Source organism: Panicum virgatum, chromosome 8N (assembly GCF_016808335.1).
Source record: "Panicum virgatum strain AP13 chromosome 8N, P.virgatum_v5, whole genome shotgun sequence".
NCBI lineage: Eukaryota > Viridiplantae > Streptophyta > Magnoliopsida > Poales > Poaceae > Panicum > Panicum virgatum.
The window spans coordinates 43869017-43941105 of record NC_053152.1 but is presented as its reverse complement, the minus strand read 5'-3'; the positions used below and the strand labels follow the sequence as shown (position 1 = coordinate 43941105).

The window sequence follows — 72089 nt, the reverse complement described above, 5'->3', positions numbered from 1 at the left end:
ATGACTGTCAGATGCATCATGCATGGAAGTATGGCACATACATGGTGGTGGCTCGAGCTGTGTATTAATTGGGCACCGGCAATAATGTGTGTATATTATAGTTTTGACGTAGACTTGACTAACCAAGTTCTCTAAATAATCATATATACACACAGCTGGGATTCTGTATTTTCCTTTTTCTGATGAAACGGGCCGGGGATACTGGAACATATTTCTTGCACAGACCCATCACTTGTTGAGCACAGAACGAACACACGCCGTCACATGCATGGGGGCGAGCTCAAGTTGACCTTTCGTACAAATAAGGCAGACTACCATGGGATTGCGACCAATCCAAAACTAAGCATACCTGCTCGATATGCCTAACACACTCTAAACAAATCTTCTCCTCTCCCTCCCCCAAGTCACGCGTAACGGTTGTGAGGATTCAAACCCACAACCTCCGATCTCGCATGTAGCTTCCTTACCATCTCACCTATGCATCACATGTGAGTAGATGGGAGATATATTCTTTTTAAAGTAATTCATGGAGGACCATTCCCTATGCATCACATGTGCATGGTTTGCCACAGAGCATTGTGAGCAGGAGGCCTGAAGAAGAAGTTGCAAGGCATGAGCGAGGTAGCCCCTCCTTAGGGAGCAACAAGTTGGAGGCCAAGCAGCATCTGCGTTCCGGCCAGCAGCGTATTATCCAAACGGGACATTAGCAGCAGCGGTCAATTAGTTCTTGAGATGATGGCTCTACACCAAGGTTCTAAATAGCCAGCTATAGCCACCACTATAGCCTGCTATTGCCTTTGGGAGGGGAGAAAACTAGGATATCCATCTCTTAGCTCTAAAAGGCTAAATCCGCTGATAGCCAGTTAAATTCCGCTATAGCCGCTAAATTATGGGCTATTTAGCCGTCTAAACCATATGATTAGTATTTATATATTGTTAGTTTAGTATTGAACTTCATCATTTACAAAACTTAGTATTTCAGATGAAGTACAACATGTGAGATTGCCTTATGCGCCAAAAAAGAGACATCAACCGCTTGTGCCTGAACCTGTGGAAGGACAAGCTAAGCGTAAGCTTTCTCTGAATCAGCCTCCACAACCTGCTGATGATGTGCCCTCACCAATTTCTATTCAAACCATGAGGGAATGGGGTCTTGATTGCAATGTGTCTCCTGTGGAGCTCACTGATTCAGTCCTGTTAGCAGGACGTGCCAAGATGGGTTACCCATGAAGATGAAGACCCTGATGAGTGATGGGAGTGAAAGTGGCTGCCTCCCTTTCCTACTACAAACAATGTCTTTTGTGTTCTTGTCTTTTGTTTGGTCTAGATGCTATCCTAGTGCTTTGGTGGTTCATGTATTTTGTGATCCTAATATTTCGTTAGTCATCCTAGTGATGGCTAAGCATGCTACTTTCAGTACTTGGTTTTATGGATAGAAGACACTGGAACATTTTGTGTTGGAACATTAGAGGGATTAATGCCTCAACCAAATGGGATGCCATTCAGCAGAAAATTGAGGAGAGTTCTTGTTCTGTGGTTTGCTTATAGGAGACTAAGCGTGATTCGTTTGACTCAGCATATGTTCGGAATTTTGCGCCTCGGCGTTTTGACAAATTTGAATTCTTTCCCTCGGTGGGACTTTCTGGTGGCATTCTTGTTCTTTGGAATAGTTCTGTCTTTTTAGGTGAAGCTGTGGAAGCCAAACCTTATGCTTTTACGATTGATTTCACTGCTTGTCACGATCATAGAAATGGCGTCTCTCCTCCATTTATGGGCCTTGCAATGAGCCCCTACGCTCTGAATTTGTTTGTTGGATGCGTGACCTTGACATCAGTAGGGCTGCTCTTTGGCTTTTTGTGGGAGATTTCAACTTTTATCGTTCTCTGCAAGATCGCAATAGGCCGGGTGGCAACTTAAATGACACGCTGATTTTTAATGACATTATTGGTCATCTCGGTTTAGTGGAAATTCCTTTAAAAGGCAGAGCATTCACCTAGAGCAACATGCAGCAATCCTCGTTACTAGAACAATTTGATTGGTTTTTTACCTCGGTCAACTGGACAAATACTTTCCCAAACACTCTTTCTTTGACTCTAGCAAGAACAACTTCTGATCACATCCCCTGCAAGGTTTCTATAGGGACTTCCATCCCAAGGTCGAATATTTTTTGCTTTGAGAATTTTTGGCCAGAGCATCCTGGTTTCTTTGAGATCGTGCAAGCAGCCTGGTCCAAGCCAACACGTAGAACTGATTCTGCTCTTACTCTCTCTACCAAGTTCAAGCGACTACGTTATGATCTGAAATACTGGAGTAAGAAACTTTGAAATCTGGCAATGCTCATAGAAAAACGTAACAAAATGATTTTTTACATGGACTCCTTGGAAGAATGTAGAAGGCTGACAGATCCTGAATGGAACTTCAGAGTAATAATCAAGAACCATCTTTCTAGTCTGCTCAAATATAGGAAAATTTATTGGCAAAAGAGATACACTGTCAATAGAATCAGATTTGGGGATGAATGTACAAAATTCTTTCATACCATGGCAACTGTTAATTTTAGGAGGAATGCCATATCCTCTCTAAGAGATGATCATGGTAATATCATCACTGATCATGATGGTAAAGCAGCTTTGCTTTATGTTGCCTTTAAGAATAGAATTGGTATCACAACACAGCCAGAAATGCAATTTGATTTACATAGCTTAATCAATGTTGATGTTGACCTGAGCTTCTTAGTTCAGCCTTTCACAAGAGATGAGATTGATCTTTTAGTCAGAAAGCTACCGGTTGATAAGGCCCCTGGCTCAGATGGTTTTAATGGTTTATTCATAAAAAAGTGCTGGAATGTTATCAAGGAGGATTTTTATAAGTTATGTGAGGACTTCTTTAGCTTGGAGGTGAACCTGGAAAGCATAAATAGTTCCTTCATAACTTTGGTGGCTAAGGTTCATAGTCCAGAAACTGTTAATGACTATAGACCTATCTCCGTACTCAACATGGATATTAAACTCCTCACAAAACTTCTAGCTGATAGATTGAATATGGTAATTTTGCAGTTGCTGCATGCTAATCAGTATGGTTTTATTAGGACTCACACTATCCAAGACTGCCTTGCCTGGTGTTTTGAATATATCCATTAGTGCCACCAAACAAAGAAGGAAATTATAATTCTCAAATTGGATTTTGCCAAGGCATTTGACATAGTAGAGCATGAAACAATCCTGTTGATGTTGCAACATCTTGGATTCCCAGATAGATGTTTACAATGGGTGAGTTTAATCCTAAATTCTGGAACTTCTTCCATTATCCTTAATGGTATTCCAGGAAAGCAATTCAAGTGTAAACGTGGTGTTAGACAAGGTGATCCCCTTTCACCTCTGTTGTTTGTATTGGCAGCTGAACTTCTTCAGTATGTAGTGAATGATGCTCTCCACCAAGGCTCCCTCAGATTGCCTCTTGCTCAACCAACTAATGACTTTCCCATTGTTCAGTACGCTGATGATACTATTCTGATTATGGAGGCAGATGTTAATCAGCTCATTCACTTGAAAGGAATTTTACAAAAATTTGCAGCCTCCACAGGTTTACTAGTCAACTATAGTAAATCAAGCATGGTACCTATCAATGTCCATCCTGACAGATTGGCTGTTTTGGCTTCTTCTTTTGGGTGTGCCATAGGATCAATGCCTTTCACTTACTTAGGTCTTCCCATGGGAACTACAAAACCTAAGATGGAGGATCTGACCCCACTCATGGATAGAGTGGAAAGAAGACTCAATTCATGCTCCTCCAAGCTATCCTACTCAGGCAGGCTTGAGATGATTAATGGATAGAGTGGAAAGAAGACTCAATTCATGCTCCTCCAAGCTATCCTACTCAGGTAGGCTTGAGATGATTAATTCAGCTATCACACCCATAACAACATATGCAATGTGCACTTTGAAGCTACCTGCAGGTGTCATAGATAATTTGGATAGAATCAGAAAGCAATGTCTGTGGAGAGGTAATGATAGATCCAAGAAAGGAGGCAATTTGGCTGCTTGGCCCATGGTTCTTAAGCCAAAGTTAAAAGGTGGTCTTGGTGTCCTGAATCTTAGGCTGCAAAATGATGCTCTACTGTTAAAGTAGCTTAATAAATTCTATAATAAGAATAATATACCATGGGTTCAACAGGTGTGGTTTAAATATTACAACAATGGTAAAGTGCCACATGGTGCAAGAGAAATTGGATCATTCTGGTGGAAAGACCTTTTAAGGTTATCAGTGTTGTACAGAGGTATAGCTAGATGCCAGATTGGAGATGGCTCCATAGTACTTTTCTGGGATGATCTTTGGAGCTCAGAAGTTTTAGCTCTGAAATACCTAATTCTGTCCTCCTGTGCTAGAAACCGAAGGTTATCAGTCAAGACTGTTATGCAAACTGAAGACCTCAACACGCTTTTTATCCTTCCTCTGTCAGAACAAGCTTATGTTCAATTCCAGCACTTGCAGCAAGACCTGTTATTAGTCCCATATGAGGAGGAGAGGACTGATCGATGGAGTTTCATGTGGGGCTCCCTTGAGTATTCATCCCAAAAATTTTATGCTCTGGCATTAAGAAATATTGAAACCCCAACAACCTTCATTTGTTTATGGAAATCAAAGTGTATTCCAAGAATAAAGTTCTTTGGCTGGTTAATCCTAGTTGACAGGCTAAATACTAGGAGTATGCTGAGAAGAAGACATTTCCATCTTGAGGATGGCTATGCATGTGTCATGTGCCCCCTAGGTGTTGAAGAGGATGCCACACACCTCTTTTTTTACTGCCCTTTTGCCAAAACCTGTTGGCAAGCTCTGCAGATTCAGTGGTCAGATGATATTGATCTCCATGCAAAAATCTTTTTTGGCAGATTCGTGCTTGTGCACCCCTCCGCCGAGATCCTCTACCCTGTCGCTGCCAAGCTCTGTCACCACAGCCCAGCATACTGGCCCTGCCTCTTCACCACTCTGACGCACCGCCTTGCCTCTCCGCCGCTTCGGCACACTGGCCCTGCCTCTCTGCTGCTCCAGCACACCGGCCCCACCACCGCTTTAGATGGCCTCTGCCTCTCCGGCGCACCAGTGCACCGATCTCGTCGGTGATGATGCAGTGGAGGAGGACGCGCCGAGGGAGATGGTGCCTAGATGCAATCACTAGGCCACAAACAATTTGTGCGGACACCAGCTATTTACCGTGCTGGCGGACATTATTGTCACCCGCCAGTACAAATGAATCTGGACCTACGACACAAGCACCCGCCAGCACAGATGTTTTCTGTGCTGGCGGGCCACATAAATGCCCACCAGTACAAATAGCCTTCATTTGTGCTGACGGGCCATGTAAGCACCCGCTAGCAATTGAGTTGCTGGTACCCGCCAGCACAAACATCTAAAAATTTCGTGACGCGCGCGCAATGTCCCAAAAATTTCATCACCCGCCACGAGCTCCCTCTGCCTCTCTCATTTATCTATCTTCCCCTCTCAGCTCCCCATCACCTCTCTCTCTCCCTTATCTCTTTCTCTACACTCAGTCTCCCTCTCTCTTCTCCCTGGTGGCCGGCGGGGCTGGGCCCTGCGTGGCTGCCACGAGCGGTGCGGCCGGCCGGAGAGGGCAGGGCCCAGGTGGCACGAGGCCGACGGCAGCCGGACGCTGGCGGCCTGCCAAGGCGGAGGTAGCGGCAGCTGGTCGGCGTGGGTGCAAGAGCTAAGGTGGCTGGCCCGCATGTGCAACAGCGGGTGAGGGAGCTGGGGCACGGCGGCAGGCAGGAGTTGAAGCAGCGGCGGCTGGATCTGGGAGGCGGGTGAGAGATTGTCTTTGTTTTTTTTTCCATTCGTGTGAGTGCTATGTGTGTGCGATTTTTCTGAGATTGTCTTGATTTTTCTTCAATTTTCCCTTGATTTTGTCCTCGATAGCTGGAGCTGCGTCATGGAGCTCGTTGGCGGCGGAATTTTTGAGGAGCATGCCGTCGTCACCGAGAATGTCTACTTCCTCCACGCGGAAGTTGTCGTCGTGCTACAAGAAGTAGAGGACGGCAAGCTTCCTTGGGCTGGGTGGGAGCTGAACAGTTGCGGCCTTGCGGGGAGATGCAAGATGGCAGCGCAACGCGATGCAAGGCAGTAGCATGAGCGTCGTCCTGGCCTCAGGCCCTGCAAGCGTTCGACGATAGCATGACGGCACGGCGGTGCGACGCATCAAGTGGCGGGGCTACATGCGAAGATGCTGGCACGGCGATGCGCTGAGCGGCGGGCCGTGCAGGCTTTTTTTTGTTTTGTACAATGAACTGTGCTGGCGGACGTCTTTATCGACCCACCAGCGCAAAACCCATCTGTGGTGGCAGCTGCCTAAGCCGCCCGCCAGCACAGCTCCATTTGTGCTAGCGGGTAGGCACCCGCCAGCATAGATGGCGATTTGTGCTGGCACACGAGTGCTGGCGGGCACCGTACTCGCCAGCACAAATACGATTTGGCCGCCAGCACAAATTGTTTTTGGCCTAGTGATGTGCCTATGACAATCTGGTCCCACAAAGATTGGTAGAGTGGAGTGGAGCCAAACGGGGTGGGAAAAAAATGATGGAGTTGGGCTGAAATCGGAACCTCCGGTTTTGTCAAACCGGAACCTCCGGTTTTGTCAGGCCGGAACCTCCGGTTTTGTCAGGATTGCATATCCAAAATATTATCTCATGTATATCTTTTCACGCATAATATCTCATGCATTTTATTTTATGCATAAGCATAGCATCGCACTAATGCATGCATCTCATTCATGCATTATAGTGACCGAATCGTCGGAGAACGAACCTGTGGAGCCCACCGAGTCCGTTGAGCCTTAACCCGAAGTCCAGTTCGTGGTCGAACCTGAAGTTAATCAAGGCAAGCAGCTAATCATAATTCTTTGCACCTATTTAATATGAGTTAGTTAGTTATCTCACCGGGTAATGTTGGGTTATATAGTAAGTATGTATTGCATTCTTGTACCCAATTTCATGCATTGTTCTTCCTTGATTTGTTACCCATGTCCTTGTCACTTGTTAGTCAGTTAATTACTTGACTAGATGCTTAGCTCTGCTTAGAATACTTATATCGCTTGCTAGGAAGGAATGTCTTGTAGTATCACACTTACCGTTTATCCTTGTTGCACCGGTTCGGCTTGGTGGTAAGAGTTTGGTAGTATCGAGATTCGAGCGGAATAGTAGGGCCTAGAGAATGAAGTAACATGGGCATAGTCCGCTTGGATTGATTAAGGACCGAGTGGATGACGTCGGTTTTGAGCACTTTTCCGTGCTGCCACATATCCAATATAACGGTACGGATGAGCCAATTACCTTCTTTGACTTGATCATTGGGGCCCGGTCCCAGATACGTGGCCAAGGGCTATGTAGGGAGGCTTAGCGGGTCCCCGAGTGGAACTATGTATAGGAAAATCTAGAGATGTCCTCGGTGGAACTAAGTCTCCACGCGCAAGCTGGGCGTACCCTCAACGGTTGAGCCTTGTTGGGAATGGTTGGCGTGAGTACCCCCTCGCCCGACGTGATCGGTTGGGTGAGTCGCATGGTCCTCGCGTCGTGTGGGTAAAGTAGTACACCCTTGCAAGGTTTGAATCAATTCGAATTGTCGCGCTCTCGGTTATGAGCACACTCTTTATCCCATGAACTCATGCTTATTCAATAATTAATTTTGCTAGGTGTTAGTTTAGAGAGCTCATGCTTATTCAATAATTACTTAACCTTAAAGCTTTTACTTGAGCCTTTGCATAATCCTTGTTTATTTAATCGCGTAAGTCTTGCGAGTACCTTTGTACTCAGGGTGCTTCTAACCCTAGTTACAGGTGAACCGGAAGTGGTGTTTGGCCACTTCTACCCCGCCGTTTCAGGTACGGGGGAGGAGTAGGTCGTTGAGGCTGGGATGGTGTCCTTGAGCAAGACATCATCATCGTAGTATGTTTTTATCGTAATCGAGCTCCGTGAGAGCATGTAAATATAATAATCTTTAAGTTTCGAACTCTGGTAATGTAAAACTGCTCTTTGTGGTTCATTGGCGATGTATTCGATTGTAAACGATATGTGTATATGCTAATTCTGGGCATATGTTGGAGCACATACCGGGACTACCGGATTTAATATTATTTTAGGCGAATGACGTGTCGGTTATTCGTGTCTCCAGATATGAGGTAACACGTGGCACGCTCTCTGGCAGGCACATATTAACTCTCATCTGGAAGATAATGACTGGCGGTTCGTTTAAAATAGTATTAAATTGGGCAGTTCTCACAACGGGTATCAGAGCTGAGGTTTCCATAAAGTGAACCTAAAATTGGCTTAGCGGGTTGAGAGTAAAATAAAATTTAATCACTTACACTAAGATTTACTTTGGTTAAAAATTTGAACCTAAGGTGAAATGCTAACTTTCTTCCTTCGTCTTAGTGCTAATTCTCCCTTATTGCTTCACTTGCTTAATTGAGATATGCTTAACCCCTCTTGTCTATATGAGTAGCGGGAGCGTAGGAAAACCCTTACCTATTGGAAACCTTTTGAGCCTTTTACCGGAGTTGAGAAGGTGAGAATCACCCATTGTCCTGAGCGCTAGTAGGAGGGTTGTAACACTGCTGGGCAATGCGGTTGTTTCGGGTCGTAAGTGAGCGCTAGAACGTTAAGGTGTGCTCACGATGTGAGGAGACATCATGTTGCATTCATATCTCGCACACATGCATACTCTCTTTTCTGGTCTCCAAATCCATACTCAGTTAATCTAGTGTGCTACTGTCAAGATCTTGCTTAGTCGGTTCTTGTTAATCTTAGTGGGCCAAATCTACCCTTTTTCTTAGATATGTTATCCTAGTGTTGGTTATGTGTTAGATTTTTATCTACACATTGTCTTTGCACCCTGCCTTTGAGTATCAGGATGGTGTTGCGTTCGGGAACCGAGAGGGATGGTGCTAATGGTTCGGGTGGCAATAACAACCGGCAAATACAAAAAAAAATAAAATTATTGTTCTCACTATCACAGGTATTTTCTAGAAGCGGAAGAAGATTGATACAGAAGAATAAGGAAGGTGCACGAGTTATCTTACTATTACTAATTGGAGACTCTTTTGGAGCCTCCACATGAAGCCACCTAGGATTCTAGGTGGACACACTAACAAAAATAGAGAAATTCTATAAATTCTCGAAAAAATCAGAAACATTCAACCATTAATCCAATAACTAGAGAAATCCTATAAATTCTCACAAAAATCATAAACATCCATCCATTAATCCAACAACTCTAATTATAATAACCATCAGATCTATTATCTTCCCTAATAAATTACCAACCTCTGGCATTATTAAAATAGACTAAATTAACCTTTAAATATGTATCTGAAATACCCACCTCTATCATTCTAAAAAAATCTAAAGTAACCCCCCTAATCTTTGTGTAAATCAAATTACCCACCTATGCCATTATAAAAATAATACAAATACCCTCCTACATTTGCATGTAAATTATCCAATTATGTCATTATTGTTTCAAGTTAAATTACTCCTAAATCTGAATCTAAATTATATAATTATAATAACATATTAAAGTGCACTAGATAAAAATCTAAATAATATTTCTAGCATTATTAATATATTATTTATATTATTTTTTATATAAAAATACTACCCATGATATATGTCACCATATATTCATGTAGGATGGAAGAGATAAAAATACAACTCAGAAACAAATAGTTCAAACTAAATATATATTTCGAATACATATGGATGTGTGATGCAAAATGAAATCTATTGTAACTAGATAATGATAAATATATTATATAGAATGTGTTAGAATATTTAATAGACAAAAAAGGGCGTGGGATTGGTAACTATAATTATTGATCTCGTTCTTATATTATCTCTAATTAACCCGTGCTTGAGCACGGGTTGATAAACTAGTGGAAAAACTAACCAGAATGCTGTAACCGGACAGAGTCAGGAGTCAGGACACCAGCCTTGAAGAAGATGGCATCACATTGTTCATTGCACTGGGAAACTTACTTGAAGGCATCATAGAGGGTCCTGCAACATCTGCATCCTTCAAAGCAGAACTGGATTCTTCAACTGAAATCGGTTGCGCTGCAGGGACCTGTCGTTCCTCCTGCATGACGCACACGGTCTCAGCCTCAGGTGCTGGTGTCTTGGCAGCCACATATTTCACCATGGACCCCATTTCATCTGGATCAACTCTTTTAAAATACAAAACTCTTGGCCTCTTTGGATGGTTCTTAGCTGCATTTTCCCAAACTAGTTTTGCTTCTTGATTGATATCAGAATCTAGACCGATTTCCTGGAGGTGTTCATGGCTTCTGATTTCAATGCTAGATAGGTCACCTAGATGTTCACTGAGAAGCTGAAGTGAGATGAGGTTCCGCAAAGCTCCCTTTTCAATTGTAGGGAGGGTCGGACATTGCGCAAGGCATAGGCGTAGCAGTCTTGGGAAATCTCGTTTTCTGATGCTGAAGCCTCCAAGGCTGATCTTAACCAGTTTTAGGTACTCCAAATGGATCAACCTGCGTAGGTTTGATATGTCATTGCTCATCAGATCATTAGTCGATGCAAGGCACAACTCAGTGAGACCACACAATGATGTAGCAAACTGAGGCAGTCCACTTAGTGCTCCGTGTAGTTTCAGGTAGCTGAGATAGCCTAAAGAGTTCTCTAGTGATTTCACGATGTTTCCTGAAGAATTCGTAAGATGTAGTGATAGAGATCGTACACCAATACTCGTGTCCAATTCATGCTCAACAAACTTCTTGATACCTGTCGAAAGTTCAGCCAAGCTTTTACTATCATCGTCATTGCACCATATCTTAACCTTTCTCAGCTTCTTCATACGAACCATTAGCATGGGGAATCCAGGGTTGTTATCTGTGATAAATCCTGCAATAGTCTGTAAATTGCTTTCTTTCGGCGGTAAGAACTTGCCTAGTTCACTCATCTTCAAGTCCCTCTTCCCAAGCTTGAACTTTCCCAACAGGTGAACTAGGTGGGGCAGCTTTATGACTTTCACCGGCAATATCTCTATCTTGGTCTTCCTCATGTCAAGCGTCTCTAAGCAATGCATTTTTGCAATTTTGCTTGGCAGGCGGCTAATGGTAGATTGGTAGCCCCGAGGCCCAGATATTTCAGATGCCACAGCTTGTGTACGCCATCCATATCATCGTCCTTCAGATCCTTGCATGCTTCTACATCCAAGACTCGCAGCAACTCAAATTTTGCAAAATCCACAACAGCTTCTCCTGCACTCCCGCAGATCGTCAGAGAATGTGCACGCAGTTTCTCATCACCAGATATTCCTCCATGCGCTGATACCCTGCTACTTGAATTGGCAGTGCGTCCATCGATAAAGTGGTGACGGTAATTGCTTCTGTTTGGATCACCAAGAGATGTGATGAACTTAGTAGACATGGACATGTGTAGCATGAACTCGTGCATGATGCTATGGACTTTGCACGTCTTTACTTTTGTGTTCTTACTTGGGTCGATTGGCCGAATGATGTTCCGGTCTATTAGTTCCTCTAAGCTTTTATCTGCAACAACCAAGGCTTTGCATGGATCCGGATCGTGCACTGAGGAATGTTGAGTACTCTATCCTGCTTGTGATGAGTGAATTGCCAACCGTGCGGTGTGATCGTGTGTTTGGTCTTTGGTTGCAGGTACACGGGCATCGAGTGTCGACGGAGAGTTGCCGTGGAGGAACTCAGGCCGGGCGGCAGTTGTGGCGTCCACTCCTGAATCGAGGGTGCAAGCAGCGACGGAAGGCGGGTTTCTTGGTTTGCGCCACAAAACCAAGGAGGCGGACGGCGGTTGAAGACGCCAAGTCGTGGAGGCACGGGCGTCGGTCTCGGGACTGACGGAGGCGACGGGCGTCGGGCGGCGTCTAGGGCCGTCAGGAAGCCGAGGCGGGAACGGCGTCTAGGGCCACGGCGTGGAGGCGGGAATCTTCCCGCGCGTGGAGTTTTGGCGGTTTTCTCAAAACCGGCCACCTACCCGGGTTTCGCGGACCCTCCAAAACCGCAGAACGGATCTTCGTCCACATGGCGGCATCGCGGAGAAGACTTCGACTCGAAGAAAGAACCTCGACCGTCGGATGAGTCCTTGTATCTTTTTCCGGTTTTGCCCCTACGGGCTTTCTAGTGTCTAATAGAGTATAAGGGTAGTTTAGTCTTTTAGTCTAGAGTTAGTGGGGGTTAAATATCTCTCTCCCTCCCCACTCTCTCTCTCTCTCTTGGCTGTGCATCACGCCACCTCTCTGGTCCTGGCGTTCTTCTCCTCCCTGTCCCTTCCTTCCTCTTCTCCCCTAGGGTTAGGATTTTGTGATGGGAATTTGAGACCTTGTACCATGGATTCGCTGGGAATGGAGGCCCTTCCCTCCTCTTGACCTCGGAGCGGTCGATTTTGATTCATTTCGCTGGCTCATTTTGGATTTGGTCCCTTTCTCTGTTCTTGCGCGTGCAGGTCGGGGAGCACGCTTCCGCAGCAGCAAGAGCAGCGGGTCCAGCCAGAGGCCATCGCACGGAGGCACAGCAGCACTGCAGGCCAGCTCTGCAGCGGATCAAGGCGGGGCGCTGAAACACAGGTTTGGTCAGCTGAGCTTCACGCCCGCACAGTGCTCGACGAATTGCTGCACCGGCGGACAGCTGCAAGGCGCACGCCAAAGCGACCCAGGAGAAGGAGCAGGTCTGCACGGCAAGGTGTCCACACGCACTCAGACCCAACTCCCAAGCTCAGCGAGGTTTGCATGCATGCTTGCTGTGCTCACTTTTGATTGGTTCTTTCAAATGTGAAATGTTGCTTTCATGATACAGTAAGAATGGTTAGGCAATCATTACTTGCTGAATTAGATATTCACTTAAGCTTGGCATGATTCCTGAGCACCAAAGCATAATTCTCTCTCGGTGTGCATGCTATATGTCTGCTCTGTAGAAGTGTTTGTTTTGGAACTAGTGAGGTATACTGCTTTTGTTCACTTTCATTCTACACTCATCAATTATTTATTTGGATGATTAATGAGCTGAACTATCTCTGTTGATTTGCTTGCATTTCAGACAAGTTTTAATTCTTGGTTAAGTGAAAGCTTTTGCGGGCACTTGGTAATTGTCGCTTCCGCTTTGTGTTGTGTCAAGCAGATAGCTTTTTGCGTATTTCCGCTTTGCGTCGAGTTTTACCAAACCGTTCTTAGGTGAGCTCGTCGCGAGTTGGCCTGTCTCACCTTGGCGGTTAGAAGAGAGGTGTGTAGGGTTTGAATTCGGGACATAGACATTTTTCTCATCGAGAATTTTTAAAGGCTCCCATTCACCCCCCCTCTGGTCGCCTTTTCGGTCCCTCAATTGATATCAGAGCTTGGTTGAGGTTTTCAGTACCTTAACCGGTTCGAAAACCACTTGGCGACCATGGCGAGTCTTGGTAAGATCCCGGTGTTTTCCGGCGAGGACTATGCCTACTGGAAGGTTCGCATGAGAGCTTTCTTGCAGAGCATGGGAGCCGAGGTCTGGGAAATTACCACGAACCAGCTTTACGAGGTGCTGGCTGTTCGGACCACGCCTCTTCAGGTGACCCAGCACGAGGCTAACGCCAAGGCCGTCAATGCCTTGTTCGCTGGCGTTTCTCGTGCGGAGTTCTCACGCGTCCAGGGTTTTCAGGAAGCTCACAAAATTTGGACGTGCCTTGAGAACTACCACGAGGGTACACCTCAGGTGAAGGCTAGACTGTTCGAGACTCACCGGCGTGAGTACGAGAACTTCACACAGGAGCCGGGTGAGAGCATTGACCTGATGTTCAGTCGTTTTCAGTCGATTGTGAACAAGGTCAATGCGAATAGATCTGCTGGTGCCCTTGAGTACATAGAGCACGAGAAGGCTCTCAAGTTGCTCTACGCACTTGACCGCTCTGTGTGGGATCTCAAGGTGAACACGATCATTGAGTCTGCAGGCTATGAGACTCTGAGCGTGAATGAGCTTTTCAGCAAGCTCAAGGCCACGGAGGTGGATAACCAGACACGAGCCAAGCTCAATGGTGCCCCTCCTTCCAAGAGCGTCGCTCTTGTGACTGGCCCAGGTGGATCGAGCTCTAACGCTAACCCTGCTTTTGGCTTTTCTCTTGCCTCTTTGCCTTCTATTTCAGATGAGCAGCTGGAGACGCTGGGCGACGACGACTTGTGCCTCCTCATCAGCAAGTTCCAACGCGTCTACCACAACAGGCAGAGGAAGAAGAACCCCGGGTGCTACAACTGCGGCGATCTGAACCACTTCATCGCTGATTGCCCCAAGAAGTCCGGCGGTGGCCAGAACAACTCCTTCGACTACTACCGCCACCGAGACCGCGACAAGGGAGACTCCAACAAGGAGCGTCGGCGCCACAAGCACCGCAGTCGTGACCGGGGAGGACGCTTCGACAAGGAGTCGCTCAAGAAGCGCTTCCAGTACAAGGCCAAGAAGCGGGAGAAGGCCTTCCTGGCGCAGCTCAGCGACCTCGACAAGAGCTCCGACACCGACCGCTCTTCTTCACCGACCTCCGACGACGACGACAAGAAGAAGAAGAAGCGGGACAAGGAAGCCACCGGCTTCATCGGCCTTTGCTTGGCGGCCGGTCGACGCAAGAGCTTCTGCACCATGGCGGGCGAAGCCGATGGTGCTCGTGCGTCTTCAGGTGGACATGCTACACCGACGCACTCCGGCTCTTCTCCTGGATCCGAGAGCGATTCAGAGGTAAACTCCACGATCGACCTGCTTGATACAGAGGTTAGGGAGTTGTACGCCGCTCTCGACAACCAGAAGAGGCTGCTTAAGGAAGCAGCTAGAGAGCGTAGAAAGCTTAGGGCTGAGCTGGCTTGTGCTAGGGAGAAATCTAGTGAGGATGAGTGCGCTAGCTGCATATCTCACATGAACGATCTTGTTGCTCTCCGAGCCAAGCATGATGAGAACGTCGCGAACTTAGATGTTGCTAAGACTTCACTTGTTGACGTGTCTCATGAGCTCGCTAAGGCCAAGCATGAACTAGAATTGGTTAAGGACGCTCCTATCGTTAGCGATGTGCTTGAATGTGATGAGTGTCCTATCTTTAAGTCCGATCTAGCTTTGTTGCAGTCCAAGTTTGCTACTGTTGTGTGCGAGCTAGAGGAGATGAAGTCTAGGCCAGTTCTGCTTGGTGCTTGTAAGGTTTGTCCCATGCTGAGGTCGGAGCTAGAGGAGAAGAACGCTTTGATCAAGTCTTTTGGAAAGACTAAGGTCGTAGAGTCTAGCCCACCTATTGACTGCTCTATTTGCCCTGGTTTGATTGCTGATCTGGATAGTCTTGCGGTAGAGAAAGCCAACTTAGAGAATGAGAATACCTATCTTAGGGCAATTCTGAGTTGGGTTTCTAGCAGTGAGCCGCAGTTGGGCATGATGATCAAGCAGTTTAAGCGTGGTGATGGGTTTGGGGTTGGTTACACATACACAAAGTCAGACTTTGACAGGTTGTATGGTAAGATTGGCAAGGCTGCTGGAAACACTGCTAGCTCGAGCACGCAGCCTTCGCTTGTTGACCCCGCGGATGGTGTGCTTAAAGAACCACCGAAAGCACCTCCGCAGAAGCAGGTTTGGGTTCCAAAGCCCAATGAGCTGAGGAATCCCCTCGACACGCTCCCGGCTGCCACAGCCCAGGTTGCCCAAAGAAGAGGGCTGCTCCTCCCCGTCCGCAGGCTAGGCCTCCACCTCCCAAGCGTGAGGTGAGGTACCACTGCGAGTTCTGTGACAGGGAAGGTCACCTGGAGGAGTTTTGCTTCAGGAGGAAGCGGGCTGTGAGGCGAGAGCAGGAGAGACGGAACGCGGACATGTACTCTGCTCGGGTGCATGGTCCTCCTCGGCGTGGTGGTAGGCAAGATGCTAGGGCGCGCCGTGTAGGTGGAGGTCAGGGAGACGGTGGTGGTTACCGTGCTCCAGCGGGTGGTCGCTTTGCCGGTCGTGCTCCTGGTCGTTTTCAGTACGGCTATGGACCACGGGACCGAGGCTTTGGAGGAGGTTTCGATGCTCCACGCCTTCCTCGCGGTGGTGTTCGTCAGTCACACGGTAGACGGGACGAGGGATACGCTTTGCCTAGTTTTGCTAACCCTTCTGTAGAGCAAATGGCTCGACACTGGTTTGCTTCTCACTTTGCTAACCCCAGTGTTGAGACATTTGCTCACCCTTTGTCTCACTACTGATGTGCAGGTTGGAGGCTTGGAGAACAGGTGGATCATGGACTCCGGTTGTTCGCGCCACATGACCGGAAATGACAAATGGTTCTCCAGCCTCACCCCGATGCGCTCAAAGGAGTATATTGTGTTCGGGGATAATGGAAGAGGAAAGGTACGTGGACTTGGCGCTGTTCGAGTTTCTGATCGCTTTACCCTGAAAGAGGTTGCTTTGGTTTCGAACCTTGGGTTCAATTTGCTCTCTGTTTCGCAACTTCTTGATGAGGGGTTTGAGGTTCGCTTCAAGGAAGGTTGTTGGCGTGTTCTTGATTCCAGAGGAGATTTGGTTTGTCGGATTACACCTCGCGATCGGGTTTTCTTGGTTGACTTTTCTGGAACTCCTCTTGGCCCTTCTCGTTGCTTGTTGGCTGGTCCTTCTTCTGATATGTGGAAGTGGCATAGGAGACTTGGACATTTGAGCTTTGACTTGTTGTCGAGACTGAGCTCACTTGGCCTAATCCGAGGATTGCCTAAATTGAAGTTTGAGAAGAACCTTGTTTGCCATCTGTGTCGCCATGGGAAAATGATTGCTGCTTCTCATCCGCCTGTTAATCAGGTGATGACTTCTCACCCTGGAGAGTTGCTACACATGGACACTGTTGGTCCTTCCAGGGTGATGTCTGTTGGTGGGAAGTGGTACGTGCTTGTGATTGTGGACGACTTTTCTCGCTATTCTTGGGTCTTTTTCATGAGAACCAAGGATGAGGCTTTCGAGTTTGTTCGAGACTTGATCTTGAGGTTGAAAAACGAGCTTCCCCAGGCCATGCGAGCGATTCGCTCTGACAATGGCACAGAATTCAAAAACGCTCGTTTTGATGCCTTTTGCAGTGATCAAGGGCTCGAACACCAGTATTCTTCTCCCTACACTCCACAGCAGAATGGAGTTGTAGAGCGGAAGAATCGGACGCTGGTTGAGATGGCGAGGACGATGCTCGATGAGCATAGGACTCCTCGCAAATACTGGGCTGAGGCGGTTAACACCGCTTGTTACGTGTCCAACCGCATTTTCTTGCGTGCTTTCATGCACAGGACTTCTTATGAGTTGCGGTTTGGACGCCAGCCCCGTGTTGACCATCTCAGAGTTTTCGGTTGCCGGTGTTTTGTGCTGAAAGATGGAAATCTTGATAAGTTTGAGTCTCGCTCGTCTGACGGTATTTTTCTCGGTTATGCTTCTCACTCTAGAGCGTACCGTGTGCTGATTATTGATACTAACATCGTCAGAGAGACTTGTGAAGTCACTTTCGACGAGACTGCACCGTGCAATTCTTCTGTCTTTGAAGTTGCAGGAGATGATGAGCTCGGCACCTCCATCTTTGAAGATGAGGAGGAAGAAGCTGCAGATGGCGAGGCTGTGGCTACCACGTGTGCTGTGGACCCGGCTATCTCTGCTACGAGCTCGGACGATGACGAAGGCCCCGATCCGACTATGTCTACTTCACGGGGGCTGTTCGAGGAGGTGACTCAGGCTTCACCAGCTGCACCTGAGGAGGCACCAGATTTGGTTGAGGAGGAGGCGACTTCGACACGGGAAGCACCGCAACACATTCAGCGCCGCCATCCACCTCAATAGATGCTAGGTGATCTCAACGAGCGAGTCACCAGGTCCAAGGTAACAAGTATCGCTGGCTTTGCTCATTCAGCATTTGTTGCCTCTTTTGAGCCCAAGGATATTGGACACGCTCTTTCTGATTCTAATTGGGTCAATGCCATGCATGAGGAACTTGAAAATTTTAAAAGAAACCAAGTTTGGGTTTTGGTCGAGCCTCCACCTGCTTGTAATCCCATCGGAACGAAGTGGGTTTTCAAAAACAAGCAGGGTGAGGATGGTTTGGTTGTTCGAAACAAGGCTCGTCTTGTTGCCCAGGGATTTTGCCAAAAAGAGGGTATTGATTTTGAGGAGACTTTTGCCCCTGTTGCTCGTTTGGAAGCTATTCGAATCTTTCTTGCATTTGCTGCTTCCAAGGGTTTTAAAGTTTTCCAAATGGACGTTAAATCTGCCTTCTTGAATGGTTTTATCGAGGAAGAGGTTTATGTGAAGCAACCCCCTGGTTTCGAAAATCCCAAGTTTCCAAACCGTGTTTATAAACTCCAGAAAGCTCTTTACGGTTTGAAACATGCACCTAGAGCTTGGTATGATAGATTGAAAACCTTTTTGCTGGCTCAGGGCTTTAAAATGGGATGTGTTGATAAAACATTGTTCCTCATGCGATCTGGCACTGGTTTCCTTTTGGTTCAGATATACGTGGATGATATTATCTTTGGTGGCTCTTCTCACGCTCTTGTCTCCAAGTTTTCTGAGCAGATGTCCAGGGAGTTCGAGATGAGCATGATGGGTGAGTTGCAGTTCTTCCTCGGGCTGCAGATCAAGCAAACTCCTCAGGGCACTTTTGTCCATCAAGCCAAATACACTAGAGACTTGCTGCGGAAGTTCGACATGAGTGACTTGTCTCCTCAGCCGACTCCGATCAGCACATCTACGGCGCTTGATGAGGACTTGGACGGCGAGGCGGTGGACCAGAAGGAGTACAGGAGCATGATCGGCTCTCTCCTGTACCTGACGGCGACGCGACCGGACATCCAGTTCGGTGTCGGCCTTTGTGCGCGGTACCAGGCTTCTCCGCGCACCTCCCACAGGCAGGTGGTGAAACGCATCTTCAGGTATCTTAAATTCACCCCTGAATTTGGTCTTTGGTATTCTGCGGATTCTTCTCTGGTTTTGGTGGGCTTTTCTGATGCCGATTTCGGTGGGTGTCGGTTGGATCGCAAGTCGACATCTGGCACTTGTCAATTTCTCGGTACATCTTTGGTGTCTTGGTCCTCTCGCAAGCAGGCTAGTGTAGCACTTTCTTCTACAGAAGCTGAGTATGTTGCCGCTGCTAGCTGCTGCTCCCAGATACTTTGGATGAAACAAACCTTGCAGGATTATAGCTTGAGTTTCGGTAGGGTTCCCATCTTTGTGGACAACATGTAAGCCATTAGCATTGCAAAGAACCCTGTCCTACACTCCAGAACCAAACACATAGAGATCAGATTCCATTTCCTGCGAGACAACCATGAGAGAGGCCACATAGACTTGATCCATGTCCCTTCAGAGAGGCAAACCGCAGATATTCTCACCAAACCGCTTGAGCAGGACACTTTTGCTCGCTTGCGAGGGGAGCTTGGGGTTTGTTACCCCTTTTGATCGCTAACTTTTGTTTTGGTTAGCTTTGTAGGTCTTTGTTTTGCTTCTCTTGGTTTTCTAGGTTTGGTAGTTCCATTGTGCATATGCATTGTACATGTTTGCATTTTGCATTGCCTCACTTGCACTAGCATTCTTGTATACATTGCTATGATCTTCTAGTGCCTGCTAGTGTGAGTTGATAAATTTGATCATGTATAGCTTGCTCCACTGTGTATATGACATCATCTGAGTTAAGCTATTTTGATTTGAAAATTTGAAAACATGATCACCATGTCTTGGCTACTAGCATATTAGGGCGTGTTGATGTGCTGTGCTATCTTATTCATGCTAGTGTGCCTTTTCGTTCAGCAATTCATACTTGAAATGATCTAAATCTGATAACATTGCTTGAACTGTTCATGAAATGGATTGAAAAGATCCAAGTGGGATTGCTTGTCGCACTGATCGAGCTTTCGGGACGGCTCACTTTGCACTTGTGATAACCCGGGCAAGGCTGTGCATGACTGAAACGAGTGCTTTAAGCTTCTGATTGTCTTTTGGCATAGGCTTGGCCTCGTTGCTAAGTGAAGCATGACAAGCTTTCAACCCCTGGCATTAAAGAATTTCTTGATATAAATTTGATTGAAAAATGAATGTTGGCAACTTGTTTTGGCTGATTTGGCTCACCTGTATGAGTATGAGTAGCACTGCTTTTCATTCCCTACTTGTTAGTGCTAGATCATGGGTGATACTTTTATTTCTCCTAAACTGAACTTGCCTAGCTCTAGATTGATTTGATATACCCTGTTGAGCTAGATGCAGGTCTAGTTTATGGATGCACACGTGCTTGAGACTAGATGTTGCTCATATCTTTGTATCCCTGAATGCTTTCACTTACACCTCCTGCATTGCATTCATGGCATAGCATCTGTTCAGGGGGAGTCTTTGCTTCAGGGGGAGCTTTAGGTCTTTTTAGACTTGATGTGTGCATGTGCCAACAAGGGGGAGAATTTTGAGAGAAGTGATCGAACAAGGGGGAGACTTGTTTGATTTTTGGAAAAACTTGTTGTGCACAGGGCTTTGAGAGTGCATCATTTTGGGAGAGTTGCACTTGTGAGAGGGAAAAGCTTTGCTTGAGGAGTTTCTGCTTTGTTCTTGGCTCCGGGTTTTCCTCGTTTTCCCTCTGCTTCTTGCATGACTGCGTCGAGCGTTACCTCTGTCTTTGAGGAGTCATGTTTTGGCTTTTGATCGATTGCGTCGAGCCTTTGCCCTTGTCTGAGGGGATCGATTTTTGCTTGGTCAAGTGACTTGCTCTTGCTTCTTTCGAGCTTTTGTCACTTGTTTGAGTTCTGCTTCTTCTTTGTTCTTCTCGGTTTTTGCTTCTCTCTTGGTTTGGTTTGTGGTGTGTTGACAATGCACTCATCAAGGGGGAGATTGAGGAATGTTGAGTACTCTATCCTGCTTGTGATGAGTGAATTGCCAACCGTGCGGTGTGATCGTGTGTTTGGTCTTTGGTTGCAGGTACACGGGCGTCGAGTGTCGACGGAGAGTTGCCGTGGAGGAACTCAGGCCGGGCGGCAGCTGTGGCGTCCACTCGTGAATCGAGGGTGCAAGCAGCGACGGAAGGCGGGTTTCTTGGTTTGCGCCACAAAACCAAGGAGGCGGACGGCGGTTGAAGACGCCAAGTCGTGGAGGCACGGGCGTCGGTCTCAGGACTGACGGAGGCGACGGGCGTCGGGCGGCGTCTAGGGCCGTCAGGAAGCCGAGGCGGGAACGGCGTCTAGGGCCACGGCGTGGAGGCGGGAATCTTCCCGCGCGTGGAGTTTTGGCGGTTTTCTCAAAACCGGCCACCTACCCGGGTTTCGCGGACCCTCCAAAACCGCGGAACGGATCTTCGTCCACATGGCGGCATCGCGGAGAAGACTTCGACTCGAAGAAAGAATCTCGACCGTCGGATGAGTCCTTGTATCTTTTTCCGGTTTTGCCCCTACGGGCTTTCTAGTGTCTAATAGAGTATAAGGGTAGTTTAGTATTTTAGTCTAGAGTTAGTGGGGGTTAAATATCTCTCTCCCTCCCCACTCTCTCTCTCTCTTGGCTGTGCATCACGCCACCTCTCTGGTCCTGGCGTTCTTCTCCTCCCTGTCCCTTCCTTCCTCTTCTCCCCTAGGGTTAGGATTTTGTGATGGGAATTTGAGACCTTGTACCATGGATTCGCTGGGAATGGAGGCCCTTCCCTCCTCTTGACCTCGGAGCGGTCGATTTTGATTCATTTCGCTGGCTCGTTTTGGATTTGGTCCCTTTCTCTGTTCTTGCGCGTGCAGGTCGGGGAGCACGCTTCCGCAGCAGCAAGAGCAGCGGGTCCAGCCAGAGGCCATCGCACGGAGGCACAGCAGCACTGCAGGCCAGCTCTGCAGCGGATCAAGGCGGGGCGCTGAAACACAGGTTTGGTCAGCTGAGCTTCACGCCCGCACAGTGCTCGACGAATTGCTGCACCGGCGGACAGCTGCAAGGCGCACGCCAAAGCGACCCAGGAGAAGGAGCAGGTCTGCACGGCAAGGTGTCCACACGCACTCAGACCCAACTCCCAAGCTCAGCGAGGTTTGCATGCATGCTTGCTGTGCTCACTTTTGATTGGTTCTTTCAAATGTGAAATGTTGCTTTCATGATACAGTAAGAATGGTTAGGCAATCATTACTTGCTGAATTAGATATTCACTTAAGCTTGGCATGATTCCTGAGCACCAAAGCATAATTCTCTCTCGGTGTGCATGCTATATGTCTGCTCTGTAGAAGTGTTTGTTTTGGAACTAGTGAGGTATACTGCTTTTGTTCACTTTCGTTCTACACTCATCAATTATTTATTTGGATGATTAATGAGCTGAACTATCTCTGTTGATTTGCTTGCATTTCAGACAAGTTTTAATTCTTGGTTAAGTGAAAGCTTTTGCGGGCACTTGGTAATTGTCGCTTCCGCTTTGTGTTGTGTCAAGCAGATAGCTTTTTGCGTATTTCCGCTTTGCGTCGAGTTTTACCAAACCGTTCTTAGGTGAGCTCGTCGCGAGTTGGCCTGTCTCACCTTGGCGGTTAGAAGAGAGGTGTGTAGGGTTTGAATTCGGGACATAGACATTTTTCTCATCGAGAATTTTTAAAGGCTCCCATTCACCCCCCCTCTGGTCGCCTTTTCGGTCCCTCATGCACATATCTTTCGGCTAATCATCTGCTCATCAGACTGCTCCTCCTGATGGGATGGCCATTTGGGAAAACACATACATACAGTAAGCAGGTCTTCAGATCAACAGGTCGATCAGGCAAGCTTCTGTAATTATTCAGAAGAACTTATTGCAGCTTTCTGAAAGCATACTCCTTTGACATGTGAGAACCTAGATCTCTCCAAAAGTTTTTGCAGTCTGTTTCTGTGAACTCCCTTTTTCTCAGCAAATAATTGGCTACACTAAAAAGAGCGAGTGGGTGGCCATCGCATTTATTCACGATTAATGTCGAACTCTGCTCCAACCCAGGTAAATGTCTCTTCAATACAGTTTCCAGCAGCTCCTTGGGATCCTTCTCATCAAGAGATCTCATATTGTACACATAGCCGTTGCTACCATGGTTGCAGCAGACTTCAGCTAGGGCTTGAATTGTTGTTGTCACTATTATTCTGCTTCTTGTCTTTTCAGGGAGGGTAGATCTTATAAAGTCCCACTGTTCTTCCTCGATGTCATCAAATACAATAAGATACCTAGCAGATTGATTGATAAAATTTGCATTAATACAATCATTGACTGGAAGGAGGAGTTGGGTGTATTTTCTGCCGATAAGGTTGGGAATCGATAAAACATCATTCAGTCCATTGCAGTCACATTTCGATCTATAAAATTTTGGTTGGAAATGCACACATATGTATTCAAACAAAAGCCAACTATTTTACAGAAAAGCTTCAGAGCATAAAAAAAATCTAATACACACACTACTAGAAAACGCGCCAAAGGTCCAATCCAAAAGTACCGGCATGAGGAAGAACCGGTACCAATGCTACTTAGGCTCATCCATGGCTTACTTCAAAAGAAAAATATCTCTCTTCCCATCAAAAGAAAAATATCCCTCCTAGGGGACGGTCGGGCGGAATTCTTTTGTGAATCAACTCAATGGTCCTTGACTTATCTATAATTGTGGAAGGGAAATTTTTCATTAAGTTCCATCTCCGAAACAAAAATGATGACTTTAAGTGGATATTGATGGCGGTCTATGATCCGGCACATGATGAATTTAAATCAGCTTTCCTGTCGGAACTCGTTCGTACCTGTCAACAAAATCTGTTGCCCACCTTAATTGGGGGGGGGTGGGGACTTCAATATTATGCGCCACAGTAAGGAAAAAAACAAAGAAAATTTTAACCCCCGTTGGCCGTTCCTATTCAATGCCGTCATTGATAGCTTTGATCTTCGGGAGATAGATTTGACAAGGAGACAATATACCTTTGCAAACTCTCTTCCGGATCCGACCTATGAGAAACTCACTGAGTTCTAATGACTACTGAATGGGAATTCAAGTACCCAATAGTAATGCTGCAGGCGCTGGACAGAGGTGTCTCAGACCATGCACCATTACTTTTGGACATAGGTGACCCAGCTTATACGGGGCATGCCAAGCAGTTCAAAATGGAACTCAGCTGGCTAGCCCAAGAAGATTTTAGACAACGGGTTACCGAAATTTGGAACAAACCGGTCAGCGGGCAAAATTCCGTTCAACGCTGGAATAGGAAAATGGGGGCACTTAGAAAACACCTGTGGGGGTGGGCTCGCCATCATCATGGGGAGTATAGAGCACAAAAAGAATACCTCCAATCGGTAGTCACTAATCTTGACACACAGGCTGAAACTAGGACACTCACAGAAGAGGAAAGGAATCAATTGGAAACAGCCCGAGATGACTTGATCAAACTCTTGCGAGAGGAAGAACTCAAGTTCTATCAACGGGCCAAAGCGACTGATGTTCTTTTTGGAGATAATAACACCCGATACTTTCAAATGATTGCGAATGACAAACATCGTAAGAAACGTATCTTGTCCCTAGAACATGAGGGCAGGAAAATTGAGGGGCAACAAAACCTTAAAGATTATATTACTCAATTCTATAAAGAACTTTTTGGACCTCCGGAGGAGAATCTTTTCACTCTCGTAGAGAGGACGAATGATATTCCTCAAGTCAGTTCTTCAGAAAATGAATTCCTTATGGCTCCATTCACGGAAAAGGAGATTCGGGATGCAATTTTCAATATGGAACATAATAAAGCACCAGGCCCAGACGGCTTCCCGGCTGAATTCGATTCAATTATATCAACAATTCTGGGATGTCATCAAAGGGGACTTGATGAATATGTTTCATGATCTGCATAAAGGAGACCTCCCTCTTTTCAGCCTAAATTTTGGTGTCATAATGTTACTACCGAAAACGCAAGAAGCTACTAAAATCTAGCAATACAGGCCGATTTGCCTATTGAACGTGAGCTTTAAAATCTTTACTAAAGTGGCAACAATCCGAATTAATTCAGTCACCGACCACATAGTTAGTACATCTCAGACGGCTTTCATGCGAGGGCGCAACATTTTAGGAGTCGTGATCCTACATGAAACAGTACATGAACTCCATCGCAAGAATTTGAGTGGGGTTATTTTCAAAATAGATTTTGAAAAGGCCTATGACAAAGTGAAATGAAACTTTCTAATACAGACGCTTCGGATGAAAGGCTTTTCACAAAAATGGATTGAGTGGATTAAGTCTTTCATATCAGGCGGAAGTGTAGCTATTAATGTCAACGATGAGGTGGGTCCCTACTTTCAAACAAAGAAAGGACTTAGCTATTAATGTCAACGATGAGGTGGGTCCCCGGAAGAGATTTGGTGGTCGGAAAGCGATACTCTTGTTGAGTGGTTTAACAACGAGGACTAGGGGTGGCTTAGTGACTACCGATACCACGGGATAAACCTTTGCGTCAAGAGTTTGCTTCCCCTCATCCCCTCCTTTATGTTTTCGCATTTTACATTTGCAACTTGTGTGCCTTTATATTCTTAGAGTAGTATCTTGTTAGGGCTATAGATTGCAAAACTTATTTTGGGATGAGAGTTTTATACTAGTTGAACCATAGTTGCACATTTAGATAGCATGATCTAGTTTATGTTTTGTGCAATTCTAGTTGGAGCTATAGATTAAGATTTTTGGTTGTCTAATTCATCCTCTCCCTCTCTTATATTACGAGCACCAATTTCCGCTCGCCATGGACCCACCGTAGCCACCACCTCTCCCTCCGATCAGCCGGCTAATCACCGGTGGAGCACTTCTGGCAAATACAAGGCCTGCATCAGACGGAGTTGTTTTGATCGATCAGGTGGTGATCGCTTTAGCTAGAAGTTGCGCCCGCAGCCTTAAGCGTCCATGCCAGGAAGTCGGCGGTATCGACTCCCTACAGCGTGGTAACGGTTACCGTGTGAAGGGATGATTACATTATAGACTCACCAAAAGAAAAGTAACGTGATCAGATCACACTGTGAACAGTTCTTAGAAAGCCCCAACCAAACAGTACCCAGTTCTTTATTACAGAAAAAAAACTTATGAAGAACTTATTCCTGCCACCTTTGTTTATTTAGGGCTTTGCCTTTATTTTCTACACAGCGAAGACCTTATTCCTGGAACCTAGTTTAGCCCTTTGCGTTTTGAAAAGGTTTATGGGACCTTTACAGCACAAACGATTCAAGACAATTAGCGGGCACTAATAAAAAAGTATGAACTTCTATGAAGAACTTATTCCAACGACCTTGTTTATTATATTGCTTAGTGTTTTGCCTTTTCCTTTTTCTTTTCACTAGAACAGGAAGGACTTATTCCTGCGACCTTGTTTATTGCTTAGTGTTTTGCCTTTTCTTTTTTATTTCACTAGAACAGGAAGAACTTATTCATGGCAGCTTATTGCCCTATCAAAAGATTTATGCAAACTTTATAACAAAAAAAAATTCAAGATGATTATACCGAGCACAAAAAAAAGATCGAGTATGAATTTATGAAGAACTTATTCCTGCAACCTTATTTATTGGTTAGCTTTGCCTTTCGATTTTCCCCGCAGAGAAAGGAAGAACTTCTTCATGGTAGCTTGTTTAGTGCTTTGCCATTTCAAAAGATTTATGGGACCTTTATAACAAAAAAATATTCAAGATGATTATACCGACCACAAAAAAAGAGTATGAACATATGAAGAACTTATTCCTGCGACATTATTTATTGGTTAGTGCTTTGCCTTTCAATTTTCCCGCAGAGAAATGAAGAACTTCTTCATGGTAGCTTGTTTAGTGCTTCGCCATTTCAAAAGATTTATGGGACCTTTATAACAAAAAAAAATCAAGATGATTATAGCGACCACAAAAAAAGAGGGTGCACATATGAAGAACTTATTCCTGCGACATTATTTATTGGTTAGTGCTTTGCCTTTCGATTTTCCACCAGAGGACATGAAGAACTTATTCCTGACAGCTTGTTTTGAGCTTTGCCTTTCGTAAATGTTTATGGAACCTTTAAAATTTAAATCGATTCATGACAATTATATTACTAGGCACTAAAAGACAATGACACAATTAATTGGCACAAAGGCTTTTAGAGAAATTTTGTAAGATTTGTAATTTGAATCATATAGTAATTTTTTCCATTTGTTTTATAATCCTTGGTCCAATAGATGCGTTTCCCTACAGATTTATTCAGCGATGCAGCAATTGACCAGCAAACAATCAACAGTTTCCATCTTTTAATCGCGTAGTGCGCATGTGTATCCCCTTCAAGCCCATGTGTCCAAAAATGTTTTGGGCGTACCTTTGGGCTATTTGGGAGGATTTTTCCAAAAAAAGTGAAGCTAAAGTCAGTGAAGCAAAAAAAAAAAAGAAAAGAAAGAAACAAACTAGCTTTGTCAGACTTCTAGCTCATTTTTACCTCTTGGTTTGGAAAATGGTTTCACGCCACAGTGCCTCATATTTGCAAAACAGGTGAAGCCGGAGACAGTGTAAGCGCTCCCAAGCGGGCCTGTGTATTATTATCATGTCAAGGGCTGTGGAAATTTAATAAAAAAAAGAGCTAAATAGTGGTTGTATGGCGAGACCTCAGGGCTCTCAAGCATCAACTTATCTGGCAATCATAACTCATTATTTTACAAGTTTATTAAAAACTCATTATTCTACGTCTTTACTCCCCCTCACAAAAGACTATCGTTTTGACAATCAACACAAACACCTATACAATAGTTGCTGTTAGAGTATATATGGAAAATATCTGGTTGTTTGTTGGAATAGATTAGTTTCCATCTATATCTCTGACATGTATATTCTATATAAATAGCACAGGAAGCTCAGTACAAGTATCCTATATATTGAGGTTTATTCATACTCTCATATGGTAAAAAGTTTGTGCCCCTCCTGAGCTGGTGCCTTCATATTCTTCCACATCTCATACATACCCCTGAGGAGATCGATCAACAAGACCTCTACCGTGGCTGCACAGCCTTTAGTTAACACACGCCTTTTATATTCAGTTCACCCTATAATATTTGAGATTCCTTTATGCCAAGAATAATAATATAAATGAAGAAAGCTCAGCATGCGGCGTCCACTCAAGTGGGTCAAGAATATAAAAAGCTGACGGAAAAGTTCCTTTCACCAGCAGCACGAATCAGGCATGTTACTAGAAAGACGAATGATATTACTATAGCTCCAGACCACCTAGAGCCCCTGGTCTTCTACTTCTCCCCAGTCACCTTCTTAGCCAGAATGGTGAGCGCTTGCCCACTCTCTCTAATTTCCTCCATGCTAACCTGATCCTGGTCGGCTCCAGATCTTGCCTTTCGAGCTGTATAGTTCTTGATTTATTTTTCTAGCCTGGATTTCAACTTGTTTTTCAGTTTGTTTTTTATGTGGATCCCTTCTTAATGTTTCGTTGGGGATTCCTCAAGTTTTGTTATTGCTTTACCAGTGGATTTTTTGGAGCAAACTCTGGCTAGCTAGCTTCTCTCTTTTTTTTTTGAGATAATCGAATTTATGAAAGTTATATTGATCTGAAGTGCATCTAGGCCGATAGATGTAATGGTAAGTTTCGGTGATTAATGACAACCGTATGCGACTAACGTGTGTTTTGAAGGAAAAATTAATGATTAATTTAGTCTCATATGAAATGCGAAAAGAGACCCCTCAATTCGGAACAACCATGCGTACCAAGGACTCAATTCTAAAGGTTAAGGACCTTTCTAGTCTCAAGTGTCACAAGGAGATGAAGGACACTTGATTTAGATAGGGTTTATAATTTTTAGTTCTTGACCGTACTATTAAGAGGGGTTCATGAGTTAGTAGCTTGATCAAAATTGAGTTGGCCTTAGAAATCATGCACACTCGCTCAAAAACAGCCCAAGATGGTCAATAGAAGTCAACACAACACTTGGAAGAAGAAACAATCGAAGTTACAATCGAATCCAAGTCAATTCAGCTGAAAACAATAAAAAATAGCAGCACCGGTTGAACCGGTGCCCTAGCGTCGGAGCATCCGATGCTTGGCGGAAGGACCGATGCCCTGTCGGTCTATCTTCTCTGGATGAAGGCAGGAATCAAGTCAAGAACTCTATAGCACCGGTTGAACTGACGGTTCAGAATCAAAGCACCGGTGCATTAGATGTGCCTTGTTCCAGAGAGCATGTTTGGTGGACTTTAACTTCTTTTCAGCACCGGTTGAACCGACGGTTCAGAATCAAAGCACCGGTGCATTAGACGTCCTATGTTCCAGAGAGCTTGTTTGTGTTGATCAGTGAAACTCTTCAGCACCGGTTGAACCGATGCCCCTACGGAGCATGCACCGGTGCATTGACGCAAGCCTGGATACTGTGTCAGAACCCCAACGACTACAATTTGGACACAGAGAGACCGGTTGAACCGACGCCTCAAATCTGACACCCATCGGTTCTTCCGGTGCTCACGGTTTTTCTGCAGTGGACTTCCAACGGCTATGTAACTCTTTCCACTCTATATAAGGGCACCCCATGGCTCATTTCAGTTGCCTTTGACACCCTGAATACTTAAGGCCACCCTTGTGAAGAAGACAAAGTGCTTTGAGCAAACAAGAGAAGATCTAGCAATTTGTTTGCGCTTCAACCTTGAAGAATCCATCCTTTGCAAGTGTAGCAAGTGTGCTTGAGCTAGGGCCAACTGAGTGTAGGTCAAGTGAAGGCTTAAGAGCTTGTTACTCTTGGTGTTTGACGGCACCTAGCCGGTCTTGGTGATCGGGAGGTTCTTGGTGAGCTCTTGGTGTTTATGGGAGCCCCAAGACAAGAAGATTGTGTACGGTGTGAAGCTCGCCGTTCCGGAGATGGAGAAAGAGCATTCTTAGTGATCACTTGCTCCTTGGTGAAGCAAGGGAGCTATACCCTTGTGTGGGTGCTCCAACGTGGATTAGGGGGAAGCGTCAACTCCTCGATACCACGGGAAAAAATCCGGTTGTCTCGTGTCTCTTACTTTTATTTCAAGCAATTAAATCCTTTTGTTGTTACTCTTGTCTTTGATTGCTTGTAGTTTGACTAGGACAACTTGCATGGTAGTGTGATCTTTTACTTAGGTTTTGATCTTGCTAGTGTGATATCTTTTAGGCAACATGATCATGATAGTGTGTTTACCTACCTAAGGACCTTGTGCTAACATGCTCTAGTGACTTAGGTTTCAAATTTATAGATTGGGCAATACTAGTCTAGGTTAAGGACTTGATAGAAATTTGAAAAAGTCTCAATTCAACCCCCCTTCTTGGGCCACGATCCTTACAATTGGTATCAGAGCAAGGGCTCTCTTTTTAGGCTTAAAATCCTAGAGTATGGCCGGGGGAAGTGGTGGTCCACCCAAGCTCGATGGGAGACACTATGCTTATTGGAAAGCTCGCATGGCGGGTTACCTTGAGACTATTAATCCCATGGCTTGGGCGGTCACGGAAAAACCTATTGTTGGTCCGTGGAATGAAGATCAAGTCAAATATGGTGCTAGAGCAAAGAATGCTTTGTTTGATGCTCTTAGTGAGATCTTTGCTCGTGTTCACAACAAAAAGACCGCTCATGAAATTTGGAAAGCACTTGAAGCTATTTATGTAGGTTCTAAAAAGATTCGTGAAGAAAAATATCAAGTGCTTAAGGAAAAACTAAATGAATTCAAAATGCTTCAAAATGAATTGGTTGAACAAATGTATGCTCGATTGAATGTGCTTATTGAGGACATTAACGCTCTTGATATTTCTCCTTTGTCTACTAGTGATCACCTCATTGCTCTATGAGAAGGATCTTGAAACACTTGATGTGAGTGATGTTGTTGGGAAGATTCGGTCTCATGATATGTTCCTCTTGGGAGAAGTTGATCCACCGCAAGACAAGAGAGATCTTGCACTCAAAGCTAAAAGTGATCATAAGTCCAAGAAAAAGAACAAGTGCAAAGCTCCATCACCAAGCTCAAGCGAAGATGAAGCTAACGAAGATTCAAGTGATGAAGATGGTGATGTTGAGCTAGCACTTCTCAGGAGGAAGACCTCCAAGATGATGTCAAGGTTGAACAAGAGAGGGTACAACTATGACCCCAAGAAAAACAAGTTTCGTACCCGGAAGAGTAAGGACAATGTCAAGAAAGTTTGTTATAATTGTGGCAAATATGGTCATCTCTCGTATGATTGTCCGGAGCCTTCAAAGCCCAACAAGAAACAAGAAGATGTTGACAATCAATACAAGACTTCACAGAAAAGTCATGAGAAGAAGGACCATAAGAAGAAAGGGTCTTTCACAAGAAAAGAGAAGGTCAAGGCCTTCCTTGGAGAATGGATCACGGATGGTGAATCCTCAAATGATGACTCAAGTGATGAAGAATCCAAGAAAAAGATTGTGGGGATTGCCATGCATGATGATGAAGATGTTGGTGATGAGGCACCTCTACCTCCACCACCCATGTGCTTCATGGCAAGATGTAACTCCAAGGTGAGTGATGATGAAGACTCCTCTAGTGATGAAAGTGAACATTGCTTATCTCCTAATGAAGTGCAAAACATCCTAGAAGAGTACCAACAAGTGATCAAGAAGTACAAATCAAAATGTAAAGTTCTTGAAATTGAATATGCCAAGCTTAAGGCCTCAAATAATGAGTTGATTGTTAGGCATAATGAGCTAGTAGAAACTCATGATACAAACATTGTTCCTAGCAAGCAACTTAAAGAGGAGCATGACAAGCTACTTGTTAAGCATGATGAATTGAATGTTAAATATGAGGAAGTAGTTGTGCTTAACAAGTCACTTACTTCATGCAACAAGAAGCTTAAGCTTGATTATGCTAACTTAAATATAAAATATCAAGAACTTGACCTTGCCTTTGATGCTTTGGATGAATAACTAAAAGAAACTCAAAAGAAAGTCATCAAAGTCAATATAGCTACTTCTTGTGATGATCTTGTGGAGTTGCCTCACCCTATTACTTGTCATTATGCTTCTCCTTCTTGTTCAAAGACTAACCATGATAGGGAGAAACAACTTGAGGAGGAACTTGAAAGCATGACTAAATGCGTGTTCAATGTGACAAGAGGAGAATACTTGCATAAAGAGATTCTCTTCCACAATGCAAGGCACTTTGGGACAAATGGACTTGCATCATTTCCCAACCCTCCGGAAAATTGTCCCAAGTCGCCGGAGCTCATGGCATGTTTCAACAAGGAAGTTGGCTCATATTGTCAACATTGTCAAGTCACCAGGCATCACACAAGGGAGTGTCCAATTCCCACTCATCCACCTCCTACCTTGCCTCCTAATTACAAGTCTCAATTCAATGAAAATCATTTCTTGTTAAGTAAGCTTAAAAGTGGTAAGGTTAAGGCAAAGTTTATTGACACTCAAATTAAGGGAAAGCTACCACGCCAACTATGGGTTCCTAAAGCTTTAGTAACTCATGTCAAAGGACCCAAACTTGCGTGGGTTCCCAAACCTCAAAAGTGATTCATTTGTGTGTAGGTGAACTACAAAGCCGGTGGCAAGCATTGGGTGCTTGATAGCGGATGTACACAACACATGACCGGCTATGTAAAGATGTTCACCTCACTAGATGAAGATGTGGGCGATTATGAACATGTCACCTTTAGTGACAACTCAAAAGGAAAAGTGGTAGGTTTGGGTAAGGTAGCCATTACCAAGGATCTCTCTATTTCTAATGTGTTGCTTGTTGAGTCGGTTAGTTTCAATTTGTTATCTATTGCTCAACTTTGTGATTTAGGACTAATATGCACCTTTAGTGATAGTGAGGTTATAGTAACAAGCAAGGAGGACAAGAGTTTAATATTCAAAGGATTTCGACATGGTAACATTTACCTTGTTGATTTCTAATCTAATGATGCAAGCTTGGCGACATGTCTCTTCTCCAAGAACTCCATGGGTTGGCTTTGGCATCGCCGCATTGCTCATATTGGCATGAGCCAACTCAAGAAGGCCTTCAAACGAGGTATGGTGGTTGGTGTTAAAGATGTTACATTTGACAAAAACAAATTATGTAGTGCTTGTCAAGCTGGGAAGCAATTTGCATCATCACATCCCATGAAGGCTTATTTGTCAACATCAAGAAGCTTGGAGCTACTACACATGGATCTCTTTGGGCCAACCACCTACAAAAGTCTTGGCGGTAATCTCTATTGTCTTGTAATTGTTGATGATTATTCTAGATATACTTGGACTTTCTTTTTAGAGGACAAGAGCAAGACTATGGGGATCTTCAAGATTTTTGTCAAGCAAGCTCAAAATGAATTTGAGTCAAGTGTTGTGAAGGTCCAGAGTGACAATGGCACGGAGTTTAGGAACACTTAAGTAGAAGAGCTTTGCAACGATTTGGGGATCAAGCATGAGTTTTCATCAACATATACACCCCAACAAAACGGAGTGGTGGAGAGGAAGAACAAGACATTGATCACTCTTGCAAGAGCAATGTTGGATGACTATAGCATCTCACAAAGATTTTGGGCGGAAGCCATCAACACCGCATGCCATGCATCCAACCGAGTTTATCTTCACCGCTTCTTGGGAAAGACACCCTATGAGCTTCTCATTGGGAGGAAGCCCAACATCTCCTACTTCCGGGTGTTTGGTTGCAAATGCTACATCTTCAAGAAAAGGAAGCACCTAGGCAAGTTTGAAAGTAGATGTGATGTTGGTTTTCTTATTGGTTATTCATCAAACTCCAAAGCATATCGAGTATTCAATAGTGCTACAAGCAAGATTGAAGAAACTTGTGATGTGGAGTTTGATGAGACTAATGGCTCCCAAGGGGAAGTTTTCTCTTGTGATGATGTAGGTGATGAACCACTTCGAGAAGTCATGAAGAACATCACTATTGGGCAAGTCAAGCCAAAGGAGGAGGTAGAAGAGCTACAAGCCTCATCCACTCAAGTTGAAGTCACTTCCAAGGATGACTCAAAGGATGAAGACAAGTCTACATCATCACATCACCATGATGAGTCATCCGATGAAGAAGATGATGCCTCACCTCCTTTTCATGATGTCCAAGATGAACAAATGGTTGAAGAGCAACTTCCATTTGATGACACGCACATCACAAGTGAACAAGCCCAAGCTCAAGATCAAGATGACGAAACACTAGAAGAATCAACGTCTCAAGCACAAGAGAGGCATACAAGAACTTCAAGGAATCATCCCATTGACTTGATCATGGGCAATCCCTCCGGTGGAGTAAGAACTCGTAGACGTCAATATGCCTCCTTTTGTGAACATTACTCTTTTGTTTCTTGCTTGGAACCCACAAATATAGATGAAGCTCTTGAGGACCCGGATTGGGTGATGGCCATGCAAGAAGAGCTCAACAACTTTACCCGCAATGAAGTTTGGGTTCTTGAAGAACGTCCTCAAGACAAGAATATCATTGGTACTAAGTGGGTCTTCCGCAACAAACAAGATGAACATGGTGTAGTGATTTGCAACAAGGCAAGACTTGTGGCAAAGGGCTTTGCACAAGTTGAAGGGTTGGACTTTGGTGAAACTTTTGCCCCCGTTGCAAGACTTGAAGCCATTCGTATCCTTTTAGCGTACGATTCACATCATAACATGAAACTCTTTCAAATGGATGTGAAGAGTGCGTTCTTAAATGGCATGATTAATGAGTTGGTGTTTGTTGAACAACCTCCTGGGTTTGAGGACCCTAGATATCCTAATCATGTTTATAGGTTGCACAAGGCGCTCTACGGGCTCAAGCAAGCGCCAAGGGCTTGGTATGAATGCCTTCGTGACTTTCTTCTCAACAAAGGCTTCAAGATCGGGAGGGTGGATACAACTCTATTCACAAGAATCATCAATGAAGAACTATTTGTATGTCAAATTTATGTTGATGATATCATTTTTGGTTCAACTAACCCCACTCTTTGCAAAGAATTTGGAGAAATGATGGCTAGGGAATTTGAGATGTCCATGATCGGTGAGCTCAATTTCTTCCTTGGATTTCAAATCAAGCAATTGAAGGAAGGGACTTTCATCCATCAAGAAAAGTATACAAAAGATATACTCAAGAAATTCAAGATGGATGATTGGAAGCTGATCAAGACTCCAATGCCAACTAATGGACATCTTGACTTGGATGAGGGAGGTAAATCGGTTGACCAAACTCTCTATTGTTCTATGATTGGGTCGCTTCTTTACCTAACCGCATCTAGGCCCGATATCATGTTTAGCGTATGCATGTGTGCCCGCTTTCAAGCTAATCCTAAGGAATCACACATTAGTGCCGTTAAGAGGATCCTTAGATATCTCAAGCATACGCCTAGCATAGGCTTGTGATACCCCAAATGCGCTAGTTTTACACTCTTGGGATACTCGGATTCGGACTTTGCCGGATGTCGTGTGGATCGCAAGAGTACTTCAGGCGGGTGCCACTTGCTAGGGCGTTCCTTAGTCTCTTGGTCATCTAAGAAGCAAAATTCCGTGGCCTTGTCAACCGCGGAGGCGGAATACATTGCCGCCGGGGCTTGTTGTGCTCAAATCCTCTACATGAAGCAAAGCCTCTTGGACTATGGTGTAGTATTAGATAGGATCCCGCTCCTTTGTGATAACGAGAGTGCCGTTAAAATTGCTAATAACCCGGTTCAACACTCTCGCACCAAGCACATAGATATTCGTCATCACTTTCTAAGAGATCATGTGGCAAGGAATGATATACTACTTTGTGGTGTTCGTTCCGAAGATCAATTGGCGGATATCTTCACCAAACCTCTAGATGAGAGCACCTTTTGTAGGTTGCGAAGTGAGCTTAACATTTTAGATGCTTCTAACGTCATATAAATGCCTTGTCATATAGATGCATTTCATATGTACATGTGCTAGGGGCTTGTCTAACCTTGTCAAGATAGTGATGAACATGGGTCTTGCATGAGCCGGTGGTATTTGTTTCGCTCATGGCATGAAGAATGGTTCATCATGAAGAAGCTTGCCAAGGGTTCAAACTTGACAAGATAGATTTAAATTTTTGCAATGCATGTGCTTGTCATATAGAATGCATCCATGTTTGATTTCTCGCTTTGCTTTGGCATTGCATCACGTTAGTAGCATCACAAGGGAGCAAATCACACTTCGAGAAAGATATTCATGCTAAATATGATATATCATCTCCACAAGAGTGATAAGATCAATATTGCGCTTTCATGCCTATTGAGTCATGTCCTATCGAACTTAAAGTTTCTATCTCTAAGTTCATAGGCAAAGTGGCTCATACATTTGGTTTTGTGTTTAAACCTCGCTTGGTTCTTAATTTGCCTATGTTAATGTAAAAGCTTGCGAGCACTTAGTATGAGTGTTTGAGGGGTGAGGTTGTCTCTCGAAAATGGTCCAAATTGAGTGTTTATGGCTGTGGTTTCGTTAATTTGGATCAGAAGTAGAGTTTGTAGTTCAGCAGAAAATTTCCTTAACCACCGGTTAAACCGACGCCTTGTTTTTCACTGCATCGGTTCAACCGGTGCTTAAGTCTTCATGGCTCGGTTTTCTGCATCGTCTCTGGAACAAACTCCGTCCGTTAAACCGATGGCCACCGGTGCATCCGATGGTTGACGGATGAACCGAAGCCTTTGCATCGGTTCAACCAGTGCTAGTGCGTGGAGTAATGGCCTTTGCAGAGTCTCTGGACCTTACGCCTGCCAATACACTGACGCCCGTCGGATGTTCCGATGCCTCAGTGGCGGATCTTCCGGTGACCCTGTTGACTTCGTTTTCAATTTCGTTTAGATCTGGTCAACATTGCTCCGATGGTTACACCGATGCTTTATTCTCTGAACCGTCGGTCTTTCCGGTGCTTAGGTTTTAAGGGCCCGCGCTCTTCTTTTCCCCTGTCTGCTTGCGGGCCCGGCTCGTCAGTCTCCCAAATCTTTTCTTCCTCCACGAGAACCGCCGCGCCCGGACTCCCGCTCCACCGCCCGTACGCCGCCGCCACCGCGCCCGTGCTCTCCACTCCAAGCCGCCGCTGCCACCGCGCCCGTGCTCTCCACTCCCGCCGCCGCAGCTACTCCACTGCGCCGCCGCCCGTGCACGCCCACACACCGCGCGTATGCTGCTCCTGCGCTGCTGCTCCGCAGCCGCTCGCGCACCCACGCGCCGCCGCTCATCGCCGCCGACGGCCTCTCTCCAAGCGCCAGCAAGCCTCCTCCACGCAGTGCTGCTCCACTCCTTCTCCCACGCACGAGTTTTCAAGCCTGATTTGAGTTCCCTCCACCCTTGTTTCGAGTGCACACCAGGTGTTCGAGGAATTGGCTCTTAGGCTGTTTCGTCGATTTCTTTCCTGATTTGCAAGGGTATGGCCTACACACTCTTTGGCATGTGAAGTCCTTTTGGTACATCATCCTTTACACACATGCACATTTACACACACACACCCTTTCTTGTTTCTGCAAATCCCTTTTTAGTGTGATGTGTCGACGAATATCCACTAGATTTTGTGCTTTAGGCTCAAATCAATTTCATGTTATGCTTCTATGTCAGATGGCTGGTGACAAGAAGGGCAAGGGTAAGATGGTTGTGCAAAAAAAGAAGAAGCGCACCCGTGAGGACCGCGAGCGAGAGCAGGCAGAGGCAGTTGCAGATGCTGCAGACAAACAGGGATCACTTCGGATAAGGGATCCTCAGACTCAGGGGGAGCCACAGCAGCAGTTACGTCGCTCAGGACATACTCAGACAGCTCAGACCACACCTGAGTCCCGCTCACGTCCACGGACTCGAGGTGGTGGCACTCAGAGGGGAGCAGGTCATGCACAGCAGCAGCACACCGACAGTCAGACTCAAACAGGAGGTCAGGACAGTGGTGAGGAGCTGCCCGAGGTTGAGCTATTTGATCTCAGGGGTATTCCAGGACCTAGGGTCAAGAGACTGAGATATGTCACCCCGGAGCAGTGGTTTCCCGAGCAGAGAGACGTTGGAGTTGATCGTCGCTTTTACACTATGCTTCAGGAGTCTTTTTACCACACCTACTGCCAGTTGGATATCAAGATCAATGAGCACAAGATGCTCCACTGGGTGGCTATGCGTGTAGCAGCAGGTGGGACTCCAGTGCTTCCTCTCTTCGAGAGATATGTTGGATTGCCTGCTCTACTCAGTGAGAGGTCCAGATACATTCGAGAGTGGGTTCGAGTCTTCTACGCCACTCTGTTTATTGAGGAGGACCGACAGTTTATTGACTTCATGTTCCAGGAGAGGCACTATCGTTTGACCCGAGCACGACTGGCTACCCTGCTTGGAGTTCAGATTGCCGAGGAGCCACACTTCGTGCACTATCAGGCTTATGGCAGCACGGTGCCTCCTCGTCGTCCTCATGAGTCTCACGTACCATCTGACGAGGAGATCAGTGTTCTCTTTCAGCAGTCCTTCCTGCCTGGCACACCGAGGACTCCGGACAGGCTGACTCACGTGGCACACTCTATCCACCTAGCTCTGAGGAAGAGTCTGCTGTTCCGGATTGGATACAACGAGGGGATTACAGCTCTACAGCAGTGGCTTTTATTGTACATCATGACAGGTCGTGACTTTGACCTAGTCGACTTCTTTATCTGCGTGCTAGAGGACGTGATTCTGGATGGGATGACAGTTCACCGTCACCATCCTTTTGCTCATTGGATCTGCTGGATTCTTGCTCAGCTCAGTCAGAATGAGCATATGGATGAGCTGGAGCACTCGAGGACACACTTCAGTTTTTACTCACCTGCTACTCCTCGAGACAGTCGTCGTGGCTCGAGAGGCCAGTGCAGGGCACAGCAGATTCTAGGTGAGCGTATCTTGGCTGAGGGCAGAGTTGCAGATGATCCGACAGCAGCCGAGGACGCTTCACTAGCAGCAGAGGCCCAGCTCCCACACTACCTGATCACAGACTCAGAGGACTCGGAGGATGACGAGGATTTCATTCCCACTATTACTATTCCTCGAGGTGCTCATGACGATGAGGCAGGATCCTCCGGTGCAGCACGAGCCCCTGCTCCTCCAGTTACCACTGCACAGGTCACACAGCCAGACTCTCTTGCAGCTATACTTACTCGGCTCTCTGACCAGTAGAACCGGTTTGCTGCAGCTCAACTGAGCATGCAAGCCGAGCAGGCTCGCCAGCAGGAGGCCCAGACACTTGTTCTTGAGGCCATTCGGTAGCAGCAGGAGGCCATGAGGTTACAGCTTCAGCAGCAGTCCCAGATCCAGCAGCAGATGTTCACTTTATTCTCAGGATGCTTCGGTCAGCTGTACCGTAACACTGGACTGCCTGAGCCTCAGCTCCCTACACCCCAGCAGCTCCAGTTCGACCCCACTGCTTTCGCTCCTCCTGTTGGCGGTTTTGTGCAGACACCCTTGTCATCCTTCCCGATGTCACCATTTCTTCAGACCGGGTTGTTTGCCAGTCCTGTTCCTACTGCTGCTCCGGCTCCTGCTCCACAGCCTAGTGTTTGGACTGCCAAGCAGCGTGCAGAGTTTCTTAGGAAGCAGCAGATCCTACACCAGCTCCAGCACCCCTCGGCTCAGTCTCTCACTTTCAAGTCACCTTCACAGCCTGAGGTGCTCCGTCCGTCCGTCGTGCGCCCCACTCAGCCAGACCTGACTCCCATCACGTCTGCTCCTCTAACGGACTCCACGATCGTCGCCGAGCCAGTTACTACCGCTACTCCAGCTACTTCTGCTGCTCCGACGACTCCGATCGAGCAGAAGTCCTCTTCAGTCGACGACGACTGGACGGACGACGACGCCGACGACTCCGCCGCTCAGTTTTCCACCGGACCCAGCAGGAAGACCCCGCCTTCTCCAGCTCAGGATTAGATCACCTTTCTTTTTGATGCTTTGTTGCCAAAGGGGGAGATAGATAGGGGGAGTAGAGATAGGGGGAGCTTAGTGGTTTGTGGCGTGATTGGATCTTCATGGTTTTTGTGTATGGACATGTTATTTGGATATTGTGTATGCTCTGTGTTGACATGTCCCTACATGTGCTTTATTTCGAGTAATGCATGCTTGTTTATTGCTTTCAATTTCTTATAGTATGTATCTCTACTTTGTGTTGTCATCAATCACCAAAAAGGGGGAGATTGAAGTGCATCTAGGCCGATAGATGTAATGGTATGTTTCGGTGATTAATGACAACCGTATGCGACTAACGTGTGTTTTGAAGGAAAAATTAATAATTAATTTAGTCTCATATGAAATGCGAAAAGAGACCCCTCAATTCGGAACAACCATGCATACCAAGGACTCAATTCTAAAGGTTAAGGACCTTTCTAGTCTCAAGTGTCACAAGGAGATGAAGGACACTTGATTTAGATAGGGTTTATAATTTTTAGTTCTTGACCGTACTATTAAGAGGGGTTCATGAGTTAGTAGCTTGATCAAAATTGAGTTGGCCTTAGAAATCATGCACACTCGCACAAAAATAGCCCAAGATGGTCAATAGAAGTCAACACAACACTTGGAAGAAGAAACAATCGAAGTTACATTCGAATCCAAGTCAATTCAGCTGAAAACAATGAAAAACAGCAGCACCGGTTGAACCGGTGCCCTAGCGTCGGAGCATCCGATGCTTGGCGGAAGGACCGATGCCCTGTCGGTCTATCTTCTCTGGATGAAGGCAGGAATCAAGTCAAGAACTCTATAGCACCGGTTGAACCGACGGTTCAGAATCAAAGCACCGGTGCATTAGATGTGCCTTGTTCCAGAGAGCATGTTTGGTGGACTTCAACTTCTCTTCAGCACCGGTTGAACCGACGGTTCAGAATCAAAGCACCGGTGCATTAGACGTCCTATGTTCCAGAGAGCTTGTTTGTGTTGATCAGTGAAACTCTTCAGCACCGGTTGAACCGATGCCCCTACGGAGCATGCACCGGTGCATTGACGCAAGCCTGGATACTGTGTCAGAACCCCAACGGCTACAATTTGGACACAGAGAGACCGGTTGAACCGACGCCTCAAATCTGACACCCATCGGTTCTTCCGGTGCTCACGGTTTTTCTGCAGTGGACTTCCAACGGCTATGTAACTCCTTCCACTCTATATAAGGGCACCCCATGGCTCATTTCAGTTGCCTTTGACACCCTGAATACTTAAGGCCACCCTTGTGAAGAAGAGAAAGTGCTTTGAGCAAACAAGAGAAGATCTAGCAATTTGTTTGTGCTTCAACCTTGAAGAATCCATCCTTTGCAAGTGTAGCAAGTGTGCTTGAGCTTGGGCCAACTGTGTGTAGGTCAAGTGAAGGCTTAGGAGCTTGTTACTCTTGGTGTTTGACGGCACCTAGCCGGTCTTGGTGATCGGGAGGTTCTTGGTGAGCTCTTGGTGTTTGTGGGAGCCCCAAGACAAGAAGATTGTGTACGGTGTGAAGCTCGCCGTTCCGGAGATGGAGAAAGAGCATTCTTAGTGATCACTTGCTCCTTGGTGAAGCAAGGGAGCTATACCCTTGTTTGGGTGCTCCAACGTGGATTAGGGGAAAGCGTCAACTCCTCGATACCACGGGAAAAAATCCGGTTGTCTCGTGTCTCTTACTTTTATTTCAAGCAATTAAATCCTTTTGTTGTTACTCTTGTCTTTGATTGCTTGTAGTTTGACTAGGACAACTTGCATGGTAGTGTGATCTTTTACTTAGGTTTTGATCTTACTAGTGTGATATCTTTTAGGCAACATGATCATGATAGTGTGTTTATCTAGCTAAGGACCTTGTGCTAGCATGCTCTAGTGACTTAGGTTTCAAATTTATAGATTGGGCAATACTAGTCTAGGTTAAGGACTTGATAGAAATTTGAAAAAGTCCCAATTCAACCCCCCTTCTTGGGCCACGATCCTTAGGTGATCTCAACATTCGAAGATGTATACCGTCGACAACACTAGTTATCTTGACTAATTTCTTGCTTCCTATTGTTTCTAGGAACATAGGCGCACATATTGAATCTTGGAGTGGTGCTTTGGTTGGTGCTCACACGGTATTGAGTTTTCTGGTCGGCCACCATACATCCATAATAAGTATAGGTGGGATCTATTGCCACCCTTACATATTGGATCGGAGTATATATTGTCTTTACGCGACTCAAAAAGAGATCTTGTCCTTGCAGGGAACTTGTAACTTGTGAGTCTGCTACTCAGAGGAAAGAGAGTTTCCCACACATTCCAGCATACCTTGGACATGATTTCTATAACTTGTCTCTCTTAGTATCATGTACTCCACCCTGGATTATTTCGGTGAGTTATAAATGAGTCCTTCCTGTGTCATCTCATTGATATAGTATTTTATCCTCTACAATTACATGGATTAGCTAATGCTAGTTCGAACACATGCTTCTGCACGGGTTAGTAATTTTATAGCCATAAGGATTAGAAACTTATGAATAAAGTTAAGCCCACATTTAATACTGATATGTTTTCTCTCTATAATTGTTTATTTCTAACAAATTACATATGTAGCAACTTTCTTATCTTTATAAGGATGTGATAGACGAATTTAGTTTCTGAGTACTTTATATATATAACTTTTCCATCACCACTCATTTTCCCCTTTTGCATCACACCACAATGTGTTTTTGACATTTATTTTATTTGTTGAAAACCTAAGCTTGAACTATGTGTTTGACATGGAAATCGATATGATCATCATTTTATGCAAACAAATATACATGGTTTGCATGATGATACACATCATGCATGTATAATTGAGTTAATTTTTCTATTTTAACACGTTCAAAGGATTATTGATTCTATAAGTTTATACGAAGTCACCACTAGCCATCATGTATCAGGTATCTACTCGCTGCATAAGAGTGAAACTAATTGGGTAAACATGTACACCCAACCAACAAATAGAAGGAATAATTTAATGTATGCATACAGATTCGACCATAACCCCTAGATGTAGCACAAGCCTATGATAGGACAGGTCTAATAAATCATTTTAAAAACAGAATAATACTAATCTCTCTCATGTCCATTTCTTCACCTCAGATTACAACCAAAGCTGGAAGCCATCCCCACATCTCATAAGTTCATATAGAATCAAAAATAAACTATAATGAAGCTGTAGAATGCAGAAGGAATCATGCAGCATACTAGAGTAAATCAGGAATAGCCTGAACACTTGCCGTTGCTTTAGTAACAGAAATCACTACCATCACCCGAAGCAGGTAATCCAAACTCATACCAATGCGTGATGCCTAAGCCTAAAAGTTCATCTTCTATTGTTGCAACAGCCTCGTGAAAACTTATAGACCAATTCGAGGAAACTCAAAACAATTTGATGTATGAGAAACCCTAACTTCCCCCAATCCACTCACCTGCACGATGCAGCGAAGACGGCACCCAGCACGGCCCTGCGGAACCTGAGCCCAGCGACCGCCGCCCCACCGGCGTCCTTGGTGAGAATCGCCGCGGTGGCGCCGAAGGAGAGCGCGCTGGCTGCGGTGAGGAGGGCGGTTGCGAGCGCGCGCCGCTACAGCAGGGGCGGGCACCGGGACGCGGTGAGGAGGAGGGCCAGCGCGAGAAGCCCCGTGGTCGTGCAGGCGAGGAGCAGGTGGAGCGCGAGGAGGAGGCCGGCGGGGACACCGAGGAGAGGGTGGCAGCGAACGCGCTGGGATGCCGCGAGGTGGAGCGCCGAAGCGGCGGCCGAGAGGACGGACTGGAAGGCGAAGACAGCGAGCCACCGCTGGCCCACGGCGTCGCGGGGCGCGCCGTGCTGCGGGGCCCGGTCCATGGTGGCGACGGCAACGGCAACGGCGGCGGGGGCGAGGGTTTTGGGAGGTTTTGAATCTCTGTAGCCTTAGCCTTTTTTCCTCCCCCCTCACGCACTGCTGTCTGTGGGGGTGGCAAGGCGGGGGTGGCAAGGCTAATTTACCGGCGCCCGGACGGAAGGATTGGTCCGGTCGATCCGACAGCCTCAGTCCGTGCTCAAGCCCAACGTGCACCTTCCATCCCAGTTTTCAAATCAACAGCAAAATATATGGTATAAATTTTTACACATAAATTTTCGCACAAAATTATCTTGATGCAAAATTTTGCGAACGAACTTTCGTAGATAAAACTTGTGGAAAAAATTGAAACAACACTTTGAACAGAAAAAATTTTGAAGAAAATTTAGGAAAAACACGCTCCGAAAGTTCTTTTAAAAAATTGAGCAAAATCTTGACACAAAGATCCACGAGAAAAAAACATGAAAAACGTTAGAGAAAAAGTTTTGGAAAAAAAAAAGAATCACCTTGGGCGCCGCCGGCGGCCTCGGTAGAGGGGCAACGTGGAAAATGGAGGAGGTGATGCGGAGGGATAAGGTGTGCGGACCGCACCACGTGCTTTGTCCAAGGGGCGGTGGAAAAAATCAACCGGTCGCAAGCGAGCTTACGGTCACTCGTAGAGTCAGTATTGCGGTTCTCGGCCCGTTTGAACTGGGGAACTTGCTTGTGCGTGAGCGAGGTGCTTGTCTCGTGTCTGTTTTGAGCCGCTTTGCTCATGTGGTTGACACGCGGAGTTGGCGACTACCGAGTACCGACTACTACAATGTGAGCGTTTTCCTTCGTGGCTTAATCCCTAAGCTATGCATGTGATGGCTTTTATATTTATCCATAGAATTTTTTTAGCAGTAGGAGCCAAAATCCGGAGCATAATGAAAGGATCGTGGCCCAAGAAGGGGGTTGAATTGGGACTTTTTCGAATTTTTAACTAGTATTGCCCAAACTACAAATTCGAAACCTAGTCACTAGAGCACGCTAGCAAAGGGTCCTTAGGTAGGTAAACACACTATAATGATTATTTTGCCTAGATGGATGCACACTAGCAAGATCAAAACCTAAGTAAGAGCTCACGCTACCATGCAAGTTGTCCTAGTCAAACTACAAGCAAGAATAGCAACAAAAGGAATTAATTGCTTGAAGTAAAAGTAAAGGACACGAGACAACCGGATTTTTTCCCGTGGTATCGAGGAGTTGACGCTCCCCCCTAATCCACGTTGGAGCACCCACACAAGGGTATAGCTCCCTTGCTCCACAAAGAAGCAAGTGATCACTAAGAATGCTCCTTCTCCATCTACGGAACGGCGAGCTTCACACCGTGTACAATCTTCTTGTCTTGGGGCTCCCACAAACTCCAAGAGCGCACCAAGAACCTCCCGATCACCAAGACCGGCTAGGTGCCGTCAAACACCAAGAGTAACAAGCTCCTAAGCCTTCACTTGACCAACACTCAGTTGGTCCTAGCTCAAGCACACTTGCTACACTTGCAAAGGATGGATTCTTCAAGGTTGAAGCACAAACAAAATGCTAGATCTTCTCTTGTTTGCTCAAAGCACTTTCTCTTCTTCTCAAAGGTGGCCTCAAGTATTCAGGGTGTCAAAGGCAACTGAAATGAGCCATGGGGTGCCCTTATATAGAGTGGAAAGAGTTACATAGCCGTTGGAAGTCCACTGCAGAAAAACCGTGAGCATCGGAAGAATCGATGGTTGTCAGATTTGAAGCGTCGGTTCAACCGGTCTCTCTGTGTCCAAATTGTAGCCGTTGGGGTTCTGACACAGTATCCAGGCTTGCGTCAATGCACCGGTGCATGCTCCGTAGGGGCATAGGTTCAACCGGTGCTGAAGAGGTTCACTGATCAACTCAAACAAGCTCTCTGGAACATAGGATGTCTAATGCACCGGTGCTTTGATTCTGAAGTGTCGGTTCAACCGGTGCTGAAGAGAAGTTGAAGTCCATCAAAACATGCTCTCTGGAACAAAGTACATCTAATGCACCGGTGCTTTTCTTGGGACCATCGGTTCAACCGGTGCTATAGGGATTTCTGATTTGATATCTGCTGGCATCCAGAGAGATAGACCGATAGGGCGTCGGAACTTCTGGTAAGCATCGGATGCTCCGATGCAAGGGGCACCGGTTTAACCGGTGCTGCTGTTTTTCTTTATTTTCAGCTGAATTGACTTGGATTCGATTGTGACTTCGATTGTTTCTTCTTCCAAGCGTTGTGTTAACTTCTATTGACCATCTTGGGCTAATTTTGAGCGAGTGTGCAAGATTTCTAAAGCCAACTTTATTTCGATCAAGCTACTAACTCATGAACCCCTCTTAATAGTACGGTCAAGAACTAAAAACTATAAACCCTAGCTAAATCAAGTGTCCTTCATCTCCTTGTGACACTTGAGTCTAGAAAGGTCCTTAATCTTTGAAATTGAGCCCTTAGCACGCATGGTTGTTCTGAATTGAGGGGTCTCTTTTCATATTTCATATGAGACTAAATTAACCATTAATTTTTCCTTCAAAAACACACATTAGTCGCATACGGTTGTCATTAATCACCGAATCTTACCATTAACATCTATGGGCCTAGATGCACTTCAATCTCCCCTTTTTTGGTGATTGATGACAACATAAAGTAGAGATACACAAGATATGAAATTGAAAGCGATAAACAAGCATGCAATACTCGAAATAAGGCCCATGTAGGGACATGTCAACACAGAGCATACACAATATCCAAATAACATGTCCATACACAAAATCCATGAAGATCCAATCACGCCACAAACCACCAAGCTCCCCCTATCTCTACTCCCCCTATCTATCTCCCCCTTTGGTAACAAAACACCAAAAAGAAAGGCGATCTAATCCTGAGCTGGAGAAGGCAGGGTCTTCCGGCTAGGTCCGGTGGAAAACTGAGCGGCGGAGTCGTCGACGTCGTCGTCCGTCCAGTCGTCATCGACCGAAGAAGACTTCTGCTCGACCGAAGTCGTCGGAGCAGCAGAAGTAGCTGGAGTAGCAGTAGAAGCTGGCGCGGCGACGACCGTGGAGTCCGTCGGAGGAGCAGACGTGACGGGAGTCAGGTCTGGCTGAGTGGGGCGCACGACGGACGGACGGAGCACCTCAGGCTGAGAAGGTGAGTCGAACGTGAGTGACTGAGCTGAGGGATGCTGTAGCTGATGCAGAACCTGCTGCTGTCTGAGGAACTCTGCACGCTGCTCGGCGGTCTAGGTACTAGGCTGTGGAGCATGAGCCGGAGCAGCGGTGGAAGTATGAGCAGGACTGGCAAACAACCCGGTCTGAAGAAAGGGTGACATCGGGAATGACGCCAAGGGTGTCTGCACAAAACCGCCAACAGGTGGAGCAGGAGCTGTGGGGTCGAACTGGAGCTGTTGGGGTGTGGGGAGCTGAGGCTCAGGCAGTCCAGTGTGATGGTATAGCTGACCGAAGCATCCCGAGAAGAATGTGAACATCTGCTGCTGAATCTAGGACTGCTGCTGTAGCTGTAGCCTCATGGCCTCCTGCTGCTGTCGAATCCCCTCAAGCACTAATGTCTGGGCCTCCTGCTGGCGAGCCTGCTCGGCTTGCATACTCAGCTGAGCTGCAGCAAACAGGTTCTACTGGTCAGAGAGCCGAGTAAGTATAGCTGCAAGAGAGTCTGGCTGTGTGACCTGTGCAGTGGTAACTGGAGGAGCAGGGGCTTGTGCTGCACCGGAGGATCCTGCCTCATTGTCATGAGCACCTCGAGGAACAGTAACAGTGGGAATGAAATCCTCGTCATTCTCCGAATCCTCCGAGTCTGTGATCAGGTAGTGTGGGAGCTGGGCCTCTGCTGCTGCTAGTGAAGCGTCCTCGGCTACTGTCGGATCATCTGCAACTCTGCCCTCAGCCAAGATACGCTCATCGAGAACCCGCTGTGCTCGGCGCTGGCCTCTCGAACCACGACGACCGTCTCGAGGAGTAGCAGGAGAGTAAAAACTGAAGTGTGTCCTCGACTGCTCCAGCTCATCCATATGCTCATTCTGACTGAGCTGAGCCAGAATCCAGCAGATCCAATGAGCAAATGGATGGCGGCGGTGAACTGTCATCCCATCCAGAATCACGTCCTCTAGCTCGCAGATAAAGAAGTCGACTAGGTCAAAGTCATGACCTATCATGATGTACAATAAGAGCCACTGCTGCAGAGCTGTAATCCCCTCATTGTATCCAATCCGGAACAACAGACTCTTCCTCAAGGCTAGGTGTAGAGAGTGTACCACTGGAGTCAGCCTGTCCGGAGTCCTCGGTGTGCCAGGTAGGAACGGCTGCTGAAAGAGAATGCTAATCTCCTCGTCAGATGGGACGTGAGACTCATGAGGACGACGAGGAGGCACTGTGCTGCCATAAGCCTGATATTGTACGAAGTGTGGCTCCTCGGCAATCTGAACTCCAAGCACGGTAGCCAGTCGAGCCCGGGTCAAATGATAGTGCCTCTCCTGGAACATGAAGTCAATAAACTGCCGGTCCTCCTCAATAAACAGAGTGGCGTAGAAGACTCGAACCCACTCTCGAATGTATCTGGACCTCTCACTGAGTAGAGCAGGCAATCCATCATATCTCTCGAAGAGAGGAAGCACTGGACTCCCTCCTGCTGCTACACGCATAGCCACCCAGTGGAGCATCTTGTGCTCACTGATCTTGATATACAGCTGGCAGTAGGTGTGGTAAAAAGACTCCTGAAGCAGAGTGTAAAAGCGACGACTAACTCCAACGTCTCTCTGCTCGGGAAACCACTGCTCCGGGGTGACATATCTCAGTCTCTTGACCCTCGGTCCTGGAATACCCCTGAGATCAAAAAGGTCAACCTCGGGCAGCTCCTGACCACTGTCCTGACCTCCTGTCTAAGTGCCACTGTCGGTGTGCTGCTGCTCTGCATGACCTGCTCCCCTCTGAGTACCACCACCTCGAGTCCGTGGACGTGAGCGGGACTCAGGTGTGGTCTGAGCTGTTTGAGTACGTCCTGAGCGACGTAACTGCTGCTGTGGCTCCCCCTGAGCCTGAGGATCCCTGATCCGAAGTGATCCCTGCCTGTCTGCAGCATCTGCAACTGCCTCAGCTTGCTCTCGCTCGCGGTCCTCATGGGTGCGCTTCTTCTTCTTCTACGCAACCATCTTACCCTTGCCCTTCTTGTCACCAGCCATCTGTCATAGAAGCATAGCAAAGATTTGATTTGAGCCTATGACATGAAATCTAGTGGATAGCAGCCTTGATATCGATGACATGCTAGAAGATTTAAAAGATATCTATGTGAGCATGTGCAAAGATAAGTGACAAGATTCTTATGTGAGTGATCAAGGCAAGGATATATGTGAACATGTGTAAAAAGGATAAGAAGATGAAGATACATCACATGCTAGGAGGGGCAGCACCATACCCTTGCTAATCCAAGTATCGGTCGAGAAGTAAACGAAGAAAACGCCTAAAAGGCAATTTCTCGAACACCTTGCGGGCACTCGAACCAATGGAGGAGGGAATTCAAATCGAGCATGAATGCTTGCACGAGGGTGAAGGTGTGGATCAGGAGAAGCTGTGCGCGAGAGGAAATTGCGTCGGCGGCGGTGATGAGCAGTGGCGCTGCGGAAAAGAGGCGGCGCGGGTGTGCGGGTGCTGCGTGCGACTGGCGGCGTGCGGGCGGTGAAGCAGTGCGTGAGAGGCGGCGGAGGCGCTAGCGGGCGGCGGTGCAGAGGAGCAGCGGCGGCGGCGCGGCGTACGGGCGAAGACGCGGGTGCGGGGGCGGTGGTTTCGCGAGGAAGAAGAAAGGATAGAGACTGACTCGCGGGGCCCGCGGAAAGGTTAAGTGAAACAGGACGTGCGGGCTCGCCAACCCTAAAGCACCGGAAGGTCCGATGGTTCGGTGAAAAAGGCATCGGTGTATTCACCGGTGTAACTTTGACCAGATCTGAACGAGTTGAAAACAAGTCAATAGAGGGCACCGGAAGAACCGCTACTGAGGTATCGGAACATCCGACGGGCGTCGGTGTATTGGCAGGAGTAAGGTCCAGAGACGCTGCAGGGGCCAAAACTCCACGCAGTAGCACTGGTTGAACCGATGCAAAGGCGTCGGTTCATCCGCCAACCATCGGATGCACCGGTGGCCATCGGTGTAACAGTAGGAGGTTGTTCCAGAGGCGATGCAGAAACCGAGCCACGAAGACTTTAAGCACCGGTTGAACCGATGCAGTGAAAAACCAGGCGTCGGTTTAACCGGTGGTTAAGAAAAATTTCTGCTGAACTACAAACTCTACTTCTGATCCAAATCTTTAAAACCAAAGCCATAAACACTCAATTTGGACCATTTTCGAGACACAACCTCACCCCTCAAACACTCAAACTATGTGCTCGCATGCTTTTACATAAACATAAGCAAATTAAGATCCAAGCAAGGTTTAAACACAAAAACCAAATGTATGAGCCACTTTGACTATGAACTTAGAGATAGAAACTTTAAGTTCGATAGGACGTGACTCAATAGGCATGAAAGCGCAATATTGATCTTATCACCCTTGTGGAGATGATATATCATATTTAGCATGAATATCTTTCTCGAAGTGTGATTTGCTCCCTTGTGATGCTACTCACGTGATGCAATGCCAATGCAAAGCTAGAAATTAAACATGGATGCATTCTATATGACAAGCACATGCATTGCAAAAATTTAAATCTATCTTGTCAAGTTTGAACCCTCGGCAAGCTTCTTCATGATGAACCATTCTTCATGCCATGAGCGAAACCAAAACCACCGGCTCATGCAAGACCCATGTTCATCACTATCTTGACAAGGTTAGACAAGCCCCTAGCACATGTACATATGAAATGCATCTATATGACAAGGCAATTATATGACGTTAGAAGCATCTAAAACGTTAAGCTCACTTCGCAACCTACAAAAGGTGTTCTCATCTAGAGGTTTGGTGAAGATATCCGCCAATTGATCTTCGAAACGAACACCACAAAGTAGTATATCATTCCTTGCCACATGATCTCTCAGAAAGTGATGGCGAATATCTATGTGCTTGGTGCGAGAGTGTTGAACCGGGTTATTAGCAATTTTAACGGCACTCTCGTTATCTCAAAGGAGCAGGATCCTATCTAATACTACACCATAGTCCAAGAGGCTTTGCTTCATATAGAGGATTTGAGCACAACAAGCCCCGGCGGCAATGTATTCCGCCTCCGCGGTTGACAAGGCCACGGAATTTTGTTTCTTTGACGACCAAGAGACTAAGTAACGCCCTAGCAAGTGGCACCCACCCGATGTACTCTTGCGATCCACATGACATCCGGCAAAGTCCGAATCCGAGTATCCCAAGAGAGTAAAACTAGCGCCTTTGGGGTACCACAAGCCTATGCTAGGCGTATGCTTGAGATATCTAAGGATCCTCTTAACTACACTGATGTGTGATTCCTTAGGATTAGCTTGAAAACGGGCACACATGCATACGCTAAACATGATATCGGGCCTAGATGCGGTTAGGTAAAGAAGCGACCCAATCATAGAACGATAGAGAGTTTGGTCAACCGATTTACCTCCCTCATCCAAGTCAAGATGTCCATTAGTTGGCATTGGAGTCTTGATCGGCTTGCAATCATCCATCTTGAATTTCTTGAGAATATCCTTTGTGTACTTTTCTTGATGGATGAAAGTCCCTTCCTTCAATTGCTTGATTTGAAACCCAAGGAAGAAATTAAGCTCACCGATCATGGACATCTCGAATTCCCTAGCCATCATTTCTCCAAATTCTTTGCAAAGAGTGGGGTTAGTTGAACCAAAAATGATATCATCAACATAAATTTGACATATGAATAGCTCTTCATTGATGATTCTTGTGAATAGAGTTGTATCCACCCTCCCGATCTTGAAGCCCTTGTTGAGAAGGAAGTCACGAAGGCATTCATACCAAGCCCTTGGCGCTTGCTTGAGCCCGTAGAGCGCCTTGTGCAACCTATAAACATGGTTAGGATATCTAGGGTCCTCAAACCCGGGAGGTTGTTCAACAAACACCAACTCATTAATAAAGCCATTTAAGAACGCACTCTTCACATCCATTTGAAAGAGTTTCATGTTATGATGTGAAACGTACGCTAAAAGGATACGGATGGCTTCAAGTCTTGCAACGGGGGCAAATGTTTCACCAAAGTCCAACCCTTCAACTTGTGCAAAGCCCTTTGCCACAAGTCTTGCCTTGTTGCGAATCACTACACCATGCTCATCTTGTTTGTTGCGGAAGACCCACTTAGTACCAATGATATTTTTGTCTTGAGGACGTTCTTCAAGAACCCAAACTTCATTGCGGGTGAAGTTGTTGAGCTCTTCTTGCATGGCCATCACCCAATCCGGGTCCTCAAGAGCTTCATCTATATTTGTGGGTTCCAAGCAAGAAACAAAAGAGTAATGTTCACAAAAGGAGGCATATTGACGTCTACGAGTTCTTACTCCACCGGAGGGGTTACCCATGACCAAGTCAATGGGATGATTCCTTGAAGTTCTTGTATGCCTCTCTTGTACTTGGGATGTTGATTCTTCTAGTGATTCGTCATCTTGATCTTGAGCTTGGGCTTGTTCACTTGTCATGTGCGTGTCATCAAATGGAAGTTGTTCTTCAACCACTTGTTCATCTTGGGCATCATGGAAAGGAGGTGAGGCATCTTCTTCTTCATCGGATGACTCATCATGGTGATGTGATGGTGTAGACTTGTCTTCATCCTGTGAGTCATCCTTGGAAGTGACTTCAACTTGAGTGGATGAGGCTTGTAGCTCTTCTACTTCCTCCTTTGGCTTGACTTGCCCAATAGTGATGTTTTTCATGACTTCTCAAAGTGGTTCATCACCTACATCATCACAAGAGAAAACTTCCCCTTGGGAGCCATTAGTCTCATCAAACTCCACATCACAAGTTTCTTCAATCTTGCTAGTAGCACTATTGAATACTCGATATGCTTTGGAGTTTGATGAATAACCAACAAGAAAACCAACATCACATCTAATTTCAAACTTGCCTAGGTGCTTCCTTTTCTTGAAGATGTAGCATTTGCAACCAAACACCCGGAAGTAGGAGATGTTGGGCTTCCTCCCAATGAGAAGTTCATAGGGTGTCTTCCCTAAGAAGCGGTGAAGATAAACTCGGTTGGATGCATGGCATGCGATGTTAATGGCTTCCGCCCAAAATCTTTGTGAGATGCCATAGTCATCCAACATTGCTCTTGCAAGAGTGATCAATGTCTTGTTCTTCCTCTCCACCACTCCATTTTGTTGGGGTGTGTATGTTGATGAAAACTCATGCTTGATCCCCAAGTCGTTGCAAAGCTCTTCTACTTGAGTGTTCCTAAACTCCGTGCCATTATCACTCCGGACCTTCACAACACTTGACTCAAATTCATTTTGAGCTTGCTTGACAAAAATCTTGAAGATCCCCATAGTCTTGCTCTTGTCCTCTAAAAAGAAAGTCCAAGTATATCTAGAATAATCATCAACAATTACAAGACAATAGAGATTACCGCCAAGACTTTTGTAGGTGGTTGGCCCAAAGAGATCCATGTGTAGTAGCTCCAAGCTTCTTGATGTTGACAAATAAGCCTTCATGGGATGTGATGATGCAAATTGCTTCCCGGCTTGACAAGCACTACACAATTTGTTTTTGTCAAATGTAACATCTTTGACACCAACCACCATACCTCGTTTGAAGGCCTTCTTGAGTTGGCTCATGCCAATATGAGCAATGCGGCGATGCCAAAGCCAACCCATGGAGTTCTTGGAGAAGAGACATGTCGCCAAGCTTGCATCATTAGATGAGAAATCAACAAGGTAAATGTTACCATGTCGAAATCCTTTGAATATTAAGCTCTTGTCCTCCTTGCTTGTCACTATAACCTCACTATCACTAAAGGTGCATATTAGTCCTAAATCACAAAGTTGAGCAATAGATAACAAATTAAAACTAACCGACTCAACAAGCAACACATTAGAGATAGAAAGATCCTTTGTGATGGCTACCTTACCCAAATCTACCACTTTTACTTTTGAGTTGTCACCAAAGGTAACATGTTCATAATCGCCCACATCTTCATCTAGTGAGGTGAACATCTTTACATAGCCGGTCATGTGTTGTGTACATCCGCTATCCAGCACCCAATGCTTGCCACCGGCTTTGTAGTTCACCTACACACAAATGAATCACTTTTGAGGTTTGGGAACCCAAGCAAGTTTGGGTCCTTTGACATGAGTTACTAAAGCTTTAGGAACCCATTGTTGGCGTGGTAGCTTTCCCTTAATGTGAGTGCCAATAATTTTTGCCTTAACCTTGCCACTTTTAAGCTTGCTTAACAAGAAATGATTTTCATTGAATTGAGACTTGTAATTAGGAGGCAAGGAAGGAGGTGGACGAGTAGGAATTGGACACTCCCTTGTGTGATGCCCGGTGATTTGATAATGTTGACAATATGAGCCAACTTCCTTGGTGAAGCATGCCTTGAGCTCCGGCGACTTGGGACAATTTTCAGGAGGGTTGGGAAATGATCCAAGTCCATTTGTCCCATAGTGCCTTGCATTGTGGAAGAGAATCTCCTTATGCAAGTATTCTCCTCTTGTCACATTGAACATGCATTTGGTCATGCTTTCAAGTTTCTCCTCAAGTTGTTTCTCCCTATCATGGTTAGTCTTTGAACAGAAAGGAGAAGCATGATGACAAGTAGTAGGGTGAGGCAACTCCACAAGATCATCACAAGAAATAGCTATATTGACTTTGATGACTTTCTTTTGAGATTCTTTTAGTTCTTCATCCAAAGCATCAAAGTCAAGGTCAAGTTCTTGATATTTCATATTTAAGTTAGCATAATCAAGCTTGAGCTTTTTGTTGCATGAAGTAAGTGACTTGTTAAGCACAACTACTTCCTCATATTTAACATTCAATTCATCATGCTTAACAAGTAGCTTGTCATGCTCCTCTTTAAGTTGCTTGCTAGGAACAATGTTTGTATCATGAGTTTCTACTACCTCATTATGCCTAACAATCAACTCATTATTTGAGGCCTTAAGCTTGGCATATTCAATTTCAAGAACTTTACATTTTGATTTGTACTTCTTGATCACTTGTTGGTACTCATTTGGATGTTTTGCACTTCATTAGGAGATAAGCAATGTTCACTTTCATCACTAGAGGAATCATCATTATCACTCACCTTGGAGTTACCTCTTGCCATGAAGCACATGGGTGGTGGAGGTAGAGGTGCCTCATCACCATCATCTTCATCATCATGCATGGCAATCCCCACAATCTTTTTCTTGGATTCTTCATCACTTGAGTCATCGTTTGAGGATTCACCATCCGTGATCCATTCTCCAAGGAAAGCCTTGACCTTCTCTTTTCTTGTGAAAGACCCTTTCTTCTTGTAGTCCTTCTTCTCATGACTTTTCTTTGAAGTCTTGTATTGATTGTCACAATCTTCTTGTTTCTTGTTGAGCTTTGAAGGCTCCGGACAATCATATGAGAGGTGGCCATATTTGCCGCAATTGTAGCACACTTTCTTGACATTTTCCTTGCTTTTTCGGGTACGAAACTTGTTTTTCTTGGGGTCATAGTTGTACCCTCTCTTGTTCAACCTTGACATCATCTTGGAGGTCTTCCTCATGAGAAGTGCTAGCTCAACATCACCATCTTCATCACTTGAATCTTCATTAGCTTTATCTTCACTTGAGTTTGGTGATGGAACTTTGCACTTGTTCTTTTTCTTGGACTTATGATCACTCTTAGCTTTGAGTGCAAGATCTCTCTTGTCTTGCGGTGGATCAACTTCTCCCAAGAGGAACATCTCATGAGACCGAATCTTCCCAACAACATCACTCACTTCAAGCGTTTCAAGATCCTTCTCATAGAACAATGAGGTGACGATGTTGTACTTGGGCTTGTGTAGACAATGTAGGATCTTCCGGATGATGTCACTATTAGATAAAGGAGAAATTTCAAGAGTGTTAATGTCCTCAATAAGCACATTCAATCGAGCAAACATTTGTTCGACCAACTCATTTGGAAGCATTTTGAATTCATTAAGTTTTTCCTTAAGCACTTGATATTTTTCTTCACGAAGCTTTTTAGAACCAACATAGATAGCTTCAAGTGCTTCCCAAATTTCATGAGAGGTCTTTTTGCTATGAACACGAGCAAAGATCTCCTCACTAAGAGCATCAAATAAAGCATTCTTTGCTCTAGCACCATATTTGACTTGATCTTCATTCCACGGACCAACAATAGGTTTTTCCGTGACCGCCCAAGCGATGGGATTAATAGCCTCAAGGTAACCCGCCATGCGAGCTTTCCAATAAGCATAGTTTCTCCCATCGAGCTTGGGTGGACCACCACTTCCCCCGGCCATTCTCTAGGATTTTAAGCCTACAAAGAGAGCCCTCGCTCTGATACCAATTGAAAGGATCGTTGCACAAGAAGGGGGGTTGAATTGGGACTTTTTCAAATTTCTAACTAGTCCTTAACCTAGACTAGTATTGCCCAAACTACAAATTCGAAACCTAGTCACTAGAGCACGCTAGCAAAGGGTCCTTAGGTAGGTAAACACACTATCATGATTATTTTGCCTAGATAGATGCACACTAGCAAGATCAAACCTAAGTAAGAGCTCACGCTACCATGCAAGTTGTCCTAGTCAAACTACAAGCAAGAATAGCAATAAAAGGAATTAATTGCTTGAAGTAAAAGTAAATGACACGAGACAACCGGATTTTTTCCCGTGGTATCGAGGAGTTGACGCTCCCCCCTAATCCACATTGGAGCACCCACACAAGGGTATAGCTCCCTTGCTCCACCAAGAAGCAAGCGATCACTAAGAATGCTCCTTCTCCATCTCCGGAACGCGCGAGCTTCACACCGTGTACAATCTTCTTGTCTTGGGGCTCCCACAAACTCCAAGAGCTCACCAAGAACCTCCCGATCACCAAGACCGGCTAGGTGCCGTCAAACACTAAGAGTAACAAGCTCCTAAGCCTTCACTTGACCTACACTCAGTTGGTCTTAGCTCAAGCACACTTGCTACACTTGCAAAGGATGGATTCTTCAAGGTTGAAGCACAAACAAAATGCTAGATCTTCTCTTGTTTGCTCAAAGCACTTTCTCTTCTTCTCAAAGGTGGCCTCAAGTATTCAGGGTGTCAAAGGCAACTGAAATGAGCCATGGGGTGCCTTTATATAGAGTGGAAAGAGTTACATAGCCGTTGGAAGTCCACTGCAGAAAAACTGTGAGCATCGGAAGAACCGATGGTTGTCAGATTTGAGGCGTCGGTTCAACCGGTCTCTCTGTGTCCAAATTATAGCCGTTGGGGTTCTGACACAGTATCTAGGCTTGCGTCAATGCACCGGTGCATGCTCCGTAGGGGCATCGGTTCAACCGGTGCTGAAGAGGTTCACTGATCAACTCAAACAAGCTCTCTGGAACATAGGACGTCTAATGCACCGGTGCTTTGATTCTGAAGCGTCGGTTCAACCGGTGCTGAAGAGAAGTTGAAGTCCATCAAAACATGCTCTCTGGAACAAAGTACATCTAATGCACCAGTGCTTTTCTTGGGACCATCGGTTTAACCGGTGCTATAGGGATTTCTGATTTGATATCTGCTGGCATCCAGAGAGATAGACCGACAGGGCGTCGGAACTTCCGGCAAGCATCGGATGCTCCGATGCAAGGGGCACCGGTTCAACCGGTGCTGCTGTTTTTCTTTATTTTCAGCTGAATTGACTTGGATTCGATTGTGACTTCGATTGTTTCTTCTTCCAAGCATTGTGTTAACTTCTATTGACCATATTGGGCTAATTTTGAGCGAGTGTGCAAGATTTCTAAAGCCAACTTTATTTCGATCAAGCTACTAACTCATGAACCCCTCTTAATAGTACGGTCAAGAACTAAAAACTATAAACCCTAGCTAAATCAAGTGTCCTTCATCTCCTTGTGACACTTGAGTCTAAAAAAGTCCTTAATCTTTGAAATTGAGCCCTTGGCACGCATGGTTGTTCTGAGTTGAGGGGTCTATTTTCATATTTCATATGAGACTAAATTAACCATTAATTTTTCTTTCAAAAACACAAGTTAGTCGCATACGGTTGTCATTAATCACCGAAACTTACCATTAACATCTATGAGCCTAGATGCACTTCACGTAATAGCCCCACGAATCTTTGTGGGGGTTGATTCATAATATGCTTTCTTAAAAGGAGAATATTGAAGCAAAATTCGTTGCAGGAAAAAAGAACAGTGTTGAAAAGATACAAGAATCGACAGCATGGTCCCGTGGACAACCCTGGAAGTACTTCTAACCAGAGCAACCTACTAGCGACGCATCTCGTAAGGTTAATTCAGCAGTCAACCTCGAAACCGAGTTGTTCATGGCGGTCAATTTCGCGCGCAGAGCCAGTGGCAGCGGTTCCTGCGACCGCTTGGTTGTTTCCAATGGATCGATTGCTCCTCGCTTTCCTCCCGCGGCGATGAATTGATGGCCATCCGCAGTCAAATGCGCAGCCCAACAACCACTGAGAATTGGAACGGCGGATTGCTTTGATCAATCGCTTGGCCTCTGGCATTCCAACTCAAAATTTACTAGGCAGTTCTGAGGATCGCACTAGTGTTCGCCCCTATAAATCACCGAGGCGACGCCTAGCGGTCGTGCAAACCGCGCGCATTGGTAGTCAGTCTGAAAGCAGTCGAGCATTTGTCAGTCGCCGGAGTTCGGCCGGAGGCGCGGCGATGAGCGACTACTACGACAGCGACGACGACGTCGTGCTGGTGCGGCAGGAATCGCCTGATGGCCACGGATTCAGAGGGAGGTCGTCGGCAAGGGGGAAGGAGGCGACCAGCAGGTACGGGACGTGGGAGCAGAGCGAGCTGGAGAGGCACATGTTCTCGTGGTCGCTCCAGGATGTGCTCAACAAGGATCTCTTAAAGGAAAAGGTGCGCATCTGCCCTCTCAGCCTTTCCTTTTTATAATCTGTGCCTGCTTTCATGCACAGCAGAAATGCATATATGCCATTTGTTATTCTTCAATTAGGAAGGATCTGGCCAAGGATAAGCCTACCTCACATTTTTTTTAAGTGATTTGTTTTGTTGAGGAGTACACCTGAATGTGTCTGTGGACGAAGAGGATCTGCATACCGTGTGACTAGAAACAATATCCGATCACAAATGCAGGTAAAGCAGATACCCGAGACTTTCACCTCGCTGGAGGATTACATGTAATCCTTCATGGTGCCGTTGATCGAGGAGACCCGCGCGGACCTCTGCTCGGCGCTGGAGGGCATCAAGCACGCGCCGGCGGCCGATGTGGTCAGGATGGAGCAGCTCGCCAGTGACCAGGCCATCTTCAGCATCGCCGTCGCAGAAGAAATTTCCGCCCCCACCCCCCTCGGTGTTGCTCCCCTGCCCTCCCCCGCCAGCTCCAGCTGCGGCGCCGCTCCGGCACCTCCGCCGCCGCCCTCCACCGCCACCGCCGCTAATCACCTCCGACCCGAGCTCCCCCGCTCTAGTCCTGGCCTACCGGTTGTCCACCGACCTCCAGTGGCCGGCGGCGTCCCAGCCGCCTCGCCGCGCCGCCGTCGCAACCCGCCTCCGCCGCTGGGCTTCCCTACCCCCCCACCTCCCTCTTCTAAGGTCGCCGGTGGCCACCGGACTCAGGCAACCTCCCACCACGAACTCCGGCCGTTGCTTCCCTCAACGGGGAAGATGAACAGTAGCGGCGGCGCCCTTCTGCTACAGCTTGCATCCCACTCGCGCGCGCGAGGAATAGATTTTTCCGATCCCAACGCGCCCCAGCGTGATCAGGTCTACGCCCCCAAGAACGCCGACGTGCTGGTGCTGACAGATCGGAAGCCCAGGCACATCTCGGACCTGGGGCGGACGGGGAAGTCCTACCTGATCGGCTCGGTGCTCAAAGCTGAGGGCGTCGACGGCACGGTCGTGCGGCTGTCGCGTAGGCCTGAGGAAGGGCTGCCCCTTGTCGCGGTGTTTCTGATCAACATGACCACGTACAATCGCATACAGAATGCTGTGGATGTGCACGCTGACGCGTGCTGGAACAAGAGCATCGTTGAGAAGATGCTCAATCCAATGGTATGGACGAACTCCATTTCCCTAGCTAGTGAATATGCTGTGAATATTTACTTTTACAGTCCGTAGATTTCTTTTTTTCTTATGACAGATTGGCCAAGGGTACAATGTGTCGTCGTCAGTGCTGCCTTCCTGTCTTCTGGATGGGGACCTTGGTGCTCATGAAAAGTTCGAGCTCAACGACTCGCAACTGAAGGCCGTGCACGACTGCGTTTCAGCAGTGCGGGAACCGACGTGCTCCGTGCGCCTGATCAAGGGCCCTCCTGGGACGGGGAAGACGAAGACCATCAGCGCGCTCCTGTGGTCCATGCTGATCAAGAACCACAGGACAGTGACCTGCGCCCCGACGAACACCGCGGTGGTGGAGGTGGCTTCTCGAGTCCTCAGACGTCTCATCGAGGAGTCCTCCGGCGGAGGTTGCAAGAAGTGCTTCCTGAGTGATGTCGTGCTCTTCGGCAACGAGGACAGGATGGGCGCGGACGGGGACCTAAAAAGGATTTTCATGGAGTCCCGTATTGGCCGCCTGCGTCGGTGCTTGGTGCCATGGTCAGGGTGGACACACTGTCTGAGTTCTATGCTCGGTCTTCTTGAGCATCCTTTGGTTCAGTATGAAAGGTATACTGAAGGCATAAAAAATGACATAAATAAATTGATCTCAGAAGAAAAGGAGGTAAGGGATGATCTTGTCAGTAGGATGAAGAACGAGGAAGTGCAAACTTCATCCAGAAAAGAAAAAATCAAAGAATTACAGAAAAAGCTACAGGAAGTACAGAAAAGTATACAGGAAATAGAGAAAAATAAAATGTCGTTCAAAACCCACTTTCAGAGTAACTACAAACGTCTGGAGGAAGATTTGCGCAGCTGTGTGGAGATTTTCTGCGATGATCTTCCCAGATCTGCAACCTCTGAAGAAAACTTTTGCTGCATGGCTGAGGTTCCGCCCTTGCTCAATGCGTTTGCAGAGCTTGTACAATCTGAATCTGATGAACACTTGCGAACCCTGTTTGATAGTGACGAGGATGGAACAGACCGTTCTTTGTTCAGGAATTTTTTGACCCATGTGCACGACGGAGTGAATTTTGAGCTGAAGCAGGCAAGGTCTTCATGTCTTCTGAAGCTAAAACACCTGTCTGCTCACTTTGAGCTGCCAGAATTATTCGACAGCCGAACGATCGAAGAATTCTTGCTTCAGAGGGCAAAGATCGTGCTCTGCACAGCATCGAGTTCTTACCGCCTGCACTACCAGCAGAAGGCCCAGCCGTTCGAGGTCCTCGTCGTGGACGAGGCAGCGCAGCTTAAGGAGTGCGAGTCGCTGATACCTCTGCAGCTCCCTGGCGTCCGTCAAGCCGTTCTCATCGGTGATGAGTGTCAGCTTCCGGCACTGGTGAAAAGCAAGGTAACTCCTTTTTTTTTGTGTGCTACTCCGTCTTTCACCTGCCATGATGTGAAATCTGCAACATCAGTTTGGATGAAAATATTCTGATCTATCTATAAACAAATAAAACTCGTGCAGGTTTGTGCCGATGCAGGATTCGGAAGAAGCCTGTTCAAGAGGCTGACATCCCTGGGGCAGCCCAAGCACCTCCTCAACGTGCAGTACAGAATGCACCCATGGATCAGCAAGTTCCCTATCGAGAGCTTCTACGGTGGCGAGATAGCCGACGGCCCAAACGTCCTGAACAGAGACTACGAGAGGAGGTACCTGACCGGCCCCATGTACGGCCCCTACTCCTTCATCAACATCGACGGCGGCACTGAGAGCACCGGCAAGCACGACCGCAGCCTGATCAACCCCGTCGAGGCAGCGGCGGTAGCCCGGATCGTGCAGATGCTGTCCAGAGGTATCTTCTGCTGTTTCGACTGATTCGCCTTTGCTCGTGAATCACACAGTGCGTGGAGCTTAACTTGGTGTGCGCAGAGTCGGTTGGCACGAGGAGGGAGGTCCGCGTGGGCGTGGTGTCGCCGTACAAGGGCCAGGTGCTCGCCATCCAGGAGAAGCTCGCCGTCGCCGGGGCGTACGCGATGCACGACGGGTTCTCGGTGAAGGTGCGGTCCGTGGACGGGTTCCAGGGTGCCGAGGAGGACGTGATCATCTTCTCCGCCGTCCGGAGCAACACCACCGGCAAGATCGGCTTCCTCGCCGACATCAACCGCACTAACGTCGCGCTGACCCGGGCCAAGTGAGCGCCTAGCCTCCCCGATAGCTACCTACCCTGGTTTCTGCCGTTTGTGTGCAGGCACGAACGTCTTGTTTCATTCTCCTTGGCGTGTTCTGTGCCGTTGCAGGCATTGCCTGTGGATCGTGGGCAACGCGAAGACGCTGGCGAGCTGCAAGAGCATCTGGCGGCAGATCGTGGCCGACGCCAAGGACCGGGGCCGCTTCTTCGACGCCGAGGACGACGAGGACCTCTCCAACGCCATCAAGGCCGCCATCGACCTGGACGAGGTGGAGAGTCTGCAGAAGTTCGATGGCCTGCGTATCGTTGGTGGTGGTGATGGGTCGCGGTCAGGGGGTGCGATGGTGACATCGCTTCCAAATTGACAGAAGTTTGGCGGTACTAGGCTACTAGCCACCCACCCATTAGCGGATTGGCCATCGCTAGGAATTTATCTTGCTTTGTTTATGAGGTGATTGATCTGGACCCCTTAAATAAACGCCATCAGAGGATGCCATCTCGCTTGTTCAGTTGTCCTGGTACTAAAGCACTATCTTCAGGTACGTCGTTTGTCCATTCCTTCGAATATAGAAACAATCACGAGTTCTAAATGCGACGTTTTGTAATTGAGATGTGAAAGGATCATGGTTCAAGAAGAAGGGTTCACATTGGGTCTTCTTCAAATTCTAGTAAGTCCTTAACCTAGCACTAGTATTACCCAATCTATAAATTCAAAACCTATTAACTATAGCACACTAGTAATAAGATCCTAAGTGGGTAACCACACTAACATGCTAATTTTGCCTAGTTGAGATCATACCATCAAGGATAAAACCTAGTTAAGAGAGCACACTAGCAAGTCTATATCCTACACTACGGGACTGTGCCTATTTGCTGTGTGCCAAGGGCACACGGCAAATGCCGGTTTACACTCGGCAAAGTGTTTGCCGAGTGTAACACACGGCAAACAGCTCACGGCAAACAACGGCCGGCAAAGAGTTACTCCCTCCATTCAGTTTTGATAGATATATTTCCATATGACACAATGACCAAGGGCATCACAAGTGTGCTTATCAATCTAATAAATGCCACATACTTTTTTGTTGGTCATCCAATGTTTTAACTAGGAACTCCTTGTAACTAGTGCTATTTATTGTCAATACCCATGCTAATAGTAAATATAGCTATCATTTTTGAACATTTAAGTTTTTGAAATATAGCTATCAAAAGTGAATAGAGGGAGTAGTTTGCCGTGTGCTACATCTCGGGCATTATTGGGCCCACGGCAAAATAAAGTGCACTGGCGTAATCCCGTTGAACAGCCTTTTTGCCGTGTGCCGTAACTGCTTGGCACACGGCAAACACAGCCCCTTTGCCGTGTGCCCTGTCCTAGGCACACGGTAAACAATTGCTCATTTGCCGTGTGTCCTGTCCTCGCACACGGCAAATAATGACACCTTTGCCGTGTGCCCTTGCCCTGGCACACGGCAAAGGTGCCTTTCAGCCTATATTTTTTTAATAAATAGCGTATATATAATCCCAATCAAATATACAATGACATATGCAGTTCATATATACGTCGATACAAATCCCGATAATATTCGATACGAATCCATACAATACTCGAATCAAATCCATACAATAGTCGATACAAATCCATAGAATAGTTGATACAACTCCATAGAACAGTCGATACAATATAGAAGTCCAAATGCAAAGTTGCATATAATCGATACACTAGTCCATACAACATATAGTCCACACACTAGTCCAAATGCAAAGTTGCATACAGTCCAAAGCTCATGGTACTCACGGGGCAGATGGAGGCGGCGGCGGCAGCGGCGACCACGGCGGAGGCTGCGAGTAGCGCTGCGCGAAAGCCATCCACACTGCTGCGGCGTTCTCCTGAGGCGACATGTCTTGATTGACTGGCCCATCATTGGACGCCGCCGGCTGAGGCTGCACATAATTATTGAAGATATTATATGTGTTAGCCAAAATCAGAGTTTGTTAGTCATTATTTCAAAGTCATTGTAGTTATACCTGAAGTCTTTAGTTCTAAGTCCTGCTGGAGTTGTTTTATTAAGCAATAGAGAAATTAAGAATGATGACCATTGTTTGGATTCGAGTTGTTCTATTAAGCTATGTTATCCCAAAATAATCAATACAACTCACTAAGATTTAATTTAGCTCTTTAGCTCTAAGTCATACTAATTCCTAAGTCTTTAGCTCTAAGTCTTTAGATATAAGTCATGCTAGAGTTAGCTATCAATCAAATTGCTAAATCACTATGATAAATGAAACTAAAAGAATGTGAAGTCATTCACAGGCGTAGGAGTAGCTGCACGATAAGGAAAAGGAGAGGGAGTGAATGGCGGCGGCGGCGAAAGACCCATTGCCGAGCCCAGAGTCTGCATGTACTGAAGAGCCATATCCAGCTTCTGGCGTTCGGCCTCCTGTGCTTGCTGAAACTGTCTCTGCATCATCTCCCGCTCAGCCTGCCACTTCGCCTCCTGCTCCTCCTGCTGTGTTTGGAGCTGTGCTTGGAACTCAGCTTGCATTTGGGACTACAATATGTTATTAAATGGTTAGAATTCAAAACAAACATCTTTAACAATCAAGGAACGACGAATGAAATAGAAATAACCTTCAGTTCCGCCATCTGCATCTCCGTAGTGCTTGGCCGTGAGCGTATGGCCGGGCTTGAACTGGTGCTCCTAGCTCGAACCTGCGCGAGAGTGGGAGTACTGGCTGTGTCGATTACGCTGTCGCCAATCCAGTACCGGCCATGCTTCTTGCCTCCTCCCACCCTCATGATGATTTCTGCATCAATGGGCACCGTGCTTGGATCGAAATCCGGCCCATGGAACTCCGTTGCCATCGAGTTGTATTCACTGAGGCGGAGTTGTATTCACTGAGGCGGCTGTGGATGGTCGCATTGCTGTACGTTTCTGGAGGGGCATTAGGGTTGTAGGTGACATCGGATGTCGCCTTCCCCATGTGGGCCAAAGCCCACGCCTTGATCAGGGGGCAAGGCTCGCCTCCATGTGATGCCGACTGCGAAAAAAAAATAGATGATTACAAATTGTGTACAGTTGAGTGTTAAAATAAAGAAATGAATTCATGTACCCATCTGGCCGCGTACTGTCGTAGGTGACTGTTGCCCTGATGGTGCAGTGCACCTGGCATCATCAAACACTGCTACCGGCAAGACTCGTGCATCTCCACCCAACCTTCCACATACCACCTATCGATTATCATGACCCAGCACTGCTCATTCCCGGCTAACCACCAAGGAATCACCTGCAGGTCATACATGACATATAAGAAGATCAACTGTAGCATACTTCATTTTAGCAAAAGTCAATATTAATAATATTGTATATTTACCCTCATATATTGTTCCCGAGTCAGCCTGAGGTTTCGCACAGCCCCTTTGTTGGTCTTCACTATTTCGATGCGACGTTTGTAATCACAGTTGGCCTGAATGCGCGCCTCGTAGAGCATATCCACCACCAGCTTGTGACAGGCCGTGTTTGCCACCTCGCGCGCCACGATCATCATTCCCTTCTCGCACCTGTAGAAATCCTGCACATGATGATGAACGAAGCCATTATATCAAGAATATCCAATTAATGAGATGTATTGACAATTATAGTGCATACAAGACTTACCCACAGTTCCTGCAACACCCGCTCTGCCTTGCTTGCAAAACACCTGCCTTCCCGGTCCGGTCTATCGATGGCTTGGATGTAGTGCTCCCAAGCCGACGCCAGCTGAAGACGTCCGTCAATCTCGATGCATCCAGAGTAGTGGTCCTTGCAAAGTAGGCCCAGAATGCCATTGGGGATGCGTTTGAGAACACCTGGAACGACGATTACAAAGTTCCTGCCAAAAATATTTGTGTAAAATTGGAATTGAAATATATAAGTACGAAACGTAATGAAATCGGCTAAAGTTACTTACCTTTTACCGTCCGGCCGAATAATCGGCCGTTGCTCGAGCGGTATAGGTCGGTTTGGGAGACAAGCGGGGCCTCGTATCCAGACGGCAGGTATGTCTCCCTGGTCGTCGTCCTCCTCACTAGAGGAATCCTCCTCCTACTCCTGCTCCTGCTCCTGCCCGTCCTCCTCCTCCTCCTCCTCCTCCTCCTCCTCATGCGAGGGTGACCTCGTGCGAGGCCCCCTTGTCTTCCTACTGCTCCTGCCGCTCCTCGTCGTACGTGACAGGCTGGCGTCCTCAGCTGGTGGAGGCACCGACGAACTTGCCTCACCCCTCCTCCTCCTCATCCTCCCTCCAGCCGTCTGGGAGGACTCACCTGTCCTAGTAACTCTGCGCAGCACGGCCTCCAACGACTGCATCATACCTCCACCGCGTCCCACCATCTTTTATCTATCACCTGAAATTAAAAGGGGCAAACTAATCAGAACAATAATTAAAAATTAATTAATGCAAGTAGTAAAAAAATAAACAAAATCCGATCATGTATTACAAATTAATTATTGCAAGTAGTAAAAAACAAACATAATTAGAACAAGTGAAAAAATGATATAATTGTTGAAAATATGGATCTTACATGTATTAGAAATACTCTTCAAGATTGGGATTAGCTGGATCGTAAGTCTCATCATCGCTATCACGTCCGTCGATATCATCAACGGCGTGCTCCAAAGGAGGAACGCTGTCATCATCACTGTCATTGCCTAAATGTAATCGCTCAAGTAATTCCAAGTCCTTCGCATTATGAACCTCATCCCCAGCATCCTTGTGAACAACACTTTCATTGTCTACTTCCATTCCGATTGCTTCGGTTAAATCTATTTGGAAACTCCCTTGTAGCCCATCTTCTTGAAAGAACTCTCCTGCATATGTGTTTGGGTCTATGTTGTAATCTTCATTGTTCGGGACAGGTAGTTTACTGTGAGGGGACACCTTATACACAACATCCCCAACCCTTGAGACGATTGTCGGTTTGGCATGGGTATGACAGATAATAAACTTGTGTCGCCTGTTGAGCTACAACATACACATCGTCTCCTGGGTACACGGATGACCGCTGAATTTCAACTAGCCCAATATTCGGGGTATGTCTCACAGCTTGAGGATCAAACCAATGACATTTGAATACGATAGGTTTCAGAGGTACGGACCCATGAAACGATAGTTTGTATATTTCTTCAAGTGTTCCGTAGTACTCGAGCCCATCGTCTCCTGGTGTAAAAACTCCGGTATTTGTTGTTCTTCGATTGGGCCGAATCTGCTCGTGCTTTGTTGTGTGAAAGCGATATCCATTCATGTCATAAGCTCCAAACGACTTTACCCTATAGGCAAAGCCATTGGCATCCTGCCGCAACTCGGCACTCATAGACACATCATTTTGTGCCTGCAAGTTCGTCATATTATTCGCACGTACGGGCAACTTGTAATGCCATATACTACAAATGAGCTGAATTGGACATTACATTCTGTTTGAACCAAGAAATGAAATCAGGCCTTCCATTTCCCGCGCCCTGTCTAAGTAGGGTCTTAGTTTCATGGAGGCTAGGCGCCCTTGATCGACGCCAGATTGCATATGAAATTCTCTGTACAAAAGACGAAGGATAGGGTTGGATGCAGAAAAGGGAAATGACTTGAGAACTTACTCTATGTACAGCAAAACTTCGGAAAGATTGGTCAACACATATAGCATGATAGCACGCCACTCTTGAATATCCAAAGTCTTGATGGTTGCAGCACTTGCACTTCCGAGTTGGCCTCGGAAAAGGCTCAGGGTGGAGTTAGATTCCGCAGTATTGTAACGAGGGAGTGGATTATGGACGCTAGGAAGGTTGTCAGCATAGTATTTTGATGTGAAGTTTGATACCTCCTCCAGAATATATCTCTGCGATGGAAGCTTCAATTTTGCATTTATTTTTACATTTAGTTCTAAGTATCTTTTGACATCTCTCAATTGAATAGCACCAACGGTGCTGCACGGGCCCACCCATTCGTGCCTTGTACGGGAGGTGCAAAATCATATGCTGCATCGGATTGAAGAAGCCGGGTGGAAAAATCTTCTCCAGCTTACAGAGCAACACAGGCACCATTCTTTCCATTTCTTCAACTAATTTTAGAGATAACTGCTTAGCACAAAGCTGGCGGAAGAAAAAGCTCAACTCTGCCAGCACATGCCAGACTTGATCAGGGAGGTAGCCTCGAACCATAACTGGAAGAAGCCGCTCGATCCATATATGGTAGTCATGACTCTTGAGCCCATTAATTCGCAGAGTGGTCAAGTTCACTCCCATCCTCAGATTTGCTGCATACCCATTAGGGAACATCAAGGTTTGGAACCATTGTAGAACTTCTCTCCTCTGGGGCCTCGTCAGAACAAAATTGGCCTTAGGCTTTCTCCACGCCTTGCCTAATCCGAGAGGTCTCATTTCTAGCTTTGGTCTATCGCATAACGTTGCTTGATCCACTCTGGCCTTAACATTATCCTTTGTCTTATCTGAAATGTCCATGATTGTTCCGAACAATGCCTCGTCGATATTCTTTTCGGAGTGCATCATATCAATGTTATGTGGAAGAAGAAGGTCAGCCATATAGGGGAGCCTCCACAAGCCCGACTTCTGTGCCCAAGCATGTTGCTCACCATATCCCACAAAACCCCCACCTTCAGCATTGATCACGAGACCATCTAATTGAGCATGAATGTCGGCACCCATCATCATTTTCAGTGGATGGTTTTTAACTTCAACGCCTTTCGTAAAGTTCTTCTTGTCTCATTTGAATGGATGTTCAAGAGGTAGGAATTGTCGATGTTTATCGAACGAAGAATACTTGCCACCCTTCCGCAACCAAATAAACATCAAAGCTGCCTTGCATACTGGGCAAGGAAACTTTCCGTGGACACACCAGCCACAGAATATCCCATACGCCGGCAGGTCATGCAGGGAATAGTGGTACCAAACATACATTCTAAAGTTTGTCTTTGTAGCTCGATCGTATGTCCAAATCCCATCGTCCCAAGCACAGAGCAAATCATCAATCAAGGGCTCCATGTACACACTTATATTATTTCCAGGGTGTCCAGGAATTATCAACGACAAGAATATGTTCTGTCGTTGAAAAATAATGCCAGGTGGGAGATTTAGTGGGATAACGAACACGGGCCGAGATTTAGTGGGATAACGAACACGGGCCAACAAGTGTAAGGGGCAGCCGACAATCCATAGGGATTGAAGCCATCTGTCACTAGCGCAACACGTACATTACGAGCCTCCAAAGCTTTGTGATGGTGAATCCCGTCGAAATGGGTCCATGATTGAGCATCGGATGGATGCACAAGCTTATCAGGATTGTAACGAGTTCCCATTTTGTGCCATGTCATCTGCTTCGCGGATTCCTCGGTCATGAATAGACGTTGGATCCTTGGTATGGGCGGCAGGTACCGTAGGACTTTCACGGGGACCGCGAGCTGCCTCTTCTAACCATCACTAGAGTCTACCTCCACGAACCTAGAGGATTCACACTTTGGACAGTACTTTGCTTCAGCGTGTTTTTTCCTAAATAAGATGCATCCCTTGGGACATGCATGTATTTGTTCATATGGCATCTTTAGTGCACGAAGAAGTTTCTGTGCCTCATACATGCTCTTTGGAAGAATGTGCCCTTCTGGAAGCATGCTGCCAATAACTTATAACATAACATCAAAGGCATCTCTACTCAAGGTAAACTTGGACTTCACGGCCATTAGGCGGCAAATGGCATCCAGCTGTGAAACCTTGGTATGACCGTGAAGGGGTTGCTGAGCTGCAGCCAACATATCATAGTACACCTTCGCGGTTGCCTCTGGCTTCTCCTCCCTACGTCCTTCATCAAAGTGTACTTCATGAAAGTCATCTAAGATGTCTGCAACCCCGGCATCAGCGTCATGTTCTTCTATGCGTTGCCTAACGACCTCGTCTCTCATATGATTGGCTTCGCCATGGTAGGTCCACCGGGTGTAGTCTCTCGTAAATCCATAATTGCAAAGATGATTTGTCATGACTTCGCGTGTTTGTTGATGTGTGTTTCCACATTTGTTGCACGAACACCAGGTGGTATTGCCTCTTTTGAGCTTTGCAAATGCTCCGTCCAAGAAAGCCTCGGTCTTGTCAATCCACTCCCTGGACAACTGACCCCCACATTTCCATCTAGTATACATCCACGCACAGTCATCCATCCTCTATCATATCAATGAGTAATATAATATAAAAGATCATCCTTGCATCTACACGATGTCTACCATTTCTAATAGGTTAAGATAGGTCCTAATCCCACCCGAGAGGATGCGTAGCTGGGGTTGGTTCTCATGCTCTACACCGATCCGAGGCAGAATTTCGGCAGCACCTCCCCGCTGTTCTCCAAATACATGTCCCGAAAAAGGAGATTGTGTATTCGGAGAACTACGAGGAGATGATGCCGAGACTCTGTCTTGGATCGGCGTAGACCATGAGAACTAACCCCATCTACGCACCCTATCGGGTTGTCCAAAAAACGTGGACAATTCGAAACGGATACGGTCATACATATGCAAAGATCTGCATATATCCAACAGTATCTCCTTTGAACGGGAGACGCCTAACTTGATTTCAAGAGCTATGAACAAGAGACGGAGTGAGGGGCCTTTCACACGTGCTCACCTAGTACTTGATGGCTGGCTAGCTGATGACGTGCGTGTCGGTGAAGATGGATTGTGTCACACCTCTTCGACGGGTGCAAAGGGTGAACGAGTCGAGGACGATGCACAATGCTCTGCTCCAAAAAAAAATGACTAAAATTGTGTCACTTCAAAATGTCGGCACCTTCTTCGATGCATCATATAAACAAGCAATTCGGCAACCAAATGACAATCTCTAAAGTTCTATGCAGCAGAAAATGAAGAGGATGAAGTAATCATGCTCGGACGACTAGGCCGACCTATTGTCGGGCACGACGGCGGTGGCCGGGATGAGCAAAAGACGCCACGGGTAGGACCACAGGACCCGTGTGAAGCGGCGTGGAGTCACGGCGACGCGGAGGAGGCTCAGCACGATGAGGCGTGGCGAGGCCGTGGCACCGCGGAAAAGGTGGCCAGGCGACAGGAGGGACGGGCGTCGGAGAGCCCGGCCACAGCCCTGCGGCGTGGGCAGCGGCGCCGGGCTGCCGGTGTGACGCTAGGGTGGCCGGGGCGGTGCGGACGCGGCCCGCCCGCGGGACGACGTGGCGGCGTGGGCGCGCGGCATCAGGTGTACCGCGGGCAGGCGCGACGTCGTGGGGCGCGTTCGGCGGCGTGGGCGTGGCCGCGGGCCGGCCGGGGCCCTGCTACAGAGGCCGGGGCGCCGCGGACGGTGCACCGGGGCGGCGCGGTGTGGACCCAGCCGCGGGACGGCGTGGCCGCCGGGTGCGGCGTGTGCGCCCGGCATCGCGCTCACCACGGGCAGGCGCGGCGTCGTGGGGCATCCGGCGTCGTGGGCGTGGCGTGGCGGCCGGTGGCGTGGGCGTGGCGGCGGGTGGCGCCGCGTGGCAGGGCGGCCGGGGCAGGGCGGTGCGTGGCGCAGCGTGGCAGGGCTGGGCGGTGCGGTGCGCGGCGTGGGAGAGGGGTGGCGGCACGACGGCGGCGCTGGGGCGGCGTGGTAGAGGGGTGGCGTCCGGGGCAGTGGGTGTGTGTGGGGTTGTGACTTGTGAGCAGCGTGCGCCCGCCAACGGCTAAGTGCGGGTTTGTTTGCCGTGTGTCCCAGATCTGGGCACACGGCAAATGTTTGCCGTGTGTCCTGATCCAGGGCACACGGCAAATATAGTGTTTGCCATGTGTCCCCCGTATGGGCACACGGCAAAAAAAAATCCTCATGGCCAATTAATTTTATTTACAAATATACTTCTGATACTTGATTTACAAATATACTTCTAATACCTTTCAAAATGCACTTTATAATTCATTTTTTCTGATTGGATGCAAAAAAAATCTATTATTTCATGCATTTCAAGCTCAAAGTCAATTTACATCAACTTAATCATTTCCATACCGTGTTCAACTAATTTTGATTGAATAATGTGCTTCCAATACCTTTCAGTATACACTATAAAATTCATATCTGATGATTCAAAAAAGGCA

The 72089-nt window shown here is 46.6% G+C and overlaps 2 protein-coding genes across 7 annotated transcripts; one reads left to right on the top strand and one right to left on the bottom strand.

Moving 5' to 3' along the window:
• Positions 1–9957: 9957 nt before the first annotated feature.
• LOC120686470 (disease resistance protein RGA4-like) lies at positions 9958–11606 on the bottom strand. The gene has a single exon (XM_039968698.1). It carries the CDS (start codon positions 11104–11106, stop codon positions 9982–9984), a length of 1125 nt encoding a protein of 374 aa, XP_039824632.1. The 5' UTR covers positions 11107–11606; the 3' UTR covers positions 9958–9981.
• A 16461-nt stretch (positions 11607–28067) lies between these two features.
• LOC120686469 lies at positions 28068–62611 on the top strand. Of its 6 annotated transcripts, none has more exons than XM_039968697.1 (9): positions 28068–28220; positions 41853–41892; positions 42037–42163; positions 58318–58664; positions 58902–59819; positions 59908–61212; positions 61330–61657; positions 61735–61996; positions 62103–62611. In XM_039968697.1, the coding sequence occupies exons 5-9, from the start codon at positions 58956–58958 to the stop codon at positions 62356–62358; spliced, it is 3015 nt and encodes a 1004-aa protein (XP_039824631.1). In that variant the 5' UTR covers positions 28068–28220; positions 41853–41892; positions 42037–42163; positions 58318–58664; positions 58902–58955; the 3' UTR covers positions 62359–62611. The 6 variants fall into 6 exon arrangements, with proteins under 6 accessions (XP_039824631.1, XP_039824630.1, XP_039824625.1 ...); XM_039968696.1 differs by having other exon boundaries at positions 41853–41907; XM_039968691.1 differs by having other exon boundaries at positions 41853–41953.
• Positions 62612–72089: the final 9478 nt, after the last annotated feature.

Coding starts and splice junctions, on each gene's coding strand:
- LOC120686469 (XM_039968697.1), top strand. CDS start 58,956: ATGGTGCCGTTGATCGAGGAGACCCGCGCGGACCTCTGCTCGGCGCTG. Junction 61,213..61,329: donor CGGCACTGGTGAAAAGCAAG/GTAACTCCTTTT, acceptor AAACTCGTGCAG/GTTTGTGCCGATGCAGGATT. Junction 61,658..61,734: donor CGTGCAGATGCTGTCCAGAG/GTATCTTCTGCT, acceptor TGGTGTGCGCAG/AGTCGGTTGGCACGAGGAGG.
- LOC120686470 (XM_039968698.1), bottom strand. CDS start 11,106: ATGCATTGCTTAGAGACGCTTGACATGAGGAAGACCAAGATAGAGATA.